Consider the following 72,089-nt stretch of genomic DNA (forward strand, 5'->3'; position numbering starts at 1 on the left):
TTTTCTTTGAGGAATAATTCCTTTATGAGTTTTTTTTTTTTACATATTCTAGGTTTGTTTAGATAAAATAAAATAAAATTCACCTAATTTAAGATTTAAGATCCTACTACGACCGCAAAACTCCTTCTTTTCTCATTCACCTCTTCTCTCCAAACAAATCTAATCGTACTACTTAGCCAAATTCTAATCCTAGTATCAATCTTTGTGTTGTTTGTATGGATCTTTCTGTTATAGGAGAAAGTTGAGGAGAAATTGGAGAATTTAGTATTGAAGATGATTTGAGGATGAAGATGGGGAAAGATGTTGTTAAACAATAGTTTAAAAAACTGCTTAATGTGAAATTAAGCGAATTGATTTTTGTGATTTGGTTAATATTTTGGGTTATGGGTATTATGTATTTGGGTGGGTTTTAAAATAAATTCGAGTGAATTTTTTTTTAATTTTGGGAATAAATTTAACAAATATCAGGTCAGTGGTTAGGATTGAGATACGTGTACCACCGTTAAATTAAAGGGTATATATGTGCAAAATTTTGACGACACCTGAACGTATAACGAAGGGTATACATATACCATTTACAAAAGTTTGAGGGTATATTTGTCCTTTTTTCCTTTATTTATTATGAATAAGTTGTGCTTCCCATGACTTGAGAAAGGTATCTTGACAATTCTAAGGGCCCCAAACCTATAGTTGTTACACCACAAAGCAATATGCTTAGTGATAATTGTTTCTATTATAGGAAAAATGTTAGAGGAAAGATCATATTTTCATTAAAGCATCTGTATTTTGTATAAACCTTGGGACTTGTACATGAGCTATGTGTTATATATTTATATGAAACTTTGAGCGCTAATTCGATCATGTCACCATGGTTTGTAATATAAGAATGACTATTTATTTTGTTCTTTTGGGGTGTGTAATCCCAAGTATTGAAATATATTAAATTTTCTACTTGTTTTGAATGGTTGTCTAAGCATAAACCACCTTATTTGTCGACTCAGAAGTCTGTAATATTTTTTTAATCACTTTTAGAGTGTGAGGATATAATATACGCATGAAAATCTCATATTTATTTCCTTTGATTATTTTGGAATAAGTTAAAATTTTGCGCAACATTAATTTGACATCAAATAAATGTAAAAATTGGTAGGATGCACATCCTTAACTATTCTTTTTTGTTTATGAACCTAGTATAGCTACTAGATTAAAATCAATATTCCCTTGTTACTAGCTTTGGAATGTCACAAGTATTAAATTAGGTCTCTTCATTAAAGAGTAGTACTTCCGTAAGGGGTCACTACAAGTGTTGGTATTTGAGCCTAGGTTTCTGGTTCTACGACTTTTCTTGTGAATTACTTTTAAAGTTGTTTGCTTTCGAAAAGGTTCTACTTAAATTTCATGTTCACTTACATGGTTTGCAATATAACTATTCCTTGTACAGTGCACACACATGATGTACATATCCGTAATGCAATGTGATATTCCCTTTTTAAGATATTAAGTTATGACTTCTTTTTCTAATGGACCTATGAAAGCTGCTCGTGAAGGTTCGGATACCTCTGGTTCCTGACATCATGCACTAGAAGGGGTTGATGCTGGTCGTGAAGGTAAAACCTCTTGTTCTTACTTGGGATGATTTTCTTAAGAAATTTCGTATGAATTATGTCACATTTGGGAAGTATCCCCTAGATGTGACCATATTTGTCATCTTCGTAGAGGATTAGGACTAGCCTCTTAGCATTCATCATTATATTCATAGGGTGAAAATGCAGAAAATTTAAAAACTTTTCCTCTACACTACTTCATGAGGTTTACTTAGACCTCTCGCTTACACATAATATATTTATATCTACTATACATAGACCCTTCGTATAAGAAGATTAGATAGTCTTCTTTGTTTATGGAACACACAAATACAACATAGTCTTAAAAGGGATATGTCATATTAAACAATCTAAATGGAGTCAAACATATGGGAACAAGCCCTTACACAATGTAGATATGCCACGTAGGGCTTACAACAATATATCGAAACAACATGAATGACATGATCGTCGTTAGACTATAACAAAAAACCATATCTAGAGTTATAACAAGGCATTATCCACGGACTTGAGGACATACCCACTTGGAGAGTGATTTCAAGCTTTCCTTTAAAAGTTATCACAAACCCTTCAACGAGGGGACCTAAAATGTTGGGGGGGGGGGAAGAGGGGAATCAGGTTAGCACATCACTTGTACTAAGTATAGGACTATATGCACATACAACATAGAAATCATGCTAAAAAGGGTATTTAATTAGGGCATGCTAATTTACTTTGAAAAGCATTATCCACATTCAAGAACCAATACAATACAATAGTGCATATTCGTTAAGTCAAGAACATGACAATACCAAGACTAGTCAAGTCAATATGCATATCAACATAATTTAGCACATAATCGAGACAACTCTATCATCAAGTTATAATGTCGACAATCATGTATAAGATTTCATAACATCATAACCAAAGGAAGACCATTACTCATGAACCCTCATTAAGTCCACTAGTGCAATGACTAAGTAAGGAACCATAACCTAACTCAACCAAGCAAACCCAACATGAACTATCAGTAATGTCCAACTTCACATACTATATCATTAACAGTAAATATCATCATACTTTAGCAATAGAGACCAAACACATGTTCATAAGTGAAAAAAACATCACATAGCGTCATTAACATGTAAGATCATCCTATACATATCATTTACATTTATAAGCACAAAAACACAGAAGAACATCCTTCTGAGACTTCTCTGAAGGCTATCTTGTGCAATGTATAGGTAGAGTCACATAACCCTACCTAGACTAAGCTAAACCCATTAGGTCATCCTAGTTAGTGTTCTGTTCATTGCTTCATTTTACCTTTTGGGAACATCTTTCCTACACCGACATTTACAACATGAGATAATATAGAATTCAGTGTCGTGGAATCCTATACCGAAAGAAGGCAGACTACTTGCCACAGTAGTATCAAAACATGAACGTATCATCTATGTGGAACCACTAGCTAGTATTCCTATGGGGGCAACATTGTTCAAGAACTAGGAAACTTAGTTGGGACCCTCTTTATGCTACATGCATTATAGTCTCCAACATTATGAGTACATTAATGATCCTACCTTCCCTATGTGGGAAGGACACTAGTCATTTCTAGTTCAATCGGTGCTAAGATAAAGCCCCTTTTGAAATGTCTTTCATTAATAGTCATAACTTAGTTTAGGTCATAGGGTCTACCAATTATATAGTCATCATCATAGCTCATTTGGAATTGCATGAGTATTATCCTTCCATTACAATTCACACATCAGAGGTTAGAATATTTACATAACCACAATATGACAAGGCACATGGGTAAATTAATCACTACCCTCATGTCATTACAACCTAGACAACAACTCACGAGACATAATTAAAGACATCCCAATTCAATATCACACAAACCTTAATCAATATTTTCATACGTAATAATTCAATATAACTTCATAATAAAACACAATTAATCATAATTGAAGTAAAAGGATTGAGATCAAAAGACTTACCCTAATCTCCTTAACAAGCTATCATACAATGGTTTAGAATCAACCATAAAATTCAACCCAACAATGTGTGTAATATAATCATTCAAAAGTAATCAACAAGATTATAAACTCAATTGAATCACTACACAATAATTGATCACTAGTTCATAGCCTAGAGCTAGGGATTTACATCAAATTCATAATGTACTTATAACCTAGAGTAATTAACAAAAAACTAGCATTATCGAATCATAATAAATCACAATCTAAGTAAAATAAACGAAAGAGACCATAAACAAAGCAATTTAGAAGATCAAAATTCGTAATAGAAGAAAACCCACTTGAAACGCATCTTTTTGAAATCACTTGGAAGGAACCCTTTGAGGAAAGGAATCCCAATGTTTAAAGGAATCACATACCTTGTTAATTGATTGAATATGATGAAGAAAACTTCCCTTCTTTCTTCCCTCAGATCTTGATTTATCCTTCAATGGAGTTCTTCTGTTTGGGAGAGAAAAAGAAGAGAGAAGGAAGAAAAATTGGGTTTTGGGAATTATTTGAGTTGGGTTTAGTTTAATTACGTTAGGGGCTTTATATAGGTGATTTACAAACTTCATTAGACCTCCCTTAACCCCTAACTAATTCAATAACCATCTAAATAATTAATTTGATTAATTAAAACATGGCAGCCAAAACAGTGACCTGACCTACAAGACCCCGACCTATGTGTCATAGGTCAGTCTATGGCCAGTATCCCTTCCGTGCTGCACATCCGTCAATTTGGTCAGAGACTTGCCAACATGAACCCTCACGAAATTGACTAAGGGACCATTGACACCCCATCGATTGGCATACACCTCATTGGTTGGCTATCGTTGATGGCACTGTCTTTTGACATCGTTTAACAAAACAGCAACGACCCTCCTTAAGGACCCTTTGTTTGGTCCTTGGAGAGTCGTACCCGGACATTCGACTATAAACAAAATTTTATGTGTGTTAGATAAAATTTCACCAAATTTCATAATTTTTCGATTATTAAAAACTTTTCAAATAGTATAAGGCACGCTAGAACCTCTTGAACTAGTTTCCGGAAGTCATAGACGTTCCTTGACATTTTGATTCTTAGACTTTTTTAATGACTTGTATACATTATATTTGACCTTAAAACAGTGTTTCAACTCTTAGACTCTAATGTTAGGCTCTATATAATACTTTAGAATTTCGGAGTATTACATTATCCCCCCTTGATGAATATTCGTCCCCGAATGACGTTAAAATTCTTTGAAAGGAAGAAATAGAATCAAGAATTGCAGCCTAATAAAAAACAAATAAAAACATGAGTTACAATTCAAATCAACATAACCTCAAGATTTTTTACACAATGCAACTCAAACATTACTTTCAACTCATAAGAGTTCAACATTCATTACATGCTTATTCACTTATTCCAAAGCTTTTTTCAACACATATCAACATGGTCAATACAACTTATGAAAAATGTTGTGATAATAAATGCTACATTAACAATATTAATGGATCAGAATTCACATTCCAACCGCTATTATGGATCAAAGTGTCACGTTCGAACACAGCATTAAGGATTAGAGTATCATGTTCCGACACATCATTATGGATCTTAGTGTCACTTTTTGACACAACATTATTGGATTGGAGTGTCACTATTCAACACGGAATAATTGGATCTGATTGTGTCGCTCTGATATCGTAACATGAAAGGAAAAATATGTTGAATTAACTTAATGTAATCAATTTCAAAGAACCCATTTCCCAAATGAGTGTTGTGTTGAGGCATGAGTCATCATATGTGTGTTTGATATTGAGAGTGATTGTGTGCCTAATGTACATAATGTTTTCCTTTGTTCCCTTTTATAGAATGCAGGGAATGTACCGGCAATTTTGACTTGCCCTCAGCCCTAGCTAGTCACCAGCATATCTGGTTCGAGGTTGAGCTACTCATTAAAGATCGTTTTAGACTCTCTCGGTCATGACATGGTGTCATTACATTTGAGCCATAAGCTATTTTATTAATTTATTTTGGTGTATTTAGAACTCTTAGACTAAGTATTTGAAGATCAGATGTCCTTAAAATGAAGACTTTCAGGTTTTGAAAATTAACATAAAGTAGACTTTATAAGATTTGTGTTTCTTACACTAATAAGATTTTTAGCTTCACCAATATGATTAGTATTTCATAAGTTTACTGATAGATATAAGTTTGGGTTGGATTCATTTGTGCTCTCACATAGGAGTTTAAGTGTGGGTTCCACTCATGACTCGTTTTGGGTCTTGACACTAAATAACATTCTATAAAATAGGGGTGGAGTAAATTCAAAACATAACTTCAATGGGTTGAAACAAAAAATGAGTTGTACAATTTTTAACAGAGATTGTTTGTGCATTTCTGATAGGAGATTTTTTATTTTTATTCTTCTTCATGAACTAGTGAAAACTGTTGTGCGGAATTTGAGATAATACGAGAAAATATAAACGCGAAAAACAAGACAACAGATTTACGTGGTTCACCAATAAATTGGCTACGTCCACGGGAAGAGAGGGAGCAGTTTTATTATGGAGAGGCAAAAACAGAATTACAGAATAGGGTTTGCCATAGCGTCTATATATAGTGCTAAGCTACGCCCTAACAGGCTTGGGCCCAAAATACATAATTGACAGATAATTAAGGGCCCAATTCAAGGCATTCAACAAATCTCCACCTTGACTTGAATTCTCCAAACAGATTCTTCAGACGCACTATGATAGTGCCAGGCCTCCCCCTCTTCCTCAGAATTGCCCCGCAGGGCAATTACAGCTTCTGATGTTGAGCAAGTCCAAACAGTGTTGAAACTTGCTCTGTGGAACCGGCTTTGTGAACATATCAGCAGGATTATCAGCAGTTCCTACTTTCTTCACCTTGATTCTCTTCTCACTTCTCAGAAAATGATACCTCACGTCAATATGCTTGGTTCTCTCATGATGGACTTGATCCTTGGCTAGACAAATTGCGCTCAAACTGTCACAATAGACCATAGCCTGATCATGATGCAGACCAAGATCACTAACTAGCCCTTTCAGCCAAATCCCTTCTTTTGCAGCCTCTGTCAAGGCCATGTACTCCGCTTCCGTAGTAGACAAAGTCACTGTAGGTTGCAAAGTTGTCTTCCAACTGACGACAGATCCTCCAAGGGTAAACACATAGCCAGTCATCGATCTTCTTGTGTCAACATCTCCAGCATAGTCAGAATCAGAATAGCCAGTAACCAAGCACTGAGTATCACCTCCATAAATGAGACCAACGTCAGATGTACCTCTAAGATACCGGAAAATTCTCTTCACAGCCTGCCAATGTTCTTTCCCTAGTTGTCCCATGAATCTGCTCACTACACTGACGGCATGTGCTAAATCTGGCCTTGTACAGACCATAGCATACATCAAACTTCCTACGGCACTGGCATAAGGGACTCGTGACATATACTCCTTCTCTTCTTCTGACTGTGGAGCGAACATGGCAGTGAGATGGATATTGGAAGCACTGGGGGTATCAATAGGCTTAGATGAAGACATGTCAAACCTCGCCAAGACCTTCTGAATGTAGCTTCTCTATGACAAGAAAAGTTTCCTTCTCTCTCTGTATCTAATGATCTCCATCCCTAGAATCTTCCGAGCGGCTCCCTGATCCTTCATCTCAAACTCAGCACTAAGTAAACCCTTCAGCTTCTGAATGTCATACTTCTTCTTTGCAGCTATCAGCATATCATCTACATAAAGCACCAGATAGATGAATGAATCATCCTTGAGCCTATTGTAGTAGACACAACAATCATATGAGCTCCGAGTATAGCCCAACTTCACCATATAGCTGTCAAACATTTTGTACCACTGCCTTGGAGACTGCTTAAGTCCATATAAGGACTTCAACTTGCAGACGTGATTTTCCTTCCCTGGAACTTGGAAACCATTCGGCTGAGTCATGTATATCTCTTCCTCCAACTCTCCATGTAGAAACGCTGTCTTCACATCAAGTTGTTCAAGCTCCAGATTCTGATGTGTAACTATCGCTAGTAACACTCGGATGGAAGTATGTCTGACCACTGGTGAGAAGATCTCATTGTAGTCCACTCCCTCTCTTTGGTTGAAACCTCTGGCAACAACCTTGGCTTTATACTTGACTCCTTCTGCTGGTGATATCCCTTCCTTCTTCTTGAAAACCCATTTGCAAGTAATAATCTTTCTCCCCAAAGGCTGTATGACCAAATCTCATGTCTGATTCTTGTGTAGGGACTCCATCTCATCTCCCATAGCAGCAAACCATTTTTCAGAATCAGGACTTAAAATGGCTTTTTTGTAAGTAGACGGCTCAGATGTATCTACCTCTTCAGCAACCTGCAGTGCATAACCCACCATGTCCTCAAAACCATACCTTGTAGGTGGCCGAACTCCAACCCTCCTTGGCCGATCTTGAGCTATACTCTGATGGATATCTGATGGCATAGATTCTGGAATATCAGTTTCTGTCTGTGGCTCTTGATCCTCCTCTTCAGGTTCTTTCAAATCGCTCTCGCTCTGAATGACTTGAAACTCCACCTGTTTATCAAGACTCCCAGTTTCTGACGTAGTTGTAGGCTTCACAATGGTTCTAAGCAGAGAACTTTCATCAAAGACAACGTTCCTGCTCATAATGACCCTCTTTTCTGCTGGAGACCAGATTCTGAAACCTTTCACTCCATCTCCGTAGCCCACAAATACTCCCTTTTTAGCTTTTGGTTCTAACTTACCTTCACTGACGTGATAGTAAGCCGTACAACCAAAAGCTTTCAGATTTGAATAATCAGCAGCTTTTCCTGACCACATCTCCATAGGTGTCTTGCACTGTATGCCTGTATGTGGTCCGCGGTTAACCAAGTAGCAAGCTGTACTAATCGCTTCTGCCCAGAATCTTCTATCTAGCCCAGCATTAGAGAACATGCACCTTGCTCTCTCCAGAAGTGTTTGATTCATCCGCTCAGCTACACCGTTCTGCTGTGGTGTATTTCTGACTGTACGATGTCGAGCAATCCCTTCACCCTTACAGAATTGATCAAATTCAGACCAGCAGAATTCCAGCCCATTATCAGTTCGCAACCTCTTGATCTTCTTCCCTGTTTGATTTTCCATCAAAATTTTCCACTCCTTGAACTTCTGGAAAGCTTCACTTTTATGCTTCATCATGTACACCCAAGTCATCCTTGAGTAGTCATCAATAATGGACACAAAAAATCTGCAGCCTCCCAAAGACTCAACACGGCATGGACCCCATCAATCAGAATGGATATAATCAAGTGTGCCTTTTGTTTTGTGAATGGCCTTTGGAAACTTGTTGCGATGTAGTTTTCCAAAGACACAATGTTCACAAAACTCTAGGCTCTTAACCTTATGACCAGCAAGAAGATCCTCCTTTGACAAAATTTGCATCCCTCTTTCACCCATATGACCAAGTCTCATGTGCCATAACTTAGTCATATCCTTCTGGTGAACTTCTGACGATGCAACATGGGCTGAACCTGTAACCGTGGAACCTTGTAGAAAATACAAAGTACCACGCATGACACCTTTCAGAATCAGATTTGAACCCTTCCAGACCCGCAAGACTCCATCTTTTCCTGACCAGCTGAATCCCTTGCTGTCCAAAAGACTGAGAGATATCAGATTTTTCGTCATCAATGGAACGTGCCTGACCTCGTTCAATGTGCAGAAGCTACCGTCATGTGTCCTTATCTTGATCGAGCCTGTCCCAACCACCTTGCAGACAGAACTGTTGGCCATCGAGATGCTGCCTCCGTCTACCTGCTTATAAGTCGTGAACCACTCTCTCCTGGGACAGATGTGATAGGATGCCCCAGAATCGAGAACCCACACATCTGAATGATGAGTGTGCTCATCCGCAACTAGGGCAATATCTTCTTCAGAATTGGTGTCTTCTTCAGCAACAGCAGCAGACACTGATTGTTTTTCCGATTGCTTCTTCTTCTTCGGACAATCAAATTTCCAATGTCCCTTCTCCTTGCAGTAATTACAAACATCATCCGGCTTTGCACCCTTCGACATCGGCTTATTTTTCTTTCCGCCGTTTTTCCTTCCCTTTCCGCTACTAGTGAACAGACCGGAAGGCTGTATGTCCGTACTTGTGCCGTTAGCCTTATGCCGTAATTCCCTGCTATGAAGGGCCGATCTGACTTCTTCCAGTGACACAGTATCTTTCCCAACAATGAACGATTGAACAAAATTCTCAAACGACATTGGGAGAGATACTAACAGAATCAGGGCAGCATCTTCATCCTCGATCTTCACATCGATATTACGCAATTCTAATAACAAAGTATTCAATTGCTCTAAGTGTTCCCTGAGTTGTGTACCTTCAGCCATTCGTAAACCGAATAGACGTTGTTTCAGAAGCAGCTTGTTGGTTAGAGATTTTGTCATGTACAAACTCTCCAGCTTCAACCACAGACCAGCAGCAGTCTCTTCATCCGAGACCTCCGTGATGACGTCATCCGCGAGACACAGCATGATCGTCGAGTGCGCCTTTTCCTCCAGAATCGCCATCTCAGGAGTAACGACGGCGTTCTTGTCTTTCGACAACGGCACCCAGAAGCCTTGCTGTTTCAACAAAGCCCGCATCTTGATCTGCCATAAACTGAAACTGTTCCTCCCTGTGAATTTGTCGATTTTCACGTTCAAAGCAGACATCTCGAATTCTCCAAGAACACCGATTAACCGAGAGGCTCTGATACCAATTTGTTGTGCGGAATTTGAGATAATACGAGAAAATATAAACGCGAAAAACAAGACAACAGATTTACGTGGTTCACCAATAAATTGGCTACGTCCACGGGAAGAGAGGGAGCAGTTTTATTATGGAGAGGCAAAAACAGAATTACAGAATAGGGTTTGCCATAGCGTCTATATATAGTGCTAAGCTACGCCCTAATAGGCTTGGGCCCAAAATACATAATTGACAGATAATTAAGGGCCCAATTCAAGGCATTCAACAAAAACCTTAATTTTTAACCAATTAAAAGTATTTGAGACCCATATTAGGATCTGCTTGTTGTGGGATCTACTAAATAGAACCCTTCAAAGCCATATTTTATTTGATGGCAAGAGTAATTTTTGGGTTTAAAAAGATGTAATTGAAATTGACTTTTGTAAAGAATTTTGACTTTCCGAAAGAGTTGCAACTTTTATGAAGAGTTAACACTTGGATAAAAAGTTATGAATTTTCCATAAGGTTGTGAATTTTTTGAAGGACTAAGCGTGTTTTTGTGATAAGTAAAAACAGAAGCCATTCACACTATCATCTATTCACTATAAATAGATTGGTTTATCTTATTTTTTTAATAACTAATTTTTGAACTTCTTTCTTTTCTACTAAATATAGTATTTTAAGTGAATTTTACTATTGTTGACTGGTTTGCTGACACAGTGGTTTTATGTATTAATACGTAACATTATTCTAATATGAGAGGATATATTCATGTTGTGCGGAATTTGAGATAATACGAGAAAATATAAACGCGAAAAACAAGACAACAGATTTACGTGGTTCACCAATAAATTGGCTACGTCCACGGGAAGAGAGGGAGCAGTTTTATTATGGAGAGGCAAAAAAACAGAATTACAGAATAGGGTTTCCCATAGCGTCTATATATAGTGCTAAGCTACGCCCTAACAGGCTTGGGCCCAACATACAGAATCAACAGAAAATTAAGGGCCCAATACAACAACATTGTATACCGTCGGGCCGGGTCCGATTCAAGGCATTCAACAATTAAATCAAGCTTGAGTACTTGAGGGAACTAATTTTCTTATGGAAACATTTTGCTTTTAGTGGGGTCAATTTTTTTTTTGGAGAAAATATTTAGTTTATTATTTTTAATTTTTTTTCAAATTCTATTTTCTTTTCTAGTTTTAAGTTTCTATTTTTAAAAAATTCTTTAAATTTTGTCGTTTCTTAGAAAGTTATTCAAAAGTATTTTTTTAAGTATCTTAGTAATATTTTCACACCTAAGGTGGCTTTGAAGTTTAGGTGTTTATGTCAGGCATGTTTCATTATACACAAACATTCTACTGATCAGCTTTGATGTCTCCTTGGGAGGATAGTGTTTTTGTAGCTCATGCCGAAAGTTCTAACATTTATCTTCATCGCAAGCATAACTTCTTCGGATCAAACATTAACTATCTTGTTTTTGCTGCGGAATATGCCTAACTTTTTGCTTTTCTCCTTCAGCTATTTTTTCCTTTAATATTTTATAGACAAAATTGATTGATTTCTACTATGGGATTCTGACGTTCCTTATTTTTATGGTTTCATTCTTGTATTGAAATAAACAGAGTTAAAGATTTCCATTTAAATGTTTGCCAAGGAGGAGGTTGGGGAGAGGTGCACATATTGTATATAATGGGAGTGCTTCTAGAATCATTGAAATTGAACTTGAAATTTATCCTGTTTATGAGTGTGACTCTGGCGAAGACTTACCATATGCTCCTGTAGATTTTCCAAATGCTAGTGATTAGTGGGGTTGGCGGGTGGGGAAAAGAGTTTCAAGTTCAGGTACCTTTAGAGATAGATATTTGTATCTTCCGAATCAGTTTTAGGCTCCAAAAAGTGGACAAAAAATGGCTTTTCGAAGTAATATTTCAGTTGAAAAGTATCTTCAGTCTGAGTATCCTGACATAGATATGAACAAATTTTTTGCGTCAATTAGTTGGATGATTCCTTCGATGAAGTTGCCAAGCTCAAAAGGTTAGCTTTTTGTTATATAACATGTAGATATTTATTTGGTCTTTTGCTTCAATTGAAAAAAACACTTAACACATCTTTTTATTGAATTGATGCCAAATTTTTTTTCTTTTTAATCAAAAATTGATTTTGACTCAGATATGATAGAGAGGACTACATCTTTGGGGACAGAATTGCAGGCTTTACTGTCTGATTTTTCTATAAGAGCCATTAGTTGTATGGCTGGTAACGAAATTTGTAGCAATATATCAAAATAAAATCCTTTTCCAGCCATGGTTTGGGATATTTGTTGCAGTGAAGTTGGTTTTTCCCGAGGTTATTATTGTATCCTTTGCTTTAGAACTATATTGGGTACATTTTTATTGATGTGAAGCAATAATAGATTGATACATATGTGGATATGTTTCCTATCTAGATTGTGTTATACGAGATTACATGGCTGGGAAAGCTGGAGAAAGCATCAATTTAGATGCACAATATTTATGTCTATACTGTGATTCAAGGATGGATTTGGTTTCACATGCTCAGATGCTTATAAACACCTGCACATTTATTTCTACTTTTGATTACATTGAAAATATTTTTAATGTTGGCATTTTTATTTTGCTTGGCTCACAGAAAAGAAGTGGAAAATAGTTGTTGCATCACACTAAATAAATCAAGGCAATGGTATAACTAATTGATCAGTAGTACTTTTTTCCCTTATGATTCTATATGTTTTCCTTTTGAGTTTTACATTTACAAGAATGATTAATTTGATAATAATAATATCAGCTTACAAAAGGAGTTTGCATTCAAAAAGGAAGGTTGTGTGGATAGTACTAGTAACATCTCTCCCCTCTCATCATCTTCTTAGTGTTGATCAGATCTTTGACTTTAATATTTGTTTCTGAGCAAGACATTTAAGTAAGTTTCATTCTAAACTAATCGTGGGTCTTTCTGGTGGTACGTTTCTTTGAAAATAACAATCTAATTTTGGAACGAATATTGTACTACTATAGCGTCGAATGGATGGAATGGATGTATTTTTAGTTGGTTTTTGGTTGTTATAGTTAAATTAGGAGGGATATTTGGCAATGTTGAAATTGAAATTTGGAATTTTGAACTTTGGCAGTACGTTCTTTAACAATTTGAGAGGGAAAATCTTAGGCTATTATTGGCTAATGACGGATAATTTTTGAGGTTATTGATTAGGTTAGCATGACTTACTATATAATACATGTTATTGGCTAGAGAATAATTAGAAATTGTTTAAATTTTGTTTCTTAAAAGCTTAAGGACAAGTATGATTCTCTGTTCTAAAGATTGATTATTATGGGAACAAAATTGTGGGTAGATAATAATTTCATAACGATGATGACTTGAGGGTTATGAGAAATTATTAATTACGACGTAGAGTAGAGAGTCGATCTTGCTTCAGCAATTTTACTTACGGGTGGATTGAATTCAATGAGTTCTTAGTTAGTTTCAGTGTAATAGATTTTGTTATGGTGCTAGGCTTTTATAGAATGTGTTATATATTATTATCGATAATTAAATTTTAGGTTTATTAATGTATTATATAAAAATAATTAGATTAAGTTATTGTGCTATTTGAGAAATACTAACCTTGATACATTAGTTTGTATAAAATTTTAGGAATTTCGTTATAGTAATATGAGTGTCTACGGATTGGTTTGCTGATATATTATGCATACTTGATAAATTGGAAACATTCTAAATCATTGAGAAAAGAAAACGCATCAGTGAAGTAGCTTGAATGACTTCAAATCTTTGGTGGAGGTAGGTAATGGGTTATTTTATTTGATAGATAGACTCTTAATAGTGCTTGATAAAAATTGAGTTATATGGTGAAGTTCCCGATTTACTTGATTGTATGTTCTATGATTGGTCTGAAATCCACAGATTCTGAAATTATTAATCTTGAGCCCTCTATATCAAACTGATGTTTTGAATAAAGAAGCCTTGATGAAAAACTTTTAATGCACTGAAAATTAGGGATAATGAATGATAATTTAACAATATTGATTAATCTGAGTGTCACGTTTTGATACGATTTTATTGATCAGAGTAGGGTCTTGAGAAGATTGAGTTTCTTTGAATGGTAGAGTTTCCAAGGCTTTCAAGAAGTGAAATTTGGTGAATCCTCATAGCATCCGAGGACACCACCACTATGTTGTATTTTATGTTCTTTTCTATGTTTAGACTTGTATGGGTTGTGACCTAAGGCTAATGTAGTTTTGATGTCATAGATTATTTTTGAGACATATGTTAGTAGTTTTATGAAATGATTCCGCATTATGTTTTGAAAGAAAAGTTTTAATTTCGCACTACTTTCCATATTTATTTAATAAATAAGTGTCTAAGGTCTTGTATAAGACCTTGTAGAGGTCAAGTACCCCGTGTTCCTACTTGAAGGATGTCGTAACTTCTAGGATGTACATTGGATCGTGACACTCCAAGTTCTAGGTTATTGATGCACATTTATGATGGAATGTTGATATCATATGTGTACATAGTGAATTGGTGATATATCTAAGAAAAAAATTGAAGTAATAATATAAGTATTGAAGGCTAGTAGTTCTGTTCTAACTTTGCTTATTTGAAGACTTCTGATTTAGTTTTTAAATTTTCATTTCAGATAGAAGCAAGAGGCATGTAACACTATTTTAGATGTTTTACTGTTAGTATTAGTTGCAGAACTCTTCATCTCTCACTTGATTATCTGTTTCATGGATATCAATATAATGGACTATAGTTGCTCCCTATTGAAATTCTAGAGGTTCATATATGACAAGTTAAATATGATGGTTGGTGAAATTTTTGTTGGTTTATGTCATAGTCCTCAAACTATATTTTTATCACATCCATAGTACTTTGCTTTACACTTGTGTTGTATCTTTAGTTTTGGAGGTATTTTCTTTATCAGGTTATAGACTCTTCGGTAATTTATAAATGAAATATAGAACATTCTAGCTTCTTCTACAAATTTGATTTTTTAACATCAGATAATAGGATCATATGTAAAGCCTCATGTTTATTTTCATTGCATGGAATGTTCTAAAATGAATGTGACCTGATAACTGCTCAATGAGTGACCAGAAATTACTTGAAAACATACAAAAATCTAATACTTGTTTGATGAGTATTACTGTACCTACGAGATGGAAGTCAGAAGAATTCAATAGTCACTACTTTAAATTGTGTTATGCTAAACTGTGCATATAGAAACCAGCTTTTTCGGATTCCTTCTCTTTGGTGATCATACGTTGGATGATGTACTCCCCAACTTTGATGGTGAACTTGAAATTCCTTACGGCTCATTACTTATTGATGTGGTGCCAGTGAGCTATGTGATCCACTTGATGCTTGTTTTCCCATTGTCTTCTTTTCCGTTCTCCTCAATATTAATGGCCACTTTTTTCTCTGTGCAATTCCTATTTCCTATGATAATCGCAGATTCCTTTCAATCATAGCAACTCTCGTCTGTCTCATATTTTTTGGAGAAAATTGTGTACCTAAGATCTGGGATGCCTTCCATTTTACTGGCGCCACGACTACTGTCTTTGTTGGTTTCGTTTATTCAGCTACTATTGTCCTTAGGTGAGTACTATCTTCCCTTTTAAACTACTTATCTGTAATCATTCTTATATACTTAGACATAATTCTCCATGTTTGTCATTGATTACAGAGATACACATGGAATTGCAACCAACAGGGACAGGCTATTTTCATCGGTCATGATATTGTTAGTTGTTTCCCCAAGTAGTGTGGCAATCTGCAGTGACATTTACAACCTTTTCAACAATGCAGTTGATGTTGGATTTTAAAAAGGTGTGAATGGAAAATGAAGATTTGCGACTTTTATGAAGAGTTGTGACTTTTATGAAATGTTGTGACTTTTATGAAAAGTTGTGACTTTTATGAAAAGTTGCGAATTTTATGAAGAGTTGTGACTTTTATTAAGAGTTGTGACTTTTATGGAAAGTTGTGACTTTTATGAAAGGTGACGACATTTCTGAAAGATTGTGACCTTTCCGGTAAGGCACAATAAGAACCTTTTCACACTATCCTTTGTTGTCTATAAATTGAGGGATTTCCTCTTATTTTAAATAGAATTCATGTATTTCTTCTTCAACTACTAAATCTAGTATTCTAAGTGTACTTTACTGCCGTTTGGTGGTTCGCTGACACCGGAGTTTTTGATATATATACTCTGCTGATTGAGATTATTTTACCCAGGAGGTCATATTCCAAATCAAACCTCGGATACTAGAGGGGAATAATTTCCTTAAGGGGACACGACGAATTCAGTGGACTAGATCTTTTTCCTATTAAAAAAAAATTCAGATTCTGGTACGTGTTTTACAAACTTTAGATTTGTGAATTAATTTCAGTTCTTCTATTCTTTTGTTCTTTACTAATTCATTAAACTTGGTAACTTCGTGTTTCTGCAAAGTTTGTTGGAATTAGTAAAATTCTTTAGACACATATTAACAACAATTCTTCTTTAAGAAAAATATATCGTATATTTTTTTAAAATCTGTTTCTGATTCTAGTTTTGCTACTAGTTTTAATTTTCTAGTTGTGAAAATGTTCTTAAACTTTTTTTTCTGACAAAGATGTTTAAAGTTTTGTTCTAAGTATGTTTGGAATACAAGATGAACAACAATCTTAAGGAAATTATTGTGCTGTTAGTATTTTTTTGTATTCTACTGATTGAGAGAATCTGATCATGGAAGTAGAAGATAAATACATTACTTCTTCATAATTCGTTGCTTTGTTTTAGCAAAGTCGAAGTGAGAATGTAACAATTTTTTTTATTGTATTCCGGTTAATGATTACCAGGTAAGCTTCTTATTAAATTATCTAAGGAGGAAAATAGTTTCTAAGAGTACTCATCTTAGATTTTTTATTTTTTCTAATTATGTGTATCTTTGGAAAAAGATTTGCAAACCATATGTTGTTAAATGAATTTTACTTCATAGATATTGTTGCTTTTAAAATTCTTTAGTTTGCAAAAATGAGAGATGCATATTTTTGTTTTGATAAAATAGTATTTCAAACTGTTATAGTTGGAAGACTATTGATAAGAAAAACATTTCTATGTGGTAAAGAATATGTGTTATTCTGTTTGGGGAAAAAAAAGACTTTTGTAGTTTTGTACTCAATGAGAAATGTTAGTGTGTCTGATTTTTTTAGACTAAAAACTTTTGTGATTTTATACTCTGGATAAATTGGACTCTGCAATTGGTTTGAAGAATATGAAAACTTCACATAATAAGTCTATGTTGTACTTTTGATTTTCTATAAACTTCAATGTAACATAGAAATAAATTATACAATTTTGTTTTGTCCTTATTGTTAATATTTAAAATTCTAAGTGGCATGTCTATTTATGATAGAGAAAAAATATCAGTGACTTAGAATTTGTGATTTTGTGTCTCTATGGAATGAACTTTGACATTGTGTAAACTTTGTCAAAGAGAATTGCAGCACTGTAATTCTTTCGTAGAATAATGTTTCCAACATTAAAATATGTGGAAAAACTATTTTCAAATACTTGAAAAATATTTTTGAGATCACATCTGAAATGTGGGGGTTATTTGCTTATGATTAGACTTGGTGCCTAATTTAACTTTGAAACAAATGATATGAAATTTAATGATACTTTTGCATTATGTTATACCCACAAAATTCTTGGAGTATATTTGGTATTGTGGTTGTTGAGTTTCTTTATTACTAGTATATAGTGTGTGTTGCCAATCTGTGTTATAAAATCAGAAATTACTGGTTCTAATAAATTATTCAGAAACATGAAGTAACTGAGAATTTTTATAACCAGTAAATAAGATGAACAGAAATTTATTTGTAAAAAAATAATTTAATCTGTAAAAACGTACCAGAATCTGAAATCCTCTTATTGAAAATTTAGGAAGAAAATCAAGTCCACTGAATTCACAGTGTCCCCTTAAGGAAATTATTCCCCTCTAGTATCCGAGGTTTGATTTGGAAAATAACCTCCCAGGGTAAAATGATTTTAATCAGTAGAGTATAGATACCAAAAACTCTACTGTCAGCGAATCAATCCACAGCAGGAAAGTACACGAAGAAATATGTGATTTTAAGAAGAAGGAAGATCAGAAAAATTTGTAGTTAATATTCTGAAGACTGAATGGTATTTATAGGCAAGAAGAATATATTATGAAAGGTTGCAGCCCTTTCAGAATTAACACGACCATTAATGAAAGGTTGCAAACTTTCAAATGGTATTGACTGTACCTGAAAGTTGCAACCTTTCAGAACAGTCATGGTGGGAAATTTTGAATATAACGGAATTTAAAACGGGTCACTCGCGCGGATCTGAGTCGGGTCAGGTTTTAACTAAAAAATTGAAAACATTTCGGTTATCAACTAATTTATTGAAAATAATTTTTGGCCATTTAAATTAATTAATAAATAATTAAAATAAATTTTGTCCAAAAACTTATCTCTTGATCGATCATTTGCCGAAGCCGAAGCCGAAGCGAGCAAGCGACGACGACGACGGCGCGAGGGGGGTCCCTCTTTCCAACCCTTTTAACAATTAATAGGAGTGTTTATTTATTCAAACTCTCCTATTTTCCTTTCCATTACCGATGAGGGACTATTGCCTTTTTCAATAAAGCATTAGAGGACTTTTCAAGTTTCCAACCTTTCAAGTTCTAAACCTTTCAAATTCCTCTCCTTCTCTCTATTTCCCATCAATTCTTGCTACATACCCAGCAATCCCCCACATTGATGGGGAATAGATATAACATAGGAATGTACGGACAATTGTTTACTTTACAAGCAAGGATTAATTGCATCTGGATAAGTAGATTTCCCCTTGGACTTTCCGTAGTGAACATATGTCGGATATACTCGGTCAATCGGTAGATGTGATATCTTTGAACCGTCGAACTTTGATGTATACCTAGACAACCATATGTCACACAATTAACCCTTTACTGTTTATGATTCTTACGGTTGTGTTCGTTTCAGCCATGAACACCTCCTAGTTTCATGAGTGTATAGAGAATAGGCTTTTGACATAAATTCTCTTTGAAGCGGCTTCCACTTCACACTCACATAGGTGATTTCTAACCGTGTCATCTCGTAGATACACTATTTGGTCAAATCTACCAAACTTAGCAAATCATTAAAAACTTTAAGCTTTATTACCTCATTAACAAGCCTTAAAGTCTTAACCTTTTCCTGAACATTGTCTTCATCATGAGAATGGATTGAGTTATTTGACAATGTCGAACCGTCAGCCACAACTTTGTTTTTCTCCTTGAATCTAGCTCTTGGGATCTCCAGTCTGCTAGATAGAGTTACCTTCATGCTGACTTGTCCTAAGCCGTAAACCCATTCCCTTAGATGATCTTTCAACTGCCTCTCTCACTAGGCCTTTCGTTAGTGGATCTGACACATTATCACTTGACTTTACATAGTCAATTGTGATAATTCCACTAGAGAGCAGTTGTCTTATGGTGTTATGTCTACATCGTATATGACGAGACTTTCCGTTGTACATAACGCTCCCTGCCCTACCTATTGCTGCTTGACTATCGCAATGTATGCAAATTGGTCCGACAGGTTTGGGCCAGAATGGAATATCCTCTAGGAAATTCCGGATCCATTCTGCTTCTTCACCAGCCTTATCCAAAGCAATGAATTCAGATTCCATTGTGGAGCGAGCAATACTTGTTTGTTTAGAAGATTTCCAAGAGACAGGTCCTCCACCAAGTATGAATACATAACCACTCGTGGATTTTACATCATTTGACCCAGTGATCCAATTTGCATCACTATATCCTTCAATCACAGCAGGATATTTATTATAATGCAAAGCATAATGTTGTGTCCATTGTAGATAACCCAACACACGTTTCATAGCCATCCAGTGAGTTTGATTCGGATTAGTAGTGTACCGACTCAGTTTACTAATAGCATATGCTATATCTGGTCGTGTGCAATTCATAATATACATCAAACTTCCCAACACTCTGGCATATTCCAATTGAGAGTCACTTTGACCTTCATTCTTTTTAAATGTACAAACTTAAATCAATTGGAGTTTTGACTACATTGAAATTCAAGTAATTGAACTTATCCAATACTTTTTCAATATAATGAGATTGAGATAATGCTAGTCCCTGGGGAGTTTTGATAATTCTGACCCCTAAGATCAAATCAGCAACTCCTAAGTCTTTCATATCGAACTTATTGGACAACATGCGCTTAGTAGCATTTATATCATCAATTTCTTTACTCATTATTAACATGTCATCAACATACAAACAAACAATGACTTTATGATTCATTACATTTTTGATGTAAACACATTTATCACATTCGTTAATCTTGAATCCATTTGCCAACATTACTTGATCAAATTTAGCATGCCATTGTTTGGGTGCTTGCTTGAGTCCATAAAGTGACTTCACAAGTCTGCACACTTTCTTTTCTTTACCAGGAACTATAAACCCTTCAGGTTGTTCCATGTAAATTTCTTCCTCTAACTCTCCATTTAAGAAGGCTGTCTTTACATCCATTTGGTGGATTTTAAGATCATGCACTGCTGCAAGTGCTATTAACATCCTAATTGATGTTATCCTTGTTACTGGAGAATATATGTCAAAGTAGTCCAGACCTTCCTTTTGTCTGTACCCTTTGACTACCAGTCTAGCCTTATATTTGTCAATAGTCCCATCAGGTTTTATTTTCCTTTTAAAGATCCATTTTGATCCTAAAGGTTTATTTCCTGGAGGAAGATCAGTCAATTCCCAAGTGTGATTGCTTAAAATTGATTCAATCTCACTATTGACTGCTTCTTTCCAATAAGTTGACTCTGACGAAGACATAGCTGCTTTAAATGTTTGAGGCTCATTTTCAAGCAATAGTGCTACAAAATCTGGTCCGAAAGAAACAGATTTTCGTTGTCGAGTACTTCGCCTAGGTTCCTCACTAGTTAGAATATTTTCCATTGATTCTTCTCGTGGTCGTTTAGATCTTTCACTTGTTGACTCACTTTCAGTTTTATACGGATAAATGTTTTCAAAAAACTCTGCATTATCTGATTCAATTATCGTATTAACATGAATCTCAGGATTATCAGATTTGTGAACCAAAAATCGACAGGCTTTACTATTCGCAGCATATCCAATAAAGACACAATCTATTGTTTTGGGTCCAATTTTAACCCTCTTCGGTAAAGGAACCTCTACCTTGGCTAAACGCCCCCACACTTTAAAATATTTCAAGTTGGATTTTCTTCCTTTCCACAACTCATATGGAATTGATTGTGTTTTTCGATGGGGAACTCTATTGAGTATTTTATTAGCTGTAAGAATGGCTTCCCCCCAATGATTTCGCGGTGAACCAGAATTGATCATTAAGACATTCATCATTTCCTTTAATGTTCTGTTCTTCCGTTCTGCCAAACCATTTGACTGTGGTGTATAAGGTGCAGTAGTTTGATGAATAATACCATATTCCAAACATATTTCTGCAAAAGGAGATTCATATTCTCCACCCCTATCACCCCGAATCATTTTTATCTTTAGATTCAATTGGTTTTCCACTTCATTTTTGTATTGCTTAAATGCATCAATTGCTTCATCCTTACTATTAAGCAAGTATACATAACAAAATCGAGTGCAGTCATCAATAAAAGTTATAAAGTACTTTTTTCCACCACGAAATGATGTTGACTTCATATCGCATATATCTGTGGGAATTAAGTCTAAAGTATTAGAATTTCTTTCAACAGACTTGTAAGGATGTTTAACAAACTTACTTTCCACACAAATTTCACATTTCGACTTATCGCATTTAAAATCAGGCAATACTTCTAAATTAACCAATTTTCGCAAGGCTTTGTAATTAACATGTCCCAAACGGGCATGCCATAAATCACTTAACTCCAATAAGTAAACAGAAGCAGAATTTTTATTGATACTGTCAATAACCATTACATTTAGTTTGAAAAGACCCTCATTGAGATAGCCCTTTCCTATGAACGTTTCATTCTTACTTATTACAGCTTTATCACTAACTAGGACACACTTAAACCCGTTCTTAACGAGTAGTGCAACAGAAACTAAATTCTTCCTAATAGTAGGGACATGCAGAACATTGTTTAATGTCAACACTTTGCCGGATGTCATTTTCAACATTACTTTGCCAGTTCCTGCAATCCTTGCTGTTGTTGTGTTTCCCATGAATAAATCTTCATCGTACTCAGCAGGAGTGTATGTTGCAAAGGCTTCTTTTGCAGAGCAAATATGTCTAGTGGCACATGAGTCGAGAAATCACTCCTTGGGATTTCCAACTAAGTTACACTCCGATATCATTGCACACAAGTCATCTGCATCTTCCATTTTTTCCACGATGTTTGCTTGATTTTTGCCTTTGCCTTTGTTTTTGTCCTTTCTTGGAGCATGACAATTAGAAGATCTATGACCAGCCTTGCCACAATTATAACAGTTGCCTTTGAATTTATTCTTGGCCTGTTCTGACTTCTGCTCGTTGGACTTCTTTATCTTTTTGTCTTTGGTAGGAGCTTCTTCAACAATATTAACTCCAATGATTGTTGAACTCTTACGCGACTTCTTTTCGGCATTTCTATTATCTTCCTCAATCTTGAGTCGAATCACAAGATCTTCAAGCTTCATTGCTTTACGCTTGTGCTTTAGATAATTCTTGAAATCATTCGACGAAGGAGGCAACTTCTCGATCATTGCAGCCACTTGAAAAGCTTCATTTACTACCATATCTTCAGCAATCAGATCATGGAGAATAAGTTGAAGTTCCTGCACTTGTGATCCAACAGTTTTACTATTTGTCATTTTATAGTCTAAAAACTTTGCGACCACCAACTTTTTCAAGCATGCATCTTCTGTCTTATATTTCTTCTCAAGTGCATTCCACAACTCTTTTGAAGTTATTATTGCACTATAGACATTATATAAGTCATCCTCTAAAGCACTCAAAATGTAACCTTTACATAGGAAGTCTGACTGTTTCCATGCTTCAACAATCATAAATTTTTCCCTGTCTGGCATATCATCAGCAGGAACTGGAGTATCTTCACTTGTAAATTTCTGCAGACCAAGAGTGGTAAGCCAGAAAAATACTCGTTGCTGCCATCCTTTAAAATTCACACCTGTAAATTTTCCCGGTTTCTCTGCTTGTGATACAAGAGGTCGGGTTGGTGCAGCAACAGCCACTTTAACACCAGTGTTTTCCATTTTTGATAAACAAAATTGATACAATATAAGTAAGCAATAAAAATATAATTGCAGACTTAAAGGAGTATAAAATCACAAAGATTTTTGTCTCCACCAGAAACACAAATTTATTAATTTCCTTAAGATTGTTGCCAATCTGTGTTATAAAATCAGAAATTACTGGTTCTAATAAATTATTCAGAAACACGAAGTAACTGAGAATTTTTATAACCAGTAAATAAGATGAACAGAAATTTATTTGTAAAAAAATAATTTAATCTATAAAAACGTACCAGAATCTGAATTCCTCTTATTGAAAATTTAGAAAGAAAATCAAGTCCACTGAATTCACAGTGTCCCCTTAAGGAAATTATTCCCCTCTAGTATCCGAGGTTTGATTTGGAATATAACCTCCCAGGGTAAAATGATTTTAATCAGTAGAGTATAGATACAAAAAACTCTACTGTCAGCGAATCAATCCACAGCAGGAAAGTACACGAAGAAATATGTGATTTTAAGAAGAAGGAAGATCAGAAAAATTCGTAGTTAATATTCTGATAAATAATTAAAATAAATTTTGTCCAAAAAATTATCTCTCGATCGATCATTTGCCAAAGCCAAAGCCGAAGCCGAAGCGACGACGACGGCGCGAGGGGGGTCCCTCTTTCCAACCCTTTTAACAATTAATAGGAGTGTTTATTTATTTAAACTCTCCTATTTTCCTTTCCATTACCGATGAGGGACTATTGCTTTTTTCAATAAAGCATTAGAGAACTTTTCAAGTTCCCAACCTTTCAAGTTCTAAACCTTTCAAATTCCTCTCCTTCCCTCTATTTCCCATCAATTCTTGCTACATACCCAACAGTGTGACGAGTATGAAACATCAAAATTATATATATACTTGTTCAAAATAATTGTGTTCTTTTATGAAAAAAAAATCACTTAAAATGTTGTGATTTTTCATGGAAAGATATGTCTATTATAATAAAAGTATTTGCATAGAGATGAATATTGGTGAATAGTCATTTTTTATGTTTTTGTGAAAATAACAGTTCGACTATATTGTCTTTATTGAACCCGATAAAACTTTGTTCATAGGTAGTTCTATAACAATCACATTGAAAGTTATGGAAATGTCCTTATGAAAAGGATATTTGACAATCTAAACAATGTTTGTATCACACAAAATTGTAAGAAATAGGAACAAAATATTAATGAGGAAAAAACTACCTCGCGAAGAGCTTTTCAAACTCAATGTTTTTATTTGTTGTTATTTGCTTGAATCAATATTTGTGACATGAACACTTGGGGCATGTCAATTATAAAACTTTGTAAGAAACACTGATCAACTTAGAAGTTTTGTCTAACTTTGAGTGCAATAAATAAAAATGTCAAGTTTTTATGGAATCTAAGTATGTTGAGCATTCTTATAAATCTGTTGAAAGGAATTCTAATCCCTTACTGTTGAAAGGAATTCTAATCCCTTAGAATTGATTTACATTGACATTTTATGATATGAAGTTAACATCATCTCATGGTGGGAAAAAGTATTTGTTACTTTTATTGAGAATTTCATTAGAAATGACTATGTCGATTTGCTAAATGGTAAGGATGAAGCAATAGAAATGTCTAGACAATGTAATATCGAAGTTGAAAATCAGTGTTAAAAAATATATAAGAAGTGATAAGAATGGAGAGTATAAATCTCATTGTGCAGAAATATGTTTGGAAAGTGAAATATCAAACTACTGCCATATTCACCTCAATCTAATGAAAAACTGAACGTTGAAAGAAATGATGGATGCATTATTTATAAGTTCGGGTTTACACAATACTTGTGTGGAGGAACTATCCTTACTGCAAAAGGGATCAACAAAAAGTTTTGTCCTGTTAGAAAGAAAGCGATTTTGTTTGATCAGAATACAATCTTTTCCATATGAGAAATGGAAAGAAAGGAAATCCAAATTGAAATATTTCAAAGTGTAGGAGTATCTAGTCAAAGTCCAAGATCCCATTCGTAAAAGAATTAAAATAGAACCTATGACTGTGGACTGTAACATTTGACTTGAGTAGTCTAGAGAAGGGTCTAAAAGGCCTAGGAAATGAAAATGATAATGTACTTAATAAAGAGATTCAGAGTCATAGTAAAATGTTTATGGACATTTACTTCCTTCGAATATGATTTTGTAACATTTGCTGTGTCTTCTGTAGACTCATCCTCTAGATAGATGGTGTCAATAAACAATATTGAAAGTTAATTGACCTTCTTCAAGAAAATAAACCTTTGGGTTCAAAATAAATCTTTAAAAGGAAAAATGACAGTTGATGGAACTATTGAAAAAATATAAAGCAAGATTTGTGTCAAAGTCTTTTGAAAAAATAAGATTTTGATCTTATTGATATATATACTTGTTAGTAATTAGAATTACATCCATTCGGATGCAAAAATTATTATTGTGGTATATGACCTCCAAATTCATCTAATGAATGTGAAAAGAACTTTTTTAAATGTAGAATTGGAGTTTTTTTCAATGGAACAACCTGAGGGTTTTGTGGTACCTGGTAAATAAAAGAAAGTATGTCAACTTGTTAAATCACATTATGGAAGCATCAAAACAATGACATAATTCAATCAAATCATGTCGGCAAATCGATTGAAGAATGATGGAAGTGATAAATGTGTTCACATTAAAATCATAAGGTCATTGTTTGTTTGTATATTGATGATATGTTGATCATCAATAGCGATACTAATGACATAAATGCTACTAAATGTATGCTATAAAGCAAGTGGAATGAAAATTATTGGAGTTGCTAATGCGATCTTAGATATATGAATTCGTAGAACTCCATAATTTTTACCATTTTCACGGTCTCATTTCATTGAAAAGGTACTTAACTAGTTCAAATATTTGAATGTCAATATTGTCAAGTGTCCAATAAATGTGAGCTTTGCATTTATAAAGAGTGAAAACAAAAGTGACTCGCAATTGGATTGTGCTAGAATTTTGGGAAGCATGATGCATATCATATAGTGTGTGCGATCAGATATAACATTTGCTATTTTAAACTGAGTCCGTTCACAAGTGATCCCAAATAAATTCATTAGATGACAATAAATAGAGTTTTGGAGTATTTAAAATAATACTTAAAACTCTGTCTTGCATTATAACACTATCCAACAATATTGAAAGATATAGTGATGCAAATTTAATCATCGGAAGAATGAAGTAAAATTCACGACTGGATATGTATTTACTATTGGTAGAGGAGCAGTCTCTTAGAAATATTTCAAAAGTGACATGTATCGCTAGCTCTACAATGATCTTTGAGCTAGGTGCTCTAGATAAGGTCGGTGAATAAGTTAAAAGACTCCGGAATTTCTTAATAGATATTCTATTTTGGCCAAAACCATTGGCATTAGTATGCATAAACTTTCACAGTCAAGATGCAATAGGTAGGGCATGGAGCATGACGTGTAACGGAAAGTCTCGTCATATACGACATAGACATGATACTGTTAGAAAACTACTCTCTAGTGGAATTATCAGAATTGACTATGTAAAGTCAAAAGATAATGTGTCAGATCCACTTACAAAAAGGCCTAACTAGAGAGAAAATTAAAAGATATCTAAGGGAATGAATTTACGGCTTAGGACAAGTCATTATGGCGATACATCTATCTAGAAGACTGGAGATCCCAAGAGCTATATTCAAGGAGAAAAAGAAAGTTCTGAATGACGGTTCGGCATTGTCAACAAAATCAATCCATTCTCCTGATGAAGACTATGCTCAGGGAAAAAGGATACAAAATTAAGGCTTGTTAATGATTTAATAAAGTTTAATAGTTTAAATGATTTTCTATGTTTGGCAGAGTTGACCAAATAGTGTATCTACGCGATAACACGGTTAGAAATCACTTATGTGAGTGTGAAGTGTAAGCCGCTTTAAAGAAGATGATTGTCAAAAGCCCATCTCTCTATACACTCATGAAACCAGGAGGTGTTCATGGCTAAAACGAACACAACCTTAAGAACCATAAATGGTAAAGGGTTAATCGTGTGACATATGGTTGTCTAGGTATACACCAAAGTTCGACGGTTCAAAGATATCACATCTACCAATTGACCGAGTATATCCGACATATGTTCACCACTGAAACTCCAAGGGGAAACCTACTTATCCAGATGCAATTAATTCTTGCTTGTAAAGTACACATACTTGTCTGTTTCTTTGTCTTCGAGTCATTCCCCATTCATGCGGGGGATTGTTTGATTTTAAAAAGGTGTGAATGGAAAATGAAGAGTTGCGACTTTTATGAAGAGTTGTGACTTTTATGAAATGTTGCGACTTCTATGAAAATTTATGACTTTTATGAAAAGTTGCGAATTTTATTAAAAGTTGTGACTTTTATGAAAGGTCACGACCTTTCTGAAAGATTGTGACTTTTCCAAAGGTTTGTGACCTTTCCGGTAAGGCACAATAAGAACCTTTTTGCACTATCCTTTGGTATCTATAAATTGAGGGATTTCCTCTTATTTTAAATAGAATTCATGGATTTCTTTTTCAACTACTAAATCTAGTATGTGTACTTTACTGTCGTTGAGTGGTTCGCTGACACCGGAGTTTTTGGTATCTTTATTCTGGTGATTGAGATCATTTTACCCTGGGAGGTCATATTCCAAATCAAACCTCGGATACTAGAGGGGAATAATTTCCTTAAGGGGACACTGTGAATTCAGTGGACTTGATCTTTTTCCTATTAAATTTTTTTTTTCAGATTCTGGTACGTGTTTTACAAACTTTAGATTTGTGAATTAATTTCAGTTCTTCTATTCTTTTGTTCTTCACTGATTCATTAAACTTGGAAACTTCATGTTTCTGCAATGTTTGTTGCAATCAGTAAGATTCTTTAGACACCTATTAACAACGATTCATCTTTAAGAAAAATATTTCGTATATTTTTTTAAAATCTGTTTCTGATTCTAGTTTCGCTACTAGTTTTAATTTTCTAGTTGTGAAAATATTCTTAAACTTTGTGTTCTTACAAAGATGTTTAAAGTTTTGTTCTAAGTATGTTTGGAATACAAGATGAACAACAGTTGTAGCTTAGAAGAGCGCAATAGAGTTGAATTTTTTGTCCACATAAGGTTCATAGTCAATTGTACTTACGGATAAGATAACTGATTCTTTAGTTCCTGACTGATGATGCGAAGTTAATTCCAAGAGAATATGAATATCAAGTTGAAGATACATGGAACATGATGCAGGGATCAATCTATGTTCTGTACAGCACAGAAAAATCGTAATCTACAAAACGGCTAACATTACGAAATTGAGAGCATTTGTATAAGGTTCTCGAAAACTTTTTTTTATACGACTTTCACATAGTTGTAACTTTTCATTCAAAGTAACGGAAGAACTCAAAATCTAAAGTTGTTTGTTATACTTTTTTCTCAATTACAAACTTAAATCCTTTTGTGCTAAAAAGTAAAAATGATGTATTACATGTGGCGTGTACACTACGGAAATCAAGGACATTGTGATGGAGTTAAAGATCTGGATGGGGACAGAGCACTTTTCAGCTTTGATGAGGTAACACCAAGGATCAACCTTAAGCCTGTTTTTTTTACAGGTGTAGGATAAATTGACGCGATAAATTTAAATTAACTGTTGAAAGGGTCTTAAGTTTCGTTACACTAATTTTTACTTTTCACATAACTTAAAAAATATTTATCTTGTGACATATTGTAATCCCAATTATTTACAGGACATGATGAAAGATAAGTTGAGTAAAAGAAAGACACGTGAGGAACAACCTCATGGCAATGTTGCTGACAAGGAACAACCTCATGAAAGCACTACTAGACAGGGTACTTGATTTTAAAATTTTAAAATTATGTTATTAACATTAGCTTTGCAATAAATAATTTCCAATGAAATATGTCCCATTTTTAGGCAGTATATATATATATATTATAAGTGGGAAACTTTCAACTTCAAAGTTTACTTATTATTTAGCCCTTACAAAGTATTAAAAAGTAATTAATTTTTTAATTAATTAAATAATATTATTGAACAATATGTTTTGACAATTGTTTATGTCATATTATTACTAATCAGACATATGATAGACAACATGGTATCACCTGTATGGCGATAATCTCCCCCCCACCACCCGATGGTCCTAGATTACTAGAGAGTGTGTGTGTGTGTGTGTGTGTGTGTGTGTGTGTGTGTGTGTGTGTGTGTGTGTGTGTGTGTGTGTGTGTGTGTGTGTGTGTGTGTGTGTGTGTGTGTGTGTGTGTGTGTGTGTGTGTGTGTGTGTGTGTGTGTGTGTGTGTGTGTGTGTGTGTGTGTGTGTGTGTGTGTGTGTGTGTGTGTGTGTGTGTGTGTGTGTGTGTGTGTGTGTGTGTGTGTGTGTGTGTGTGTGTGTGTGTGTGTGTGTGTGTGTGTGTGTGTGTGTGTGTGTGTGTGTGTGTGTGTGTGTGTGTGTGTGTGTGTGTGTGTGTGTGTGTGTGTGTGTGTGTGTGTGTGTGTGTGTGTGTGTGTGTGTGTGTGTGTGTGTGTGTGTGTGTGTGTGTGTGTGTGTGTGTGTGTGTGTGTGTGTGTGTGTGTGTGTGTGTGTGTGTGTGTGTGTGTGTGTGTGTGTGTGTGTGTGTGTGTGTGTGTGTGTGTGTGTGTGTGTGTGTGTAGTGTGTGTGTGTGTGTGTGTGTGTGTGTGTGTGTGTGTGTGTACTCATTTATTCCGTTCGTTGGGGAATTCTCACTCCTATTTTTTTTAGAAGGTGATCATTCCTATCAGAAAGAAAATCAGGTGTGCGATAACGCTCCTCTCCCGGCCCAGTAGTTCCGCAACTACTACCGTGGTTGTTGCCAACCTACCCCTTCCACGGTACCCACCTTCAAACAAACTTATACTAATGAAAATGAAGTTCACCGGTTCCACCGACTAGACCAAAAGAGTGATTCAGTCGATACAGAGGTGCGCTTGGAGTGGGGGGTGTGTTGTCCCTATTGGGAGTCAGACCCAACCAAACTCTCTTAGTATAAAGCGGAGCAGGACCGTTGGCCTGATCTGACTCCCCACCCAACCGCCCTGGCGTATGTTTCCGAATCAACTGCATCGTAAGCTGCTATATCTTTAACAATTTCATATATGTATTTATCCAACAAAGAATGAGCAAAATTTTATTTTTATTTAAACGTGTAATATACACATGCAAAGCATGTATCGAGAAATAGTATATATATATATATATATATATATATATATATATATATATATAAAGTAACAACTTTTTTTCTCTTTAACAATTTCATATATGTATTTAGCCAACAAAGAATGAGCAAAATTTTATTTTTATTTAAACGTGTAATATACACATGCAAAGCATGTATCGAGAAATAGTGTAGATATATATATATATATATACACACACATACATATACATACATACATACATAAAAGATAACCCTAGGCCCACCTACCTAGCGCCACCACAAATAAGAGTTCCCCTTTATATTTATTTATTATCAAAACTAGCATTCCCCTTTCATGAAAAGTTGTGACTTTATTAAAACTTGTGACTTCTATGAAAAGTTGCGACCTTTAGGAAGAGGTACGATTTTTAGGAAGAGTTGCGACTTTTATTAAAAATTTTGACTTTTATGTAAGGATGTGACCTTTCCGAAGGGTTGCAACTTCTCCAACGATTTGTGACCTACACTTTATTTAATATAAATAGAGGGATTTTCTGCCACTATTATCTTTAGGGTTTTTCAATTATAGGGTAGTCGAATTGAAATGCATTAATTATGTTTCTTATGTAGTTTATTTCATTCCATAAAATTTTCTTCCTTCTACTTCAAAGAGATTAGTCTTTACTATAACTCATAGTTATTCATGTAACTATAACATTTCTTTTTACAATTTTTAGTTTTTGTGAACTTCTTTATATTATGTTAGAATTTTTTCAAGAATGATTGAAAAGTTGTCTTCTCTTTATTCCATCCTACATGTTTCTTAATATAAACAAAGTAAAATGATTCTAATCGCAGTGTGAAATTAGTACTCTTGCACCTCTCATACCATAACTCATAATACGTTTGAAATTGTTCAATTCATAATATTTTTTTCTTTAATATCAAAACATTTATTTTTGCGACTGTTATTTGTAGGTTTTTCTCTAAAGGGGAGATCAATTTAAATACATTAATTAAGCTTCTTATGAAGTGTATTCATTCCTCAAAATTTTCTTCCTCATATCTAATGAAGTTTAATCTTTTACTGTCAGTTATAGTAACTAATGTATCTATTGCAATTTGTTTTTTCTATTCTGGTGTCCTTTTAAAAAAACTGTGTTAAAATTCCAGTGAGGATGATTGAAAATTTATCTTCTATTTTATCTATTTCTATAGTTTTATTTGTATACTTTTTGTGAAAATTTCTTGTGGGTTGTGCAATATTTGATAGCATAGAACAATAAATATATGTTAAATAATACTAAATCAATGCTGGCGTTTGTTAAAAGAACCAAACAAATTGCTCTCTTGTTTGCCACAACTAGTATATTATTTTGAGATCTCATTCTTAGGGACAAACTTTTTGTAGGTCATTGCACCCTTTCTAGAATATTAGTATACAGACAATCAATTCACTTGTTTTATCTTAAGTTAACAGATTTGTCATATTTCTTCGTCTCTTCTTTTTAGGCATAATAACAAATTAAGTTTACTTGAAACTAACAAGTGTCCAAAATACACTAAAATAAAAATATTTTTTTATCATCAATAAATACGCACATAATCTAAGAGTGCTAGAGACTTTACCTATATTAATTAATTGTCATTAGATACAATGTTTATGGGATACATAGCGACAAACTATATTCTTGAAAAATATTTTAAGCAACATGCATTTTTTTTCTTGATTATTAGGAAAGTAAGGATGTGTTTATTATTCTATGTAGATATTTATGAATACAAGCACGCAGAAAACTATTTTTTGAGATTTGAATATGTTATATGTAAAAAAATATTTTTAGAATATCCAATTATGAAAGTTGTCGTCTACTGCTTGATTGATAATGACATTAATTTTTTGTAACTGCATAATATAATCATAACAATAATTATGGTTCAATTTCAAATAAGTGGGGTTCGTAATATGAAACCTAAGGACTAGTAAAGACTATTCTATGTCGATGAGGATATATTTATGATACTAATAACTATTTTAGGGTCATAAGAAAGGATCCGAAGGTCCTCCATTTGAATTAGTTAATTATTTTCTTGCATAGATGTGATGTTCCACTTTACTTGTGGGTGTTCTTTTTCGAGAATTTTTTGTCTCTTATTTAATGTATGATATTATTCTTTATAAGTTCATGGAAGTTATAAAATGTTCATTACTTGTGACCAACTATTTTCATGGAGATTTTTTAGACTTCTTTGTTATACTTAAAATATCTCTCAGACTCGTAATTTTTTTTACTAAAAAAAAATAATAGCATTTTTAAAATTATTGATTGACTTAAGATTGATGATCTTTACAATGTAGTGTATATATCAAAAATCCGAATATTACCGAATAATCAATGTGAGTAATAACATATAGTTCGCACAGGTAATTACACTATTCTATAAATATGAAAGCTTTACTGGCAATATTATAGGCCTTTACCGACACTCTATATAAATGTCATTAAATCCTTAAGTGACACTGGATGCAATGCCAATAGATTAGATTCCACTAAAAGTTTTTGTGGAGATAAATATTTCCGCTAAAAGTAAAATTAAATGACACTAAAAGTGTAACGACCTGTTTAGTCGTTTCGAGCAGTAGAGTTAATTCTGGTAATAGTTGTCTGGGTCGACGGATTCCACGACGGACCGTCATGGGCACGACGGACCGTCGAGGGGGTCTCAATCCAAAACACTTAGACTCTGGAAAAATTGGGTACTGAGAACAACTCACTGAACTTCGCGACGGAAGAGCAGGACGGACCATCGTAGGCACGACGGACTGTCACAGACTCTTTAATGAATTTGAGTCTCTAAACTCTGAGACGACTCAGCAGGACAGACCGTCGTAGGCACGACGGACCGTCACAGGCTGCGTAACCCTGACTGGGTCGGATTTCTGTTAAAAGTTTTAAGGGGTGTTTTGGACTATTCCTGCTTATGAGTACAAAGTTAGTGGTTGAATGTTAATAATTCAATTACTTGGGGGTTAAAGGAGATGTCACGACCAAAAACGTGTCGTGAGTGGCACCCACATTTATCCTCCTATGTGAGCGAACCAACCAATCTAAACCCCAATCATTTACCAATAATAAACAGAAAATAATGCGGAAGACTTAAAAACTCATTAACAAAATTAATTGATAACTTCTAAATTTCAATACTTATCATCCCCAAAATCTGGAAGTCATCATCACAAGAACATCTATCCTCAAATTACTAAATCTAAGAATGTCTAGGAAACTAAAACAAATACAAGAGATAGTCCATGTCCGAACTTCAAGGACATCAAGACATGAATGAGAGAGAATCCAGTCTGAGCTAGGAACAATAGCTCACCCTGAAATCTGACGTGGTGAAGACTGGCTAGAGTTGCTGTTGAGTTGAAGATGACGGTACGTTTGCTGCACTCCACAAATAACAAGAGAAAAACATACAAGTAGGGGTCAGTACAAAACACAGGTACTGAGTAGATATCATCGGCCAACTAAAAATAGAAAACAGTATATATCAGATAATATCTTAAAATCAACTACAATACTCAACAGGTAGCAACAACAAGTACTATAATCATTGATAAATAACGCCAAGTACACCCATGAGGACTCTAGCCACCATACCATACTCATTTGGGAAATAGATTCATTAATTTGAGTAGATTAAGATAATTAAAGATTCATTTTCTTTTATTCCTCTTCTGTCGGAACGTGACACTCCGATCCCCTAATACTACGTGTTAGTTCGTGACACCCGATCCCCTAATACTATGTGTCGGTTCGTGACACCCGATCCCCTAATACTACGTATCGGTTCGTGACACCCGATCCCCTATTACTACGTGTCGGTTCGTGGCAACCGATCCCCTAATACTACGTGTCGGTTCGTGACACCTGATCCCCTAATACTACATGTCGGTTCGTGACACCCGATCCCCTAACACTACGTGTTGGTTCGTGACACCCGATCCCCTAACCTCATTTTTTTAGTTCATCAAGCCTTCTTTTATACCAAGGCATCATCGTTAACAACGTGGATTTAAAGTTCAAGATTCACAGCCTCATCTTTCCAATCCATTACAATTACATAATCACATCATGCAAGCACACAATTAAGCATATAGAAAACTTTACAATACTACCCAATACATATCATTCGCTATTAAGAGTTTAGTATGAAATAGCATAAACAATAACCTACCTCCACCGAAGAATTGCGACCAAGCAATCTATTTTCCCAAAGCTTTGCTTTCCTCTTCGTTCTCTCCTTTTGATCGATCGTTTCTCCCTCTCTCTGTTCTTTCTATTTTTCTTATTCCAACCCTTTTTCTTTTACCCTAATTAACATATAATTAGGTATAAAAGATGGTAAAAGTAACCCACTAATTAATCCAAGGTTATCTCCTTTAACCCCCAAGTAATTGAATTATTAACATTAAACCCCTAACTTTCTAATTATAAGCAGGAATAGTCCAAAACGCCCCTTAAAACTTTTAATAGAAATCCGACCCAGTCAGGGTTACGCAGTCTGTGACGGGCCGTCGTGCCTGCGATGGTCCATCCTGCTGAGTCGTCACAGAGTTCAGAGAATGAATTTTACTAAAGGGCCTGCGACGGTCGGTCGTGCCCACAACGAACCGTCCTGTCATGTCGTCGCGAAGTTCAGAGAGTTGTTTTCAGTACCCAATTTTTAAGAATTCTAAGTGTTTTGGAACGAGACACCCTCGGCGGTTCATCGTGCCCATGACGGTCCGTCGTGGGATCCGTCCACTCAGACAGTTATTACCAGAAATAAACTCTACTGCTCAAAATGACTAACAGGTCGTTACAATAGATACCAATTTACCATCCTTCATCCTCGAACGATCACAAGAAGAAAAACAAGGACGAAAAGGAGTACCTGAGTCGGTAAAAAGGTGTGGATATCTTTCTTGCATATCGGCCTCATTCTCCCAACTGGACTCTTCGGCTGGTCGATTCTTCCATTGAACTTTGACAGATGCAATCTCCCTTGACCTCAACTTGCAGACTTCCCTATCTAAGATAGCAACAGGCTCCTCCTCATAAGACAAATTCTCATCAAGTAGAACTGAATCCCAACGAATGATGTAGTTTCCATCACCATGGTATATTTTCAGCATAGACACATGAAATACCGGGTGCACTCCTGAGAGTGCTGGGGGCAAGGCTAATTCATAAGCCACCTCCCCCACGCGCTTCAGAACTTCAAATGGACGTATGTACCTCGGACTAAGCTTACCTCGCTTACCAAACCGCATCACCCCTTTCATGGGTGAAACCTTCAGCAAAACTTGCTCGCCCTCCATAAACTCCATGTCTCTAACCTTTCGATCTGCATATTCCTTCTGCCTGCTTTGAGCTGCTAAAAGCTTTTCTTGAATGCATTTCACTTTATCAACGATTCCCTCAGAAGATCAGTACCCCAAGGTCTAACCTTAAATGCATCAAACCACCCAATGGGAGACCTACATCTTCTCCCATATAATGCTTCGAAAGGAGCCATATCAATACTTGAGTGATAGATATTATTGTATGAAAACTCCGCTAAGGGTAAGAAGTTATCCCTATGACCCCTAAATTCTATCACACATGCACGAAGCATATCTTCCAACACCTGAATTGTTCGCTCAGACTGAACATCAGTCTGAGGGTGAAATGCAGTACTAAGGTCCAACCTAGTACCTATTCAGCATGCAATGTTCTCCAAAACTTAGAAGTAAACTGCGTATCTCTATCTGATATGGTGGAAAGTGGAACTCCATGCAATCGAACAATTTCTGAGATGTAGAGTCTGGCTAACTTCTCTGCATTGTAGGTCACCTTGACCGGGATGAAGTGAGAAGATTTAGTTAATTTGTCCACAATTACCCAAATAGAGTCAAATTTCCCCAATGTCTTTGGAAGACCAACCACGAAGTCCATTGCAATTCTCTCCCACTTCCATTCAGGAATGGGCATTCTCTGAAGTGTTCCTTCGGACCTCTGGTATTCATACTTTACTTGTTGACAATTTGGACATTTGGCAACAAAATCAACAATGTCGCGCTTCATTCTACTCCACCAAAGGTGGGTCTTTAGGTCACGGTACATCTTGGTTGCACCAGGATGTATAGAATATCCGGAGCTATGAGCCTCTGTAAGAATAATGTGAATCAAATCATCAACACGGGGCACACATACCCTTCCCTTAATTCTCAAAAAACCTTCCTCATCCATTAATGCTACTTTAGCCTCTCCTCGCAACACCATATCCCGAATTCGGCTTAGTTTCTCATCATCAAACTGTTTCCCCTTGATCTTGTCAAGAAAAGAAGATCTCGCCTCCACACTGGCCAAAAATTCTCCCTTCTCATTTACTTCTAACCTCATAAAGTCGTTAGCCAGAGTCTTAACCTCTCTAGCCAATAGGCGTCTAGAAACTTGTAAGTGGGCTAAACTACCTATGCTCCCTACTTTTCTACTTAAGGTGTCTGCCACAACATTAACCTTTCCTGGGTGATACAAGATGGTAACATCATAATCCTTCAGTAGTTCCATCCATCTCCTCTGTCTCAAGTTCAAATCTTTCTGAGTAAAGACATACTGTAAACTACGATGATCTGTATAGACTTCACACTTCATCCAATATAGATAATGTCTCCATTGCATTAATGCAAACACTACCGCAGCAAACTCCAAATCATAGGTAGGATAATTACGTTCATGCACATTTAATGGCCTCGAAGCATAAGCAATTACACTCTTCTCTTGCATTAGCACTGCACCCAAACAAGAATAGGATGCATCACAATAAACAACGAAGTTCTTTCCTTCCACTGGCAAGGTGAGAATTGGTGCAGTAGTCAACAAAGTCTTGAGTTTCTGAAAACTTTCTTCACATTCGTCCGACCATACAAATGGAACACTCTACTTAGTCAAGTTCGTCAATTGGGAAGCAATAGAAGAGAATCCCTTGACAAATCGACGGTAGTAGCTGGCTAAACAAACAAAACTCCTTATTTCTGACACATTAGTAGGTCTTACCCAATTTCTCACTGTTTCAATCTTAGAAGGATCCACCATCACTCCATCCTTAGAAACCACGTGCCCCAAAACGGACACTGAATTTAGCCAAAACTCACACTTGGAGAATTTGGCATAAAGCCTTTTCTCCCTTAACACTTCCAACACAATTCTCAAATGCTCCTCATGTTCCTTCTTACTCTTGGAGTATATCAGTGTATCATAAATAAATACGATCACAAAGAGATCCAGATATTGCTTAAAAATCCCGTTCATCAAGCTCATGAAAGTAGAAGGGGCATTCGTAAGACCAAGACACATTACTAAGAACTCATAATGTGCATACCTGGTCCGAAAAGCAGTCTTGGGCACATCCGTTGCCCGTATTTTCAATTGATGATAACCAGATCTTAAATCGATTTTTGAGAAGGTCCAAGCACCTTGTAACTGATCGAACAAATCATCGATGCGAGGAAGAGGATACTTGTTCTTAACAGTTACCTTATTCAGTTGTCTGTAGTCAATGCACATCCGAAAACTTCCATCCTTCTTCTTCACAAACAAAACAGGAGCACCCCAAGGGGATGCACTTGGTTTAATAAAGTCTTTCCCTAACAACTTTTGAAATTGGGCCTTTAACTCTCGTAACTCAGCAGGAGCCATCCTATAAGGGGGTATGGAAATGGCGCGAGTACCCGGCTCCAGATCAATGCAAAAGTCGATATCCCTATCCGGTGGCATACCAGGAAGGTCTGCAGGAAACACATCCAGAAACTCACGGACTATTGAAACCGACTCAATCGAAGGTACTTGGGTAGTATCATCCCTGAGGTGTGCCAAGAAAGCTAAACAACCCTTTCTAACCATTCTCTTAGCACGAAGGAAGGAGATGATACGAACTGGAGTGGAAGTGTAGTCAGCCTCCCACACTAACCGATCTGTCCCAGGCTTGGCCAATGTCACAGTTTTGGCATTACAATCTAAGATTGCAAAGTTTGGAGAAAGACAAGTCATACCCAGAATTACATCGAAATCAACCATTTATAAGATAACCAATTCTACATGAGTATTGCTCTCCATAAAAGTCACAGGACAAGAGCTATACACCTTTTCAACTATCACAGACTCACCCACCGGAGTAGAAACATGAATAAGCCTGTCAAGCAATTCACAATGTAAATTAAGACCAGTAGCAAATGAGGAAGATACATATGAAAATATGGATCCAGGATCAAATAATACAAAATCCATGTAATCACAAACCAAAAGATTACCTGTGATGACAACATCAGATGTCTCTGCTCCAGATCTCCCAGGGAAAGCATAACAATGGGCCCTATCACCGGTCTGTCCGTTGCCCCTACCATGTTGCGCTGCAGTATTTCCAGTTTGCTCGTCACCCCGGCCGTTTTGGTGACCACCATTACCTCGGCCACCACGTCCTCCAGAGTAGCGGCCTCTTTCATGACCACCTCTACCTCTGATTATTGGGGGTCTGTAACTCAGTTTTGGACAATTCCTCCTAATATGTCCAGTCTCTCCACATCCATAACATTCTCTGGATTCAAGCATAGGTCTCTGTGAGAACGACGGAGTCTGGGGATAACCTCCAAACTCAGAGAAGTGTTGACCAGTCTGTGGTGGACCCCCAGCTACAGTCTGTAGTGAAGACTGAATAGGGCGGGCTGGATACCCTCCTGAACTATGCCCTCTAGAGTAAGAACCATTAAACTCACCTCCCTTACGAAACCTTTTTGATGTCGATGCCATGGTGAAGTTATCTGGCTTTACTCCCTCCACCTCTATCACGAAGTCTACCACTTCCTGAAAGGATTTTGCTGTAGCCACTACCTGTAAGGCTGAAATCCGGAACGCTGACCTCAACCCCTTCATAAAACGGCGAATCCGCTCTTGTGGACTGAAACATAGCTGGGTGGCATACCTGGATAATGCACGAAACTTAGCCTCATATGCAGTAACCGACATCCTACCTTGCTCTAGGCTCAAGAACTCATCTCTCCTCCTATCCCTCAAGGTCCCGGGGATATACTTCTCCATAAACAAGCTAAAGAATGACGCCCAAGTCATAGGTGGTGCCTGTGCGGGTTGACACTCAACATGTGACCGCCACCACATTTTTACATTTCCCTGGAACTTATAGGTTACAAACTCAACGCCAAATCGTTCCACTATGCCCATTTTATGTAGTAACTCATGACAGTCAACCAGAAAATCGTAGGCATCCTCAGATTCAGCACCCTTGAAGACTGGAGGTTTCAATTTCAAGAACTTACTGAAAAGTTCATGCTGATCACTTCTCATTATAGGCCCTGTAGTCAAACGAGGAAACGTGCCTATTTCCAATAAGGCATCCATGCGGGGAGCCACAGTAGCTGCAGGTTGTACCTTCGGAACCTGGGGTGCTGGTGCAGAAAACACTGGAGGTGTCTGGCCTTGATCAGATAATCCGCTAAGATAGGCAAGAACCTGATTGATCATCTCTGGGGTAGGTTGGGGTGGTAATTCTTCATTCTGCACTTGCTCATTTTCCCCATCCTCTCCCTCTCTTACCACTTCCTCAGTCGGTGGAGGAGTCACCGCCCTAGTACCAGATGGGCTAGGTGCTTGTCCTCTTCCTTTAGAGAATGTCCTCCCACGACCTCTTCCACGGCCTCTGGCCACTACTCCTCTTCGAGCTACAGCCCCAATGGCTGGCTCAGACGCATCTTGTCTTGCCGGTGTTGGTGTTGGCGCAGTTTTTGCTCTAGTACTAACCATCTGCAAAATAGAGTGAAGATTGTCATATACCAATTTGTATCACCTAGATACCAATTGGACCCAAGTAATAGCACGAAAGAAAGAAAGAATGGAATTTTCCTAAAGTCTTGTAGCCTCTCAAAGAAAAGTAAAGATGTCCCCCTACCGTTCCTCAAGACTCTACTAGACTCGTTCTTGTGTGATGAGACCAACGAACCTAGTGCTCTGATACAAAGTTTGTCACGACCCAAAACGTGTCGTGAGTGGCACCCACATTTATCCTCCTATGTGAGCGAACCAACCAATCTAAACCCCAATCATTTACCAATATTAAACAGAAAATAATGCGGAAGACTTAAAAACTCATTAACAAAATCAATTGATAACTTCTAAAATTCAATACTTATCATCCCCAAAATCTGGAAGTCATCATCACAAGAACATCTATCCTCAAATTACTAAATCTAAGAATTTCTAGGAAACTAAAACAAATAGAAGAGATAGTCCATGTCTGAACTTCAAGGACATCAAGACATGAATGAGAGAGAATCCAGTCCGAGCTAGGAACAATAGCTCACCCTGAAATCTGACGTGGTGAAGACTGGCTAGAGTTGCTGTTGAGTTGAAGATGACGGTACGTTTGCTGCACTCCACAAATAACAAGAGAAAAGCATACAAGTAGGGGTCAGTACAAAACACAGGTACTGAGTAGATATCATCGGCCAACTCAAAATAGAAAACAGTATATATCAGATAATATCATAAAATCAACTACAATACTCAACAAGTAGCAACAATAAGTACTATAATCATTGATAAATAACGCCAAGTACACCCATGTGGACTCAAGCCTCTATACCATACTCATTTGGGAAATAGATTCATTAATTTGAGTATATTAAGATAATTAAAGATTCATTCTCTTTTATTCCTCTTGTGTCGGAACGTGACACTCCGATCCCCTAATACTACGTGTCGGTTCGTGACACCCGATCCCCTAATACTACGTGTCGGTTCGTGACACCCGATCCCCTAATACTACGTGTCGGTTCGTGACACCCGATCCCCTATTACTACGTGTCGGTTTGTGACAACCGATCCCCTAATACTACGTGTCGGTTCGTGACACCCGATCCCCTAATACTACGTGTCGGTTCGTGACACCCGATCCCCTAACACTATGTGTCGGTTCATGACACCCGATCCCCTAACCTCATTCTTTTAGTTCATCAAGCCTTCTTTTATACCAAGACATCATCGTTAAGAATTTGGATTTAAAGTTTAAGATTCACAGCCTCATCTTTCCAATCCATTACAATTAAATTATCACATCATGCAAGCACCAATTAAGCATATAGAAGACTTTACAATACTACCCAATACATATGATTTGCTATTAAGAGTTTACTATGAAATAGCATAAACCATAACCTACCTCCACCGAAGAATTGCGACCAAGCAATCTACTTTCCCAAAGCTTTGCTTTCGTCTTCGTTCTCTCCTCTTGATCGATCGTTTCTCCCTCTCTCTGTTCTTTCTATTTTTCTTATTCCAACGCTTTCTCTTTTAACCTAATTAGCATATAATTAGGTATAAAAGATGGTAAAAGTAACCCACTAATTAATCCAAGGTTATCTCCTTTAACCCCCAAGTAATTGAATTATTAACATTAAACCCCTAACTTTCTTATTATAAGCAGGAATAGTCCAAAACACCCCTTAAAACTTTTAACAGAAATCCGACCCAGTCAGGGTTACGCAGTCTGTGACGGGCCGTCATGCCTGCGACAGTCCGTCCTGCTGAGTCGTCACAGAGTTTAGAGACTGAATTTTACTAAAGGGCCTGTAACGGTCCGTCGTGCCCACGACGGTCCGTCCTGTCATGTCGTCGCGAAGTTCAGAGAGTTGTTCTCTGTACCCAATTTTTCAGAATTTTAAGTGTTTTGGAACGAGACACCCTTGACGGTCCGTCGTGCCCATGATGGTCCATCGTGGGATCCGTCGACTCAGACAGTTATTACCAGAAATAAACTCTACTGCTCAAAACGACTAACAGGTCGTTACATGAGATAACCTTGAAATAAATAGTTGGTTACTTTTGTCATCTTTTATATTTAATTATATGGTAATTAGGGTATAAGAAAAAGAGTGGAATAAGGAAAAATAGAAAGAACAGAGAGAAGAGGGGAAAACAAACGAGAAGAGGGGAGAAACAAAGAGGAAAGCAAAGCATTGGTTATGGTTTATGCTTTTCCATAGTAAACTCTTAATAGCGAATGATATGTATGGGGTAATATTGTAAAGTCTTGTATATGCTTAATTGTGTGCTTGCATGATGTGATAATTTAATTGTAATGGATTGGAAAGATGAGGCTGTGAATCTTAAACTTTAAATCCACATTGTTAACGATGATGCCTTGGTATAAAAGAAGGCTTGATGAACTGAAAGAATGAGATTAGGGGATCCGGTGTCACGTTCCGACACCAGGATAGTAGAGGATCGGGTGTCACGTTCCAACACCAGGATAGTAGAGGATCGGGTGTCACGTTCCGACACCAGGATAGTAGGGGATCGGAGTGTCACGTTCCGACACCAGGATAGTAAGATGAATGAATATTGAGGGGATCGGAGTGTCACTTTCCGACACCAGGATAGTAAAGAGAATGAATCTTGAATTATGCTAATATACTCATGGTTTGAAGAACCTAATTCCTAAATGAGTATGGTGTGGAGGCTTGAGTCCTCATAGATGTGCTTGGGTTGTGGCCAATGGTTATGGTACTTGTTGTTGTCACTTGTTAAGTGTTATGGTTGATTTTATGTTATTATCTGATATATATATATATATTGCTTTCTATTTTGAGTTGGCCGATGATACCTACTCACAACTTGTGCCTTGTACTGACCCTACTTGAAATTTTCTTCTTTGTTATTTGTGGAGTGCAGCAAACGTGCCATCGTCTTAAACTCGTCCTCAACTCTAGTCAGTCTTCATCACGGCAAATTTCAGGGTGAGCTATTGTTCCTAGCTCGGACTGGATTCTCTCTCCTTCACGTCCTGATGTCTTGAAGTTCGGACATGGATCATCTCTTTTATTTGTTTTAGTTCTTGAATACTCTTAGACTTAGAAATTTGAGGATAGATTTTCTTGTGGTGATGACTTCCAGATTTTGGGAATAATAAGTATTGAGTTTTAGAAGTTATTTATTGGTTATATTAATGATTTGTAAGTCTTCCGCATTATTTTTCTTTTTATTATGGTTGAAATGTTGGAGTTTAGATTGGTTGGTTCGCTCACATAGGAGGGTAAGTGTGGGTGCCACTCGCGGCTCGTTTTGGATCGTGACAAAAAGTCTCTTTTGTTGTAGTGTTACTTTTTTAGACAGTGCGCGCTATAATTTTTCGTCACCAAATCTTTTTTGTTTGATAAAATATGTTATTGAACATAATGCATCTAATGTGTGTCAAAGGAACTACTTTATAAAAAAAGAATATGAGTGGATCAGTTAGTGACTGTCAACAAAAAATTCTTTTCAGTTTGTGCATCTTAAGTTGAATGGTGAAACTACAAGCCTGCAGATTGAAATACAGAAGGCTGAAAACCTCAATTGAAGAAAGTATCAGGTTGATTCTTTTTATTGTCTCTATATGCTATAAGAAAAAACATATTAATGCTCTCAATGCACCTCCTGCATGATTCATAATACGCCAGCCAGTATCTACAGATCACCATAACTTTCTGCACTATTGTCTATAAAATGTATTGTTCTGTATCTTTTAATATGGACAATTAGAAGCTAGGGTTTCTGAACATGGTGCTGTGACGTGTGAAATTTTTGAGAATAATATTAACAAAAGTGGGCTTTAGGACAAAATACTCTTAATAGTTTTTTAATTGATACATTATAAGTCTCTTTGTCGTTGAAAAAAATCAAAGATCTATCAAAATTTTCATTAAATGTTGATTGCATAGTCTTTCATTTAGCATGTAATACACATTTGAAGAATTGAAAAAGCACAGAATCCCAGGTTCTTCTTCGATCTTAACCATTGAGGGGGAACATGTGGTAGTTCTACGGTACAATTTTTATAACATTATTTATAAATACTTACAGTCAAAAATAATTACATCATAAGGAATTTCTGATAACATTTCTTATTTTGAATTTCGTTATAGGAATTATTGTCCAGATGTTCAAACATAAGCATTGGCTAAAGAAGTGATATTTTTTTACCAACAACCAACTTTTCTTTTTGATAAGGAAATATTTTTCCTCCATGTCAGGTCAGCAGTAATGGATCTTATCACAAGGGTGATGATAATGATAAGTCTGATTAGGAGAGTGAGGGTGAAGAGAATGATAAGTCTGATAAGGAGAATGAGGGTGATAAAGAGTAGTTGTATCAATTTGACATGTTAGACTTCTATATTTTTGGAATTCTTTGATCGTATTTTACTTTATTTGAAGTTGTATGAAGTTTATTTTGACATAGTTTAGTGTATATGTAGAAAATATTGTGTTATTTTTGTTGGATGAAGTTTATCTTTAAATAGCTTATTTTTAATTCTTTGGGTTGGATGAGTTTTATTTTGAAATAGCTTATTTAAAAATTATTTGGGTAGTTTTGACATTAATTGTTTGATAAAAATACTGACCTCCGAAGGTCAAAATCTCAAAAATGGAAAATAAGGATACCGACCTCCTGAGGTCAAAACATCAAAGTAAAAAAAATATCGAGTTTATCATAGATTACCACTTCTTAACGAACTTTTGACTTGATTTATCTAGAATCTACAACATAATTACAACTTCATAGGGGAGAGTTCGAGGAAAATGTCGATAATAGCAATTCAAAAGCACAAACCACAATTGAAGGATGAGGATCATTATTGGAGCATGAAGATGTTGGGTGAATCTTTTTACAAATGACCCATGAATATTTACAAATGATCTGATATAGATTTTTATCCAAAAATAGTAACCCCCTAAAAATTTAAACTAATATTATTTTAGTTCTACATAACTGAAAAAATTTATTCATGTGGACAGTTACTTGACATCTTTTATTAATACAACTAGTAAATAGGCTCGCGCTTCCCGCTGTTAGAATATTTTTATTTAAAATCTATTTGAATAATTTTTTTGTATTTTGATGTTCTAGTCTATGTATACAAATCTCATTTTAAGAGTATAGAGACTATTCAATTCTACTTTATCATTTGTTATATTAAAAGAAAAGGTAAAATTACAAATGATAACACTATTTTCTCCTAGTTTACGTAATTTTATTTTACCGTGGTTACATAGTGTCTTTAATTAGAGATCAAATAAATTTTTTATCAATATTCTTCTTTGCAAATATCGTTAGTATAAAACTATAAATTACTTTTAAAATAATAAATATTTTTTTAAAATGTATTTATAAAAATAATGTGTTTATCAAGAGCAAAGGTTTCATAGTCATATCAATAGGTAATATATAGTTATTATGTGTTTGAAAATTAATATGAAATCTTCCAAAATCAAAATTTGATATGTAATATAGTTATGATAATGTTTTGGAATTGAAGTTGTGCACAAACAAAACATTAAGGATTCTTGAAAAGTATGAAAGTGACGTAAGGGAATAGTATGAAAGTGACGTGAGGGATAATGGGAAGAAGTTCTAAAAAAACCACTTTGGTATGAGAGAATAGTCATTATTGTGTATCATATAATTACAATTAGTTACTAGTTTAAATTGTATCATTTGACTTGCTTTCATTTTTTTACTCCTAATAATGTTAACATTATTATAACAACAAAATAATATCATATAAATTCTTAGGCTTGATTGCTTGTAGTGGAAAAGATTTCTTTGGAAAATATTGTAAATAAATGTATTTTGTAAAAAGTTATTTGTGAAATTGCATAGTTTGAATTAGTTATATTTTGGACTAACAAATACTTATAACAATAACTTTACAAAAACATAAACAACAATATTTAAAACATGTAGTAAAAACCAAAAATTAATATGATAACCAAAAATTAATGACTATATAAAAAAACATATCAGGATCTATAACAATAGAATCAAACAAAAAAATGAAAAAATCGAGCCCAATGAATGTACATTTTGTCCTTATTAGTGTCCTTGTTATAGAGAAAGTGAACTGGAGAAAAATATACAAATATTTAATTATGCGGAAGAAAAAGTTCTGAATCAAATATTTAACTGTGTAGAAAAAGAACTTCAGAATTTTCGTTATTTTAAAATGAGACGAAACCCTTCTATTTATAGCTACTAAAGGGTAGTGTGAACAAATGAAAATTGTGCCTTACTGAAAAGGTCACAACTCTTTGAAAAAGTCGCAACTTTTTCGAAAGGTCACAATCTTTCATACATGTTACAAACATTCATAAAAGTTGCACCTCTTAATGAATGACACAACTTTTCGTAAAAGTTGCACCTTTTAAAAAAAAGTTACAACTTTCCAATAAAATTATTAAGCTTTCATAAAAGTGACAACTTTTCGTGCAAGCTTATTCAACTCTAGTTTACCATTTGTTATATTAAAAAAGAAGAAGGTAAAATTAAAAATCATAACACTATTTTTTCCAAGTATATATAATTTAACTTTACCATGGTTACATAATGTCTTTTATTCGAGAGTCAAATAAATATTTTCTCAATTTTTTCATTGCAGATTTTGTTTTCAACAACAATAGTTAAATAATCATATGATATACAAATAGGTAATATGTAGTCATGATGTGTTTTAAACTTAAAATATCATCTTCCAAAATCCAAATTCGATATGTAATATAGTTATGGTAGTGTTTTGGAATTGAAGTTGTGCACAAACAAAACATTACCGATCCTTGAAAAGGATAAAAATAAAGTAATTGAAAATCGGAAAAATATTCTAAAGAAATAACTTGGTGTAAGAGAATAGTAATTATTGTGAATCATATATTAGAACTAATTGCTAGTTTATCATTTGAAATTTTATTTTTTTGCTCCTTTTAATATTGACATTATTATGACAATAAAAAAAATCGTATAAACAAATAACTGTTGCGAAACATAAATAACAATGTTTAAAATGTGTAGTAAAAACAACAATCAATATCATAAGTATAAATTTATAATTGTAAAAAACATACCAGGATGTGTGACAGTAGAATGAAACAAAAAGGAAAAATTGAGTCCACAAAATGCAGTGTGTCTTCTATTCAGTGAACAACTCAAAAGGAGCAAAGTATACAAATAATTAACTGTACAGAAGAAGAAGAAGAAGAAGAAGAAGAAGAAGAAAAAGTAGTTCTAAATCAAATATTTAACTTAACTATGCAGAAGAAGAAGTTCAGAAACAGAAAGACTAATTTTAGAAATAAATAAATTAAAAGGGAATGCTTGTTTGTGGTGGCGCCACATAGGTGTTTTAATACATATATGGTTATAGTTTGGGTAGAAAAAAAGAAAAACCGATAAATGTAGTGTGACTTTGACCATTTAACTTTACTTTTTTTAAATGTCTACTTTCTGATGTCGATTTTAAAAATCAAGGGATAATTTATCAATTAGTTCTTGGTAATTTGACCTTCAAAAACAATGTAACATCCCATATCCAAAACAAACCAAAAATATGCTTTTCAGAAATCTGCAAGTGCAATCAACGGTTACCATCGATGGACCATAGCCTGACCCACGGCCCGTACTGGACATCTATAGTTTAAGTCTGAAACCCCCAAAAACTCAGCACAAAAAATTTGACTAAAAGTTGAATGATGGACGTACCTACGGTCCGTAGTCTATTTTTGTTGATCAACACCTCATTTACCCACTCTCTAACATAAACCGCTATTGACAAACACAGAGTATCATTCCATCTACGGTCCGTAGGTCTGACGGTAGGTGGAGGTTAGCAGCCAAATAAGGGGGAAATTTTTTAGGGTAAACTTCAAATGGTTATAGCTCTTAGTACAAAATGAATTATGTGTCCTATGATATACAAAAAGATAGATAACTGAATTAGTTTTCCATACCCACCGACCTTGATAAAATCACACCTTCGAGTAAAAAGTAATGTCCATTTCAGTAAAGGCTTGTAAAATCGACCCAACCTATGTACCGAAACGACAGACCGTCAGTCCAGGTCATCATTTGGTCCGACAACAATTAACTTAAGGGTCTTTTGGTCTTTTTCCACTTCATTGAAACCATAAGATACATCTTTTTTATCCTAAATCATCAGATTTTAGTCAGTTTAAGCCTAGAAACATAACTAAACTTACCTAAGTCAAATTATTAATCAAAACAAAGAAAATTAGAATCAAAAAAGGAGAAAGAGGTCAAGAACCCTAGTTGAAGAATGCGAAAAGGTTCCTGCTCGGAAATCTAAGTGTTCCTCCGTGAATTTAATCACCAGGTATGTGAGATTTAATTAGCGGGTTCCTTTCCTCCATTACATACCTAGTTTTCAGTCAGAATCTTGATTTCCATATTATGATTAGACCTAGGGTTTCTAGAATTTCAACAGAACTTTATAAATTTATTAGTTATATGTTCCAAATTAGATTATAATGTTATTGCTCAAATTATTGCATGAATTTTAGAACCCTAGATATGTATTTCTTTAGTTCTTGAATTACACATGCTAGGTCAGATATTTCAATTACTATAGATCTGCATGCCTTAGTTATTAATGCATCATCATCACATTAATAGTTGCATTCCAAATTTTCATGTTCAGTTTTGAGCTGTCCGGTATTTACAGAAACTCAATTATAATAAGTTAGTTACATTTTTCATTGTAAGTAGCATTATACCGAGTTGGACTAGGGTTTAACATACCCAATTAGTCCCAGAACTACTAGCCAAGTAGGTTGTAAGTCCCCTCTGTGGAAAATCAGTTCAGTGATCAGGGTAGCATGCCTTTATACCCTGGAAGTGTATATTGGGCCCGTTCGAAGGGGCGTATATATCGAACACCACATTTAGCTCATGTGGTTTTGTTATCATTTATTAGTAGCTCCCATAGCTCAGTCAAACTCTCTAAAGCATTGACCATATTTACAATTCAATTAGTATCCAATCTCAGTATGTTATAGATTTAGTCATTGCATCCAATTATCTCAGAATTAAATATATATCATGTTAAGATTATTGTACTTACTTTTATGCTTATTCAGTTATGTTCTATTTCTGCTTTACTCTATCCTACATGCTCATTAGCTTCAAGTACTTACACATACGTGCACTACATCTTCTCGTGATGTAGGTTCAGGTTGTCAACATCCAAATCACACTTAGACTGAGTTTTGATCTCTAGTTCATCATATTCAATGGTGAGTCTTCATCCTCAGAGGAAAATATTCATGAGCTTCTTTTTAGTCTTTTAGTCATTTAGTTTAAGTATTGTTAGACTTAGCTAGGGCACGTCCTTACATTTGTTATTAGTTTAGAGGCTAATTTCAAACATTGTTAGTTTCAGCTTAGTATTGAGTTAATAACTTTTTTTATATTAAACTCATCACTATATAAAATATTTAAGTTGTAGTATATTGTTATTCCCCATTTTTTTAGTTTAAATTATGATTTATCTTCCGCATTAAGTTTATTATCTTTACTATGCTCATGATGATGCCAGCAGGGCTAGCTTGGGATCACTTGTGGTCCTAGGTTCCGTGTCCGCATCTCAGGGCTAGCTCGGGGCATGACAAAACTTGATATTAGAGCGCTAGGTTTAAGTGTCCTAGGATGTATATAAAGACGCACTATGTAGATTCCTATTAAGGGTTGTGAAGTGCGCCACATCTAATGAGATGGAAGCTATAAAGTGTTTTAAGAAAAACTTCACTGTCTTATTACTCTTATCGTGCGTAAGGTATGATGTTATTCTATTCTAACTTAATGTTTTACGTTTCAGATCATACCTCCTGGTAGAGCTAATAGTAAGAATGTGAATGCAAGAAATGAAAACATAACTCCTTCAATCCTAGATCAGGAAGTCTCCAAAGTTGAGTTCATAAATTCAATACAAATGTTAGCTCAGAGTTTGACCAACAAAAAAAATTGGGTTCATGCTTCTGTGAATGCAATTGGTGGATCAGCAGCATCAAGGGTCAGTGAGTTTGTTAGGATGAATTCGCCTGAGTTCTTAGGATCGCAAATTAATGAGGATACCAAAAATTTCTTGGATGAGATCAAGAAGATCTTCAAGGTGATGCAGGTTTCTGGGAATGATCGGGTTGAGTTGGCATCATACTAGCTGAAAGATGTGGCTCATATCAAGTACACTCAGTGGAAAGAGAATAGGGGTGCAAATGTAGATGTATTACTTGGGATTGCTTTAGTGAGACCTTTCTGGACAAGTATTTCCCAATAAATTTGAGAGAAGCAAAACCTTAGGAATTCATGAACTTTAGGCAGGGAAATATGACGGTCCAAGAGTACGAGATCAAGTTTAACCAACTCTCTAAGTATGCTCTTCACATGAATACTGACTCCGGGGGTAAGATGAATAAGTTCTTGTATGGAATGTCGGATTTTGTTAAACATGAGTGCATAAATGATATGTTACTAGGAGATATGAACATACCTAGGCTTATGACTCATGCTCTGCAGGTTAACAGTGATAAGCTTCGGGAAAAGGCCAATGAGAATAAGAAATCTAGGAATGGGAACTATGACTATTCTCAGCAGAAATCGGCTGGTGAAAATTGCTCGCACAATCAGCAAAACTTTTCAGCTCCAGCCCCTATGTCAGCTTGTGTTCCATAATCCAAGAACAGATATGACCAGAACGGTCTAAGTCTCAGGGAAGTATTTCAGGCACCAAGGCTTACCCCACTTGTCCTAAGTTTTGTATGAACCATCTGGGAGAGTGTCTCGCAGGAAAAGAATGATGCTTTGGGAGGGGCCAGTTTGGTCATAGGTTGAGAGATTGTCCTTCTAGACAGGGTTAAGGAGGTGGTAATGGTAGAGCTCAGTCTACAACTTCAACAGCACTAAAAAGTCACCTAACTCAGCAGGATAGCTCATCTGGTACAGGTGGCGGTCAGTGCCAGAATAGTTCGTATGCTCTTCAGGCTCGCTAGGATCAGGAAGGTTCTCCTGATGTAGTTACTGGTACGCTACGGGTCTTTGACCTTGATGTTTATGCATTGTTAGATCTAGGGTCGACTATTTTCTTTGTAACTCCTTACATTGCAGTCTAATTCAATGTTAGTCCACAAACTCTCTAAGAACCTTTTTCAGTCTCTACTTCAGTTGGTGAACCAATTAAAGCTAGACAGGCATACAGAAATTGCCTTGTAACCGTATATCAGAAAGTCACTTCAGCAGATGTTGTACAGTTATAAATGGTAGACATCGATGTAATTCTAGGCATGGATTGGTTACATTCCTATTATGACTAAGTTGATTGTAGAACGTGGATTGTTCGTCTTAAGTTTCTAGAAGAACCAATTTTAGAATAGAAGGGTAGTATCTTAGCGCCTATGGGTCGATTCATTTCTTCCCTTAAGGTTATAAAAAGGATCTCTAAGGGTTATCTCTATCATCTAGTTTGGGATAAATATTCTAGATCTGAAACCACAATTCTTGAGTCAATTCTAGTAATCAATGAGTTCCCAAAAGTGTTTCCACAAGATACCCAACCTTTTTCTTTTTGTCCTTACACAGTGGCTCTAGCAAGGCTTAATGAATTGAAAGATCAGTTGAAAGACCTTCAACATAAGGGCTTCATCAGACCTATTATTTCACCATAGGATGCACTAGTGTTGTTCGTAAAGAAAAGAGATGGTTCTCTCAGAATGTGCATCGACTATAGATAGTTGAAAAAGGTTACAATCAAGAATAAGTATCTCATCCCCAGGAGTGATACTTATTTTACCAAATTCAGGGTGCTAGTCATTTCTCAAAGATAGACCTGTGATCGGGTTATCATCAACTTAGAGTTAGAGATAGTGACATTTCAAAAAAAGCATTCAGAACTCGGTATGGTCATTATGAATTTGTAGTTATGTCGACTAACCAATAAACCTACAACTTTCATGGATTTTATGAACAGGGTGTTCAGACTATAGTTGAACTTGTTTGTTATCGTCTTTATTGATGATATCCTCATTTACTCTAGGAATAAGGAAGAACATGTGAGTCATCTGAGAGTTGTTCTACATAGTCTTATGAATTGCCATTTATTCGCTAAGTTTAGAAAATGAGAGTTCTGCTTGCAATCTGTTGCTTTCCATGGTCACATTGTATCTAGAGGGAGTATCCTAGTGGATTCATAGAATATAGAAGCAGTGAAATAATGTCCAAGACTTACCTATGCTAAAGAAATAAGAAGTTTCTTGGGTATAGAGGGTTTTTATAGAAGGTTCTTTCAAGGATTATCATCCATAGCCTTACCATTGACTAGATTAACTCAAAAAATGGTCAAGTTTCAATGGTCAGATGATTGTGAGAAAAGCTTTGCAGAATTCAAAACAAGATTGACTATAACTACTTTCTTGATTCTACCATAGGGTTCACATGGTTATGTGATCTATTGTGATGCATCCACAGTTGGCCTAGGTTGCGTGTTGATGCAGCGAGATAAGTTTATAGAGTATGCCTCTATAGAACTTAAGGTTCATGAGAAGAAATATCCAACCCATGACCTCGAGCTTGCAGCAGTGTTGTTTTCACTCAAAATATGGAGACACTACTTGTATGGTGTTCATTAAGATCTGTCCACTGATCATACTAGTCTTCAGTATGTGTTCACTCAGAAAGAGTTGAATCTTCGTTAGAGGAGATAGCCTGAGTTCTGTAAGGATTACGATATGAGTGTGCATTATCATCCTTGTAAGACAAATGTAGTAGCAGTTGCTCTTAGAAGATTATATAAGGGTAGTGTAGACCATGTTGAGGAAGACAAAGGAACTAGTGAAGGATGTTCATAGGCTTGCTCGCTTTGGAGTTTGCCTTATGAGCATATGAGACAGTGGGCGAATTGAGAAAGTATATCATTGTAGAAGCCCATAACTCCAGATATTCTATTCATCCATGTACCCCAATTGCCAGCAAGTCAAGGTAGAACATCATAAACCAAGAGGTATCACTCAAGAGATCGATATTACTACTTGGAAGTGGGATGTGATTAATATGTATTTAATTAAAGGTTTACCTCGTACTCGCAGACAACATGACTCCATTTGGGTGATTGTTGATAGGATGACTAAGTTTTCTCGCTTTCGAGTGGTCAAGACTACAAATTTGATAGAGACTATGCCAAGATTTACATTAATGAAATTTTTAGGTTACATGGGGTTCCTTTGTCTAAAATCTCAGATAGAGGTCCTCTGTTACCTCTCATTTCTTGAAGTCATTTCAGAAGGGTCTCGGTCCTCAATTTAACCTTAGCACAACATTTCAACCACATATGATGGATAGGAAGATTGTACCATTCAGACTCTAGAGGATATGTTGAGATCTTGTGTGATCAATTTCAAGGGTATTGGGTATGATCACCTTCCTCTGATTGAGTTAACCTACAATAATAACTACCATTTCAGCATTAATATATCTCCTTATGATGATTTGTATCGGCGTAGATGTAAATCTCATGTTGGTTGGTTTAAAGATGGTGAATCTGCTTTAATAGGGCCAGATTCAGTCCTTTATGCTATGGAGAAAGTGCAACTCCTTAGAGATAGACTTAATACAACCCAGAGTCGTCAGAAATCTTATGCAAATGTAAGGAGAAGGGAACTAAAAAAGTTCAAAGTTGATGACTGAGTTTTTCTGAAAGTGTAACCTACGAAAGGGGTGATGAGATTTGGCAAGAAAGGGAAGCTCAGTCCTAGATATGCAGGCCCTTACAAGATATTAAAATGATTGACAAGGTCGCATATAAGTTAGATTTACCAGAAGACTTAGCAGCAGTGCATCCGGTCTTCCACATCTCGCTCTTGAAGAAGTGCATGGGTGACCCAACCTTTGTAGTGACATTAGAGAGTGTGACAGTGAAAGAAAGTCTTTCTTATAAGGATGTACAATTTGAGATTTTAGACCGTCAGATTAGAAGGTTGAGTGATAAAGAAGTTGCTTCAGCCAAGGTTTTGGGGAGGAGTCAGTCCGTAGAGGGAGATACTTGGGAAAAAGAAGCAGCCACGAAATCCATGTATATTCACCTCTTTCCTTCCGATCCCACTCCAGCTTGAGGTAATAGTTTCTCTTTAGTTTTCTAGTCATTCATGCATAAATTCAGTCATAGAATCATGTTCCCTCCATTTGTACTTGCATTTTCAGGGTATTTGCATGTTCTCAGAACTAAATTCAGTCAAAAACCTGTTCTTGGTGTTTAGTAGTAGAGATTGCAACTCTCTCCCTCTATTTCAGCTAGTTTAGTCATCATTCGAGGACGAATGTTCCCGAGGGGGAGATGATCTAACACTCCGTATTAAAAACACTCCAAATATTAGCTTTTCAGAAATCTGCAGGTGCAACCGATTATTACAATCGACGGACCATAGCCTGACCCACGATCCGTACAGCACATCTGTCATTTAAGTCTGAAGCCCAAAAAATATGACCAAGTGCCGAACGACGCACAGACCTACAGTTCGTAGTCTCAGTCCGTCGATCAACACCCCATTTACCCACTCTGACATGAACCACGATTGGCCAGCAAGACTGTCATTCGATCTATGGTATGTACGTCTGACCGTACATGGTGGATAGTAGTCAGATAAGGGGGAAATGATGTTCAGTCAACTTCAATTGTCATAAATCTTAGCACAAAATAAATTTTCTGTCACATGACATACAAAAAGATAGATAATTGAATTAGCTTTCCTATCTACCGACCTTGCTAAAATCAGACCTCCGAGTAAAACGTTATGCTCGTTTTAGTAAAGGCTTGTCGAACAGACCCATCCTATGGACTCAAATAGTAGTCTATCTATTGAATGACGGAACGTCAGTCCATGTGGTCGTTTGGTCCGACTTAAATTTACTCGGGGTTCTTTTGGTGTTTTCCCACTTTGTTTACACCCTAAAATATGTCGTTTTGACCCTAAATCTTCAGATTTTAGTCTAAAAATATAGCTAAAACTTACCTAAGTAAAATCATTAACAAAAACATAGGAAATTAGAAGCAAGAAAGGAGAAAGAGGTCAAAAACCCTAGTTGAATAATGCAGCAAGGTTCCTGCAGCTCCATCCCCGAAGTCTAAGTGATCCTTCGTGAATTTCATCACTTGGTATGTGGGATTTCACTAGAGGGTTTCTTTCATCTATTAGATCCCTAGTTTTCAGTCAGATTCTTGATTTACATATTATGATTAGACGTAGGGTTTTTAGAATTTCGACAGAACTTGATGAATTTATAAGTTATACGTTCCAAATCAGATTATCATGTTTTTAATCTAATTATTGCATGAATATGAGAATCCTATCTATGTATTTATTTACTTCTTGAATTACACATGCTAGGTTAGATATTTCAATTACTTAAGATATACATGCCTCAGTTATTATTTCATCATTATCACATTAATTGTTGCATTCTGAGTATGCATTTTTAGTTTTGAGCTATCCAATATTTACACAAACTAAGTCATAATCAGTTAATTACATAATTCATTGTGAGTAGCATTATACTAAGTTGGACAAAGGTTCAACATACCCAATCAGTTTAACGATCACACCTGCATGCTTTTATACCACTGGTAGGGTATATTGGGTCTTTTCGATGGGGAGTATACATCGGACTCTACATTTAGATCATGTGGTTTTATTATCGGTTATTAGTAACTCCCATAGTTCAAGTCACACTCTCTAATGCATTGACCATATTTAAAGATCAGTTAGTATCAAGTCTTACCATGTTATAAATTTGGTCATTGCATCCAATTAGCTTAGAATTCGGTATATCATGTTCAGATAATTATACTTGCTTTTGTGCTTGTTCATTTATATTTTTATTTCAGTTTTACTCTATCCTACATGCTCAGTAGCTTCAAGTACTGACACATACGTGCGTTACATCTTCTCGTTATGTAAATTCAGGTTGTCAACATCCAGATCGCGCTTAGATCGATTTTTGATCTCCTTTTTAGCAATTTCAGCGGTTAGTCCTTATTCTCAGAGGATAATACTCATGAGTTTCTTTTCAGTCATTTAGTTTCAAAATGTTCTAGAATTAGCTGAGGCATGTCTTAGCATTTCTAATTTGCTTAGAGACTAATTTCTGTAACGACCCGCTAGGTCGTTTTGAGAACTAGGACTAGTTTGACTCCTTTTGAAAATTTAAAGGGGTATTTTTAAACTATTAGATAACTATGAGTACCCAATTGATGAAACTTTTATTAAATAAATAATTAGATAATAGGTTAGTGGAGTTTCACGGTTAATAATTTCTTATTTAGAAGAAAAGGAAAATGAAAAGTGGGGAGGCGAAACCTTACCACAGGCGACCAGCGAGAGGGAGAAAAATCATAGCCATTGTTCAGGTAAAGATATGAGATATTCGTTCTTTTCAATTCTATATATAGTAATATATTGTCGGAGTGCTTGGGATTATGTTATTATATTATGCTATATTGATAATGGGTGATAAGAAATAATGGGTAAGTTGGTGATGATTACTAAATTATATTACATTGTTAGCAATTGGGTTAGTATTCAAAAAAAAGAATATATATATATATATATATATATATATATATATATATATATATATATATATATAAATCGAAGTCGAATAGTTGAATGGCTGCAGGTTAATGTTTTCTGTGATTTTGTCAAAAGAATTTATTATATATATTGTTAGTTTCAGAATGGTAGGAATAAGATTGAGCCAATCATTGTCAATGATTGTCAATCATTGGAATTTGATAAATATTCTAGAAAATTGGCACTTGCTTACAAATGGGTTTCTGCAAAAAAAAAACTAATAATGTATACAATGATAATAGATTTTTTAATTGGAAATTAATGGTGGAAGTTTTTTTTTATGTTTTTATGTTTGTATTATATAGTGGGGGTGATAAAAATGGATGTCAATCATTGGGCAACCATATGCCAATGATTGGCATGGGGGATGTTTGAAATGGGCAGTGCCAACGAAGAAAGAAAAAAAAACGTGAAAAGAGGGGGAGGGGCGTTCCACTTCTGCCAATGGGTGGGATGTTGGTTCGTGTTTTATTCGTATATTAAAATGCTAGTTTTTAATATATATTGGGATTGGTAATTAATTATTAGGTGTTATTTTATATGATCTAACATTGAATTTTAGTCCATTTGAAGAGGTTAGAGTTAAGTTCTTGGCTTGAAATTTAGCAAGTATGAAAAATTTGGCATGCCAATATATATCAAGATTTGGAGTTTGTTGAAAAAAATGAGTGAGTGTTAGCGTCTATGATAGACATATAATAATTTGAATGTCTACAAAAATTGCTTACTTACGAATATTGCAAAATTGGTAGATTGGGAACGTTCCGAAACCTTGCGAAAAGGAAAGGAAAAATCTTAAAAGATTCGTGGCACAAGCTCGGCATCTAAGGTATGTTAAGACTTTTTAGACTTGTTGAAGGACGTTTTCCTAATTAAATATTAAAAAATGAAAATAGACAAGGGGTAAGGGGGAAAGATGGTGGTCTAATATCAATGGTGTGACGTGCATTGGTACGAGTACCGGTGTTATAAAAAGGAAAAGTACAATTATAGAATGTGGACTGAAATTTGAGAATGCCAAACCATATAGGCATTAGCTGATATATTATTGACTTGAATTCCTTGTGTGATTGCGTTTTATTACCCGTATAATTGAGATAATTGAGGTGGTTATGTATTATATACATATTGATTGATTGAGATGCATCATCATTCCCTCTATTGAAACAATATTGTGCAAATGCATAGAGATGAGACTGAGAATATGTTGGGCACGTGGAGATCGTCCGTGCTGGGGATGCTGAGATGTTAAGATTGTAATTTGGGCACGTGGAGACTATCCGTGTGAAAATTATTTGATATTATGATAGTGCGTTGAGATCGTCCGCACAGACACGTGGAGATCGTCCGTGTCGGTATATGGACCTCGCGAGTCCCCCATGGGTCATGAACTCTCGATGTATTTCCGAGGATTATCATGTATATACGGTTGAGTGAGTACTGGGTATTCTGAGACATATCATTACATGGCATCATATTGCATTGCATTTCATCCCATCATTCATTCTTGATGGCTATATGTTTCGTTTGGTGTTTGGAAAATATTAAATGTTGATTTCTTTTATTGATGAAAATTAAATAGTAAGTGTAATATATATATATATATATATATACTTGTACAATCTAAGAATTTATTTTCTTATATAACTCCCGTCACTACTTCTTTGTTGTCGGTCAATGAGACATACTGGGTACACGTGATTTCGTACTCATACTACGCTTGTTGCACTCTTTGTGGTGCAGATTAGATTCCGAGTAGGAGCACATCTCGTGGAGCAAATTGAGTCCGGCTTGAAGTTCTTGGAGTTGTGGTGAGCTGCTTGGCTGTTCCGTGGCCCACACCTCCCTCTATCTTTCATTGATTCTGTTATTAGTATTCAAACAGGATATCCCTCATGTTAGATTTGTCATTTAGTTTTAGACTTGCATCGAATTTTAGAAGCTCTTGTACTTAAGACACCAATTCTTGGGGTGATATATTTTATCTTCTGCATTTCGTACTTATAAGGAACTCAATGTTGGAGATTCTTGCTAAGCGTTGGTCTTTTTTACTCATTTGTTGGTTTAGTTTGGTTAATATGTTGGGTTGGCTTACCTATTGGTTGGGAGCATAGGTGCCATCGCGACTTGCAAAATTTGGTCGTGACAAATTTGGTATCAGAGCGCTAGGTTCATCGATCTCAAAAGTACAAGAGCAATGTCTAGTAGAGTCTTGCGGATCGGTATGAAGACGTCCATACCTATCTTTGAGAGGCTATAGGAAATTTAGGAAATATTTTGTTCTTTTATTCCTTATCGTGCACACTTGACCTTGTAGAAATTATAATCTTGATTTCTCATTCTCTCTCAGATGGCGAGGAATCGTACATCGGCAAGTGGTGGTCAGGATCCTATTCCTGCGCCTGCTTCTGAGAACACTGTCCGAGGTAGAGGTAGGAGATGAGCTCGAGGTCGGGGTAGGGGCCGTGTTGCAGCACCTGTGGATGTTCAAATACCAGTAGCTACTCAGGGTCGTGTTAGGACCGTACCTCTTGATGCAGAGGTTATTCATGGGGATGTGCAAGATCGTGTCGAGGATGGGCCAGCTCAAGCTCCGACCAGTACTATTGTCCCCCCCAGTGCTTCAAGATACCTTGGCTCGTATGTTAGGAATCCTAGAGGGGATGGCCCAGGCAGGAGCTTTGCCTGTCACTTCTGATTGCTCACAGACCCGTGTTAGAGGTCAAACTCCAGATCTGATAGTTGCTCCAGATTCTCAAACTCCCAGGACTCAGCCAGCTGCCACTGTAGCTCCTCGTTTGGATAGTATGAAGTTTCCAGATATGACATCACATTTGGTGAACAGGCCTTCTATGACTATTGATGAGCAAAAGATGTTTAGGAGGTTTAGACTAATGAATCCTCCTACTTATACTGGTGACTTAGCTGCGGATGCATATGAATTCATAGTTAGTTGTCATGAGAGGTTGCATAATCTTGGATTAGTGGAGTCTCATGGAGTTGACTACACAGCGTTTCAGATGACTGGCTCTACTAAGTAGTGGTGGAGGGATTATATTAGTAGTAGGCCAGCTGGATCCCATCCACTATCCTGGACTGAGTTTACTCAGGTATTTCTATCCAAATTTGTTCCACGCAGTGAGAGAGAGCGCAAGAGGGCCGAGTTTGAGGGTTTGCAGCAAAATGGTATGTCAGTTGCAGAGTATGAGGGTAAATTTCATGCCTTATCTAGGCATGCTTCGATGATACTTCCCACAGAGGCTGAGAGAGTGAGAAGGTTTGTTAAGGGGCTGATTATTCCGATCCGTCTAGGAGTTTCTCAGGTTGCTGCTGCTGGTGTTCCATTCCAGAAAGTGTTAGATGCTGCTAAGGAGTTGGAGATGATTCGACGTGAGGGATTTGAGCAGCGAAAGGGCAAGAGGACTCGTTATTCAGGTGATTATGGTGGTGCTCCGCCTAGGAGTCGGGGTTACTTGGGCAGAGGTTATCACCCTCAGTCTAGCAGACCCATTCATGCTGCTATACCAGTGTCTGAGGCTGGTTACGCTGGGCATAACTCTTCGAGCTCGGTACATACTTCGCAGGGTTCATCTTCTAGACCTGTAGTTCGTAGAGGGCATTCTGGTCATTCCGGTTCCTCTCATCAGCCGGCGTCTCGTAGGGGTTGCTTTGAGTGTGGTGATATGGGACACTTTGTGAGAGACTGCCCTAGGACCAGACGTGGTGGCTTACATCAGGGTTCTCAGGTTTCGACTTCCAGGGCTGCACAACCTCCAGCTAGGGGTGGTGCACAGAATGGTAGAGGTGGTTCTCATTCAGGTAGAGGTGGTTCTCCTTCTGGTCGAGGTGGTGGTCGTGGAGGTTCACAATATGATGGAGGTCGTTCTCACTGTTATGCTTTTCCAGGTAGGCCAGAGGCTGAAGCCTCAGATGCTGTTATCACAGGTATTATTCCGTTTGTCATCGACCAGCTACTGTATTATTTGATCCAGGCTCTACTTATTCTTATGTGTCCACATATTTTGATCCTAGTCTGGATATATTGTGTGAGTCTCTTGATTTGCCGATACGTGTTTCTACTCCTGTCGGGGATTCTGTAGTTGTAGATCAAGTATATCGTTTATGTACTGTTACTTTGATGGGGTATGACACTCATACAGATTTAAAGGTCTTAGAAATGATAGATTTTGATGTGATTCTTGGTATGGATTGGTTATCTTCTTACCACGCAATTTTAAATTGTCATGCCAAGACCATCACTTTAGCTATGCCTGGAATTCCTATAGTAGAATGGAGAGGTACTCTTAGTCATCCTTCTAAGGGTGTGATATCATTCCTTAAGGCTCGTCAGTTGGTACAGAGAGGATGTTTGGCATACTTGGCCCACATCGAGATACTAGTATTAAGACTCCTATGCTTGAGTCTATTCCAGTAGTGAGTGAATTTTCAGAAGTATTTTCGACCGATTTGCCAGGTCTTCCACCAGATCGAGATATTGATTTTTGTATTGATGTGGATCCAGGCACTCGGCCTATTTCCATTCCTCCTTATCGGATGACACCAGCTGAATTGAAAGAGTTGAAGGAGCAGCTGCAGGATTTGTTGAGCAAAGGTTTTATTAGACCAAGTGTATCTCCTTGGGGTGCTCCAGTGTTATTTGTGAAGAAGAAAGATGGATCTATGCGTATGTGTATTGACTATCGGCAATTGAACAAGGTAACCATCAGAAATAAGTATCCGATACCTCATATTGATGATTTATTTGATCAGTTGCAGGGTGCTTCAGTTTTCTCCAAAATTGACTTGAGATCTGGCTATCATCAGCTGAAGGTTAGGACGGAGGATATCCCTAAGACGGCTTTTCGAACACGTTATGGTCATTACGAGTTTTTGGTGATGTCTTTCGGACTTACTAATGCCCCAGCAGCTTTTATGGACTTGATGAATGGAGTGTTCAGACCGTATTTAGATTCCTTTGTTATTGTCTTCATAGATGATAGATTGATATAATCACGCACTAAGGAGGAGCATGACCATCATTTGAGAATTGTTCTTGGGATTCTAAAGGAGAAGAAGCTTTATGCAAAGTTTTCAAAGTGTGAGTTTTGGCTTAGTTCGGTAGCATTCTTGGGACATGTAGTGTCCAAGGAGGGTATCATGGTGAATCCTAAGAAGATTGAGGCGGTTAGAGATTGGGTCAGACCTACTTCAGTTACTGAGATTCGGAGTTTCTTGGGCCTTGCAGGTTATTATCGACGATTTGTTGAGGGTTTCTCATCCATTGCATCTCCATTAACTAGATTGACACAAAAGGAGGTGACTTTTCAGTGGTCTGACGACTGTGAGGTTAGTTTCCAAAAGCTCAAGACTTTATTGACTACTGCTCATATTTTTACCCTACCCGTGGAGGGAGAGGGTTTTGTCGTATATTGTGATGCTTCTCGGGTTGGTCTTGGTTGTGTGTTGATGCAGAAGGGAAGGGTGATAGCTTATGCTTCGAGGCAGTTAAAGGTTCATGAGAAGAACTACCCTATTCATGATTTAGAGTTGGCGGCTGTGGTGTTTGCATTAAAGATTTGGAGGCATTATCGGTATGGTGTGCATTGTGAGGTGTTCACGGATCATCGTAGTCTCCAGTATATATTCAATCAGAGGGATCTAAATTTGAGGCAAAGGAGATGGTTGGAGTTGCTCAAAGACTACGATATGACTATTCTTTATCACCCAGGCAAAGCAAATGTTGTAGCAGATGCCTTGAGTTAGAAGGCAGTGAGTATGGGCAGCCTAGCCATGTTACAAGTTGGCGAGCGTCCCTTAGATAGGGATGTCCAATCCCTGGCCAATAGCTTTGTGAGACTTGATATTTCAGAATCTGGTAAGGTGTTGGCTTATATGGAGGCTAGGTCATCCTTGTTAGAGCAGATTCGGGCTCAACAGTTTGATGCTGGTGATTTATGTAAGATTAGGGACAAGGTTTTAAAAGGAGAAGCCAAGGTTGCAATTCTTGATAGTGAGGGAGTTTTGAGGATTAAAGGTCGTATATGTGTTCCTCGTACAGGTGATTTGACTAGATTGATCATGGAGGAGGCTCATAGTTCGAGGTACTCCATTCATCTAGAGGATACTAAGATGTATCGTGACTTGAAGACACACTATTGGTGGTGTCGTATGAAGAGGGACATAGTAGATTTTGTATCTCGATGTTTAAATTGTCAGCAAGTGAAGTATGAACACCACAAGCCTGGAGGTATGACTCAGAGGATGCCCATACCTGAGTGGAAGTGGGAGCGAATTACTATGGACTTTGTGGTAGGGTTGCCACGTACCTTGGGTAAGTTTGATGCTATATGGGTCATTGTGGATCGACTGACTAAGTCTGCACACTTTGTACCACTTCAGACTACCTATAACTCAGAAAGGTTAGCCAAGATTTATATTCGAGAGATAGTTCGGTTGCATGGGGTTCCTATATCTATTATTTCATATCGTGGCACCCAATTTACATCTCATTTCTGGCGTTCTATGCAGAAAGAGTTGGGCACTCGGGTGGATCTTAGTACATCCTTTCACCCTCATACTGATGGTCAATCTGAGCGGACTATTCAGGTTCTTGAGGACATGTTGCGGGCGTGTGTGATTGACTTTGGTGGTCAGTGGGATCAATTCTTGCCATTAGCGGAGTTTGCTTACAATAATAGTTATCATTCGAGCATTGAGATGGCACCATTTGAGGCTTTGTATGGTAGGAGATGTCGATCTCCAATTGGTTGGTTTGACGCATTCGACGTTAGACCTTGGGGTACAGATTTGTTGAGGGAGTCCTTGGACAAGGTCAAGTTGATCCAAGATAGACTTCTCATGGCTCAGAGAAGGCAAAAGAGTTACGCAGATAGGAAGGTTCGTGATTTGGATTTCATGGTTGGAGAGAGAGTTTTACTTAAAGTTTCACCCATGAAGGGTGTGATGAGATTTGGAAAGAAGGGAAAGTTGAGTCCAAGGTACATTGGTCCTTTCGAGGTTGTGGAGCGTATTGGTGAGGTGGCATATCAGTTGGCTTTGCCACCTGGGTTGTCAGGTGTCCATCCTGTATTTCATATTTCAATGCTTAAGAAGTATCATCAGGGTGGTGATCATGTGATTCAATGGGATTCAGTGTTACTTGATCAGAATTTGACTTTTGAGGAAGAGCCGATCACCATTTTGGATAGGCAAATTTAGAAGCTAAGGTCCAAAGAGATTGCTTCAGTACAGGTTCAGTGGAAGCATCGTCCAGTGGAGGAGGCTACATGGGAGGCAGAGGCAAACATGAGGAGTAAATATCCTCATCTTTTTGAGCATCCAAGTTAGCTCTTTTCTTTTTCCGTTCGAGGACGAACATTTGTTTAAGTGGTAGGTGATGTAACGACCCACTAGGTCGTTTTGAGAACTAGGACTAATTTGACTCCTTTTGAAAATTTAAAGGGGTATTTTTAAACTATTAGATAACTATGAGTACCCAATTGACGAAACTTTTATTAAATAAATAATTAGATAATAGGTTAGTGGAGTTTCACGGTTAATAATTTCATATTTAGAAGAAAAGAAAAACGAAAAGTGGGGAGGTGAAACCTTACCACAGGCGACCAGCGAGAGGGAGAAAAATCATAGCCATTGTTCAGGTAAAGATATGAGATATTCGTTCTTTTCAATTCTATATATAGTAATATATTGTCGGAGTGCTTGGGATTATGTTATTATTTTATGCTATATTGATAATGGGTGATAAGAAATAATGGGTAAGTTGGTGATGATTACTAAATTATATTACATTGTTAGCAATTGGGTTAGTATTCAAAAAAAAATATTTATATATATATATATATATATATATATATATATATAAATCGATCGAAGTCGAATAGTTGAATGGCTGCAGGTTAATGTTTTCTTGATTTTGTCAAAAGAATTTATTATATATATTGTTAGTTTCAGAATGGTAGGAATAAGATTGAGCCAATCATTGTCAATGATTGCCAATGATTGGAATTTGATAAATATTCTAGAAAATTGGCACTTGTTTACAAATGGGTTTCTGCAAAAAAAAATAATAATAATGTATACAATGATAATAGATTTTTTAATTGGAAATTAATGGTGGAAGTTTTTTTTTATGTTTTTATGTTTGGATTATATAGTCGGGGTGATAAAAAGGGATGCCAATCATTGGGCAACCATATGCCAATGATTGGCATGGAAGATGTTTGAAATGGGCAGTGCCAAGGAAGAAAGAAAAAAAAACGTGAAAAGGGGGGAGGGGCGTTCCACTTCTGCCAATGGGTGGGAAGTTGGTTCGTGTTTTATTCGTATATTAAAATGCTAGTTTTTAATATATATTGGGATTAGTAATTAATTATTAGGTGTTATTTTATATGATCTAACATTGAATTTTAGTCCATTTGAAGAGGTTAGAGTTAAGTTCTTGGCTTGAAATTTAGCAAGTATGAAAAATTTGGCATGCCAATATATATCAAGATTTGGAGTTTGTTGAAAAAAATGAGTGAGTGTTAGCGTCTATGATAGACATATATTAATTTGAATGTCTACAAAAATTGCTTACTTATGAATATTGCAAAATTTGTAGATTGGGAACATTCCGAAACCTTGCGAAAAGGAAAGGAAAAATCTTAAAAGATTCGTGGCACAAGCTCGGCATCTAAGGTAAGTTAAGACTTTTTAGACTTGTTGAAGGACGTTTTCATAATTAAAGATTAAAAAATGAAAATAGACAAGGGGTAAGGGGGAAAGATGGTAGTCTCGTATCAATGGTGTGACGGGCATTGGTACGAGTACCGGTGTTATAAAAAGGAAAAGTACAATTATAGAATGTGGACTGAAATTTGAGAATGTTAAAGCATATGGGCATTAGCTGATATATTATCGACTTGAATTCCTTGTGTGATTGTGTTTTATTTATTTCACCCGTATAGTTGAGATAATTGAGGTGGTTATGTATTATATTCATATTGATTGATTGAGATGCATCTTCATTCCCTCTATTGAAATAATATTGTGCACATGCATAGAGATGAGACTGAGTATAAGTTGGGCACGTGGAGATCGTCCGTGCTGGGGATGCTGAGATGTTAAGATTGTAATTTGGGCACGTGGAGACCGTCTGTGCGAAATTTGTTTGATATTATGATAGTGCGTTGAGATCGTCCGCACAGACACGTGGAGATCGTCCGTGTCGGTATATTGACCTCGCGAGTCCCCCATGGGTCATGAACTCTCGATGTATTTCCGAGGAGTATCATGTATATACCGTTGAGTGAGTACTGGGTATTCTGAGACATATCATTACATGGCATCATATTGCATTGCATTTCATCCCATCATTCATTCTTGATGACTATATGTTTCGTTTGGTGTTTGGAAAATATTAAATGTTGATTTCCTTTATTGATGAAACTTAAATAGTAAGTGTAATATATATATATATATATATACTTTTACAATCTAAGAATTTATTTTCTCATATAACTCCCGTCACTACTTCTTCGTTGTCGGCCAATGAGACATACTGGGTACACGTGATTTCGTACTCATACTACGCTTGTTGCACTCTTTGTGGTGCAGATTCGATTCCTAGTAGGAGCACATCTCGTGGAGCAAATTGAGTCCGGCTTGAAGTTCTTGGAGTTGTGGTGAGCTGCTTGGCTGTTCCATGGCCCACACCTCCCTCTATCTTTTATTGATTCTTTTATTAGTATTCAAACAGGATATCCCTTATGTTAGATTTGTCATTTAGTTTCAGACTTGCATCGAATTTTAGAAGCTCTTGTACTTAAGACATCAATTCTTGGGGTGATATATTTTATCTTCCGCATTTCGTACTTATAAGGAACTCAATGTTGGAGATTCTTGCTAAGCGTTGGTCTTTTTACTCATTTGTTGGTTTAGTTGGGTTAATATGTTGGGTTGGCTTACCAATTGGTTGGGAACATAGGTGTCATCACGACTTGCAAAATTTGGGTCGTGACAATTTCAGACATAGTTAGTTTCAGCTTGGTATTGACTTAATAACTTTTTTGTATTAAACTCACCAATATATCAAATATTTCAGCTATATAGTATATGATTATTTCCCATATTTTTAGTTTAAATTATGATTTATCTTCCTTATTATGTTTTTTATCTTCAGTATGCTAATTATCATGTAAACAGGGTAAGCTTGGGATTACTTATTGTCCTAGGTTTTGTGTCCGTCTCCCAGGGATTGCTCGGGGCGTGACAAAGAAGGTGATCCAAAGTTCATCTAATCAGCCAATTAACTATTAAGATTTCTTCCCTTTTGTCCATATTAAGTGAATTGTCATAAATTTTATTTATGGTTCAAAATAAGTGAATTTTTCAAAGTTATTTGTTAATTGGGTTTTTCTCTTCACATTTTCCTTTTTTTCAATGATGTTGTTAACTACTTCACATTTTTAGGAGAGTACATTAGGAATAATAATAAAAATAATAACAAATTTCCTTTAATATTTGTCCTTATTATTTTTCTTATATAGGAGTGTTATATCCCAAAAATTCACTAAATATAGACGAGAGGAAGTATCATTCATTTCCCCAATATATTTATCAACATATCAAATATATTATATTTAAAATATTATATAGTAAAATTAGGGAAAAGTTACAAGTATCCCACCCTGCTAAACTATGAACCAAATCTCAGTGACACACCTTAAAAAAAGCTAAGGACTTATTACCCCCGAACACATTTTTTAAAAATAAAGATATACACATTTTTGACTTACATGTAATCAAAATATCTCCCACGTACCTCAACTGCAAGGAGTAAAGCAATGTGCCATTTAACACAAAAGTTGTACCAAATTACAAAAAAAATGAATTTGGGTCGGTGGTTGGTGGGTAGGACATTAGTTTAGTTAAGGCGTTTCCTTGCTATTTATATCATAGTCTAGGGAAGCTTATGACTTATACTAGTAAAATTATTCTTTTATTTTTTTCTCATTAAGGAATGTGACAGCTGTGCACCAACTCAGACATGAAGAGTATAAAACTTCTTAAATAATATAAAAAAATACTTACTATAGGCTTTGCATTTCACAAGGTTTTACGGTTTTGACTTCCCTGTTTGCTTTTCTTTCTAATTTTAAACTTTTCATCTTCATCTAAGATTACCAACAGACCGAGTTTATTCAAGTCCTTAATCTCCTCATGTATATACTCAAATTCAATATAAGTGTCTCATATTAATTGATATACAAATCCTCACTATATATGATAATGATTTATACTATGTTTTTTTCTTAAAGTAGGTAAATATGCTCATTTATGTCATAAGGATTTTTATTGTGTTTTTAATCTATATTAATTTCATGTTCTCCTTTATTGTATCGATGATATTAAATTCATATCCATCAACCTTCTTTTCCACAGTTCCAGGAAGGCGCTGACCACCCAACTCAAAAAGAGCTACCTCAAAAAAAGTTGCCTACTTATGATAGAGTTAATACTACCTTTGATGGAGCATTCGAGGCTCTCCCAAATTAATAGCTAGCTTTTGCAGTGTCGGATAATGAATGTTTAGAGTCCCAAAATTTATATAAGAAAGTTTTTATTTTTCTTAGGAAATCGATAACTTTTGAGTCGAGTTAGGTGCAAATGTTCATTATATTCTTTGTATAATAATAGTGCTAATTACTGCTAACAACCTATTCTAAATGGAATTGTATTATGTAAATAGTACTTAATAAGTTTAATAAAATATATAGGCTATGTTGATTGTTTTATTTTTAAATTAGGGAGAGAGTAAATTCAATAATAGTGTTAACTACAGAAAGTAATGAACCAATTAGTCGTTTTGAGTGTTAGAGTTTTTTATTCTTATAAATTATTTTTCGATAGACTTTAAATGAATATTTTGGAATATTCATAACTACATTTGTGAATTTATTGGGGTAATTTTTATAATTTTTTTAGTGGTTAAGGAAAATAAATGTAAACTTAATAGTGGGTTACTTTCACACTTTTCTACTTTCTCTTATATAATAATTAGGAAGTAAATATTTTATAGAAAAAATAAGGGTCTTTGTGCTGGTACATTTCTTCATATATTACAATCCAATTTTGGAACAAATATTGTACTACTATAGCATCGAATGGATGGAATGGATGTACTTTTAGTTGGTAATTCGTCGTTATAATCAAATTAGGAATGGAAATTTGGCAATGTTTAATTGAATGTTAGAATTCTGAACTTTGGCAGTACGTTCTTAGACAATTTGAGAGGGCAAATGTTAGACCTTTATTGGCTAATATGGATAAAGTTTGAGGTTATTGGTCAGGTTAGCATGACTTACTATATAAATATATGTTTTTGGCTAGAGAATGTTTAAAAAATGTTTAAACTTTATTTCTTAAAAGCTTAAGGACATAGTATGATTCTCTGTTGTAAGATTGATTATCATGGGAAAAATCGTGTGTAAATAAATAATTTAATAACGATGATTAATTGACGGTTATGCGATATTATTATTACTATGTATAATAGATAGTCGTTCTTGCTTCTGTAATTTTACTTCTTGGTGGATTGAAGTTAAAGATTTCTTAGTTAGTTTCGATGTAATAGATTGTTGCTATGGTGCTAGGTTTCAATAGAAGTTTTTATCTATTGGTATATGTAATTAAAATTTAGGTGTATTAATATATGATATACATATAATTAGATTAATTTATTGAGAGAAAATAAGTCTTAACTCTATACTTGCTATTTGAGAAATACTAAACTTGATACATTAGTTGGTATAAAATTTTAGGAATTTTGTTATTGATTGCTGATATATTATTCATAATTGATACAATAGAGACATTCTAAGGCATTGAGAAAAGGAAACACACGGGGGAAGTAGCTTGGTTGACTTCAGTTCTTTGGTGGAGGTAGGTTAAAGTCTATTCTATTTGATAAAAGGACTCTTAATAGTGATTGTAAGCATTGAGTGATATTGTGAGTTCCCGATTTACTTGATTGTGTGTTATTTGATTATTCTGAAATCTTGAGACCGTCAAATTAATAGTCTTGAAACCTATCCATTAAAGTGATGTTTTGAATAAACAAGGCTTGAATAAATATTGTTAATATAGTAAAAAGTGGAGACAATAAATGATAATTTTACAATATTAATAGATCTGAGTGTCACGTTCCAACACGGTTTTATTGATCAAAGTGTAACATTCCGACATATTATTATGGATCAGAGTGTCATATTCTAACGCGATATTATGTATCGCAGTATCAAGTTCCGATATGGTAAGTTTTTATAGGAGTATCCTTACGACACGATATAATTGGATAAGAGTGTCACATTCTGACATGGTAAAATTAAAGGAAAAAGATATTGAATTAACTGAATGTACTCAATCTTAAAGAATCCATTTCTCAAATGAGTGTGTTGTGGAGTCATGAATCCCCATATGTGGGCTTCATATTGTGATTGATTGTGTACTTACTTCAGTATTTTTCTCAGTGGTTCATGTTATTTGATGCTTACCACCTACTAAGTGTCATATTTGACTTTATACTACTATTCATTTTATATTAGTTTCTATTTTGGGTTGGCTGATGATACTTACTCAGTCAATGTTGCTCCTTACTATGCCCTACTTGTGTTATCCTTTTATGGAGTGCAGCGACTGTACTAGTGTCTTTGACTTGTCCTCAGCCCTAGCTAGTCACCAGCATATCAGGTTCCAGGTTGAGCTACTTGTTAAAGCTCGTTTTAGATTCTCTCGGTCATGACAAGATGTCATTAGATTTGGGACATAAACTATTTTATTAATATATTCCAGTGTCTTTAACACTCTTAGACTCAGTATTTGAAGATTATGTTCCCTTAATGTTATGACTTTATGTTGTTTAAAATTACATGTAGTACACTTTAATAGATTTGTGTTTCTTAAAAATTACATGTAGTAGACTTTAATGGATTTGTGTTTATTAGACTAATAAGATTTAATCTTCCGCATTATCATTAGTATTTCATACGTTTCATGATAAATATATGTTTGATTTGGATTAATTGGTTCTCTCATATAGGAGTTTAACTGTGGGTTCCACTCATGACTCGTTTTGGGTCGGGACACTAACAAACATTTCTATAAAATAGGGGTGAAGTAAATTAAAAACATAACATTAATGAATTGAAACAAAAATCGAGTTGTATAATTTTTGATAGAGGTTGTTTGTGCATTTCTTATAGGAGATTTCTTATTTTTATTCTTCTTCATGAACTGATGAAAACCTTAAATTTTTAACCAATTTAAAGGATTTGAGATCAGTATTAGATTTGGCTTGTTGTGTGGATCTACTTAAAAGAAAACTTCAAGGCCACAATTTATTTGATGGCACGAGTAATTATTAGGTCTAAAAGATGTGAATAAAATTGAAGAGTTGTAACGTTTATAAAGAATTTGGACATTTTTCAAGAGTTGCGTCTTTTCTGAAGAATTTACACTTGGATGAAAAGTTATGAATTTTCTGTAAGGCTGTGATTTTTTGAAGGATTGTGCGTTTTCCGATAAGTCACAACAAGAAGCCATTCAAACTATCATCTATTCTCTATAAATAGATGGGTTTCTCTTATTTTTTAATAACAAAATTTTTGAACTTCATTTTTTTTTCTAGTAAAAATAGTGTTCTATGTGAATTTTACTGTTTGTTGACACCGTAGTTTTAA

At 35.8% G+C, this 72,089-nt stretch overlaps 1 protein-coding gene across 1 annotated transcript; it reads left to right on the top strand.

The window, feature by feature from the left end:
* The first annotated feature begins 12,238 nt into the window (after positions 1–12,238).
* On the top strand, positions 12,239–16,192 carry LOC104649301 (amino acid transporter AVT6A-like). The gene is made up of 5 exons (XM_010328191.1): positions 12,239–12,365; positions 12,501–12,587; positions 15,591–15,756; positions 15,822–15,965; positions 16,054–16,192. Exons 1-5 carry the CDS (start codon positions 12,239–12,241, stop codon positions 16,190–16,192), a joined length of 663 nt encoding a protein of 220 aa, XP_010326493.1.
* Positions 16,193–72,089: the final 55,897 nt, after the last annotated feature.

The sequence above is a fragment of the Solanum lycopersicum genome, chromosome 9 (genome assembly GCF_036512215.1).
Source record: "Solanum lycopersicum chromosome 9, SLM_r2.1".
Lineage (NCBI taxonomy): Eukaryota > Viridiplantae > Streptophyta > Magnoliopsida > Solanales > Solanaceae > Solanum > Solanum lycopersicum.

Bases quoted from the DNA above. Each gene is read 5' to 3' on its own strand.
- LOC104649301 (XM_010328191.1), top strand. From the start codon at position 12,239: ATGGCTTTTCGAAGTAATATTTCAGTTGAAAAGTATCTTCAGTCTGAG. The intron at 15,757-15,821 runs GTTCTCCTCAAT...TGATAATCGCAG, and splicing joins TTCCCATTGTCTTCTTTTCC to ATTCCTTTCAATCATAGCAA. The intron at 15,966-16,053 runs GTGAGTACTATC...CATTGATTACAG, and splicing joins TCAGCTACTATTGTCCTTAG to AGATACACATGGAATTGCAA.